The sequence below is a fragment of the Vidua chalybeata genome, chromosome 1, assembly GCF_026979565.1.
Source record: "Vidua chalybeata isolate OUT-0048 chromosome 1, bVidCha1 merged haplotype, whole genome shotgun sequence".
Classification (NCBI taxonomy): domain Eukaryota; kingdom Metazoa; phylum Chordata; class Aves; order Passeriformes; family Viduidae; genus Vidua; species Vidua chalybeata.
Genome location: NC_071530.1, coordinates 58,300,174 through 58,372,262, shown reverse-complemented (window position 1 = coordinate 58,372,262; position 72,089 = coordinate 58,300,174). Strand labels below are relative to the sequence as shown.

The 72,089-nt window shown below is 40.2% G+C and overlaps 1 protein-coding gene and 1 long non-coding RNA gene across 3 annotated transcripts; one reads left to right on the top strand and one right to left on the bottom strand.

Moving 5' to 3' along the window:
• Nucleotides 1-20,164: 20,164 nt before the first annotated feature.
• Nucleotides 20,165-65,610, top strand: RAMP3 (receptor activity modifying protein 3). Of its 2 annotated transcripts, XM_053953437.1 has the most exons (4): nucleotides 20,165-20,338; nucleotides 37,041-37,070; nucleotides 40,082-40,214; nucleotides 64,133-65,610. In XM_053953437.1, exons 1-4 carry the CDS (start codon nucleotides 20,245-20,247, stop codon nucleotides 64,386-64,388), a joined length of 513 nt encoding a protein of 170 aa, XP_053809412.1. In that variant the 5' UTR covers nucleotides 20,165-20,244; the 3' UTR covers nucleotides 64,389-65,610. The 2 variants fall into 2 exon arrangements, with proteins under 2 accessions (XP_053809412.1, XP_053809418.1); XM_053953443.1 differs by lacking the exon at nucleotides 37,041-37,070.
• LOC128793949 (uncharacterized) lies at nucleotides 44,917-47,757 on the bottom strand. Its single transcript, XR_008432940.1, has 3 exons — nucleotides 47,054-47,757; nucleotides 46,009-46,321; nucleotides 44,917-44,976 (listed from the first exon to the last, which is right to left on the bottom strand). It is a non-coding gene; the product is annotated as an uncharacterized LOC128793949 (long non-coding RNA).
• Nucleotides 65,611-72,089: the final 6,479 nt, after the last annotated feature.

Sequence of the window (72,089 nt, the reverse complement as noted above, 5' to 3'; positions counted from 1 at the left end):
GAAGTAGCCGCTTCTTCGCCTCTGGCAGCCAGAGATCGCGGTAGCTTGCAAGAGGCGAAGAACGAAGAAGCCGCGAAGAAGCCGGCTTGTGTGCGAAGCTCGCAGACTGCTGGAGGACGGCGGCTGGCACTCTCCTGCCTGTTGAATTCACTCTTGGCATGCAGCTGGAAGGCGTTCCAGGACAACTTTCCTGGGTTTTTGCGTATTCCTGATGCATCCCTCCTTGGAAAATCTTGCTCGTCCTCTGAGGCTCCCAGATGCAGGCAACACGATGGTAGCTGCTGAAAAGAAGGGCGGCGGTGAGTTGCTCAAGAAAGAAGAACATAGGCGGCTGACTGCGCTTGGCAAGGAGCAGCTGCTGGGTTTTTGCAATTGCCTTCACTGCACACAGAAGCCCGCTGCTCTGCTGCTTGGTTTTCCGCATTCAGTCACTTGCACAATATTGAAGCTGAGCCAGGCTGTTCAGCTTGGCTGCTTTTCAGCATCTCAGCTCCCCTAACGCAGCGTGACGACTCTCGAGGTTTTTTGCCTTCGCCAGGCTGGAATGTGCCTGCTACTACCAAGAGCTGGGCAGGAGCAGGCAGAGAGCACGGCCATCTGCCAGCAGTTTGCAGCTTGCCCAGGAAAGTGCAGTGTCCTTGGAATGTGCAGCAAATCCCATTTCTTGGCAAGATCGGGCTAAGGGAGCAGTGCTGGGAGACTTTCTCCTTGAGAAATGGAGTGGAAAAACTTTTCGCTAAGATTCAGATGACTAGAGAGGCAGAACACGGCGTTCCGGAGCTGGCCGAAGGGAAGTGCCGCTTCCCGGCGTCTTTCGGCAGAAGCGGTGCTCCAGAGCGCACCACTGCCGCTCCAGTCATCTGTGCGCTAAGTAGCCGCTTCTTCGCCTCTGGCAGCCAGAGATCGCGGTAGCTTGCAAGAGGCGAAGAAGTAAGCCACCAAGAAGCCGGCTTGTGTGCGAAGCTCACAAACTGCTGGAGGACGGCGGCTGGCACTCTCCTGCCTGTTGAATTCACTCTTGGCATGTGGCTGGAAGGCGTTCCAGGACAACTTTTCTGGGTTTTTGCGTAGTCCTGATGCATCCCTCCTTGGAAAATCTTGCTCGTCCTCTGAGGCTCCCAGATGCAGGCAACACGATGGTAGCTGCTGAAAAGAAGGGTGGCGGTGAGTTGGTCAAGAAAGAAGAACATAGGCGGCTGACTGTGCTTGGCAAGGAGCAACTGCTGGATTCTTGTATTTGCCTTCACTGCACAGAGTGAAGTGCAGGGGGGTGAGCCCAGAAAGAAGTTTTTGATCTCTCTTCAGAACACAAGGCACATCATCACCTCATTCATCTTTTTCTGGGACTCCGAGCATCTAAAGACTAAGAGGGTCTCTTGCTTGCTAAAGTGTGTTCAGCAAAAAATCTTTGTCCCATCAGCAAATTTGAACACAACTACAGTAGAGTCAATTCCAATGGTGGCAGGTGAATACCCTACCCTAGTAGTAACATGCCACTATTAGAAGACTGTGTAAAAAAATATTCCGGTACGAAGTAATCAGAGGGAAAAATAAAATTGGGAAGAACTGCACATGGTTCTGGAAAACACCTCCTGCAACAGTCTTACAGCCATCATTTGCTGGTATCATTTTTAATCCTTGGGGTTCTTTTTAATTTGGTATAAGATAAAATATGACTGCATCTTGATGTTTTCTTAATAGAAGTACAACCATTTCTTAACAGCATAGAAGTAAGCCATTTGAATATGTGCAAATGGCCTTTTGGAAGACATATGCTATAGCACACGGTGAAAGTAATTAGCTAGAAATAGAAATTCAAAGGTTGAAAACTATTTGGAATCAAGTAAGTCTAAGGTGATAGAAGAAGAAAACAGCAGTTTTCCTCTTTTGGTGAAAAAAAGAGGAGGCAATTGTACAGTGCAGGTGTATTGTTTCACTTCCTGAAAAACGGAGTAGGTTTGCTATTGCCAATGGTTTTCATTAGGAAAGAAGAGATTCCTTTGGAGAAAAAAACTTCCAACTGACTTTACATCAATGTTATGATACTCAATTTCACCAATCATGAACAAAAATTCTCATCACTTGCTACGGAAATCATGATGGTCACGGAGACAAGGATGCCTAGGCTATGCATCAGGAACATCAAAAAGCATTAGATTGCAGGTAAGACTGAGCTCCTCTACTAGTGAGAAGAGACTGCAATAAAGACATTGTCCTTTAAGAGTCTTCAGGATTAACAGCAGATCCAATTTTTTCATGTGAAGTATTTATGAATACAATTAACCTTGAAAATAGCATTGTTTTCAAAAACCTGTTGCCAGTATCTCTTCTAATGATACACGGTTCTTTTCAGTAGAAAAAGAAAAGCACTTTTTTTCAAACTGTTGTGCACTCTTAAACAATCGACAAGAAAAGGAGTATTTTTTCATGCTGGAAATGATGTTAACTACAAAAATGCCTTGTAGCACACTTGGCACGGTAGTCTCTTGATGAGCAGCATTTTTTGATTCATTGAACAAGTTTCACATTGACTATTTTTCAACTTGAATTCATGGCGCCTTTGTACTTAGGAAGCATCCGTGAAGAATTCCTTGGGTTTTATTTTGTACTCAATCCTAAATGCAATGCAGGTTCTGCATTCTGCCATCTGTCTAGCTTTCCCATTTGATGCAGCTTCTGGGAGGTATTTTCAGCCTCAAGGACTACCTGCAAGAATCATGTTAAATACATGCATTTTACTCCTTGCTTCATGCAAAACTATTTTTCCTTTACAGCACAATAATAAGAGGAAAATAATGATGATAGATTCAATTCTTGTAGTAATACAAAGAGGACTATTATCATCATTAGAAACCAAGCAAGTCATATTTCTTGCACATGCAGTACAACCACTAATGCAAGGGACCCTGTCCATTCAAAATGAATCTCTATCATAGGAGTGGATCAAATTTTTCTATTGCTATTTTGCTTCAACCAGAAAATTCATTCTTTTGACAGCCAACTCATGACTGCAACCTAACTTCCAACTACTGCTTTCAAAGGGTGGAGACATGTCTGTTTAGAAAACAATACGGTACAGTACACAATAGCAGATCAGGACATACACATTCAAAAGAAAACAAAGATCCAAGGACAGAGTCATTCACATCTGCAAGCCCTCAAGAATGTACAGGTCAAATGTCTCCAGAAAACTAGGCTGGTGGCACAAATTTTCTATGTTGGCACCAGCAGAAGCAGCTGCTATCTTTATAGGATGCAATCTTACAGCACCCTTCAGAGAAAATTTCTGTACCCCTGCCCAATACACCTTCTGCTCTATTCCTTGGACTTCACGTTTGCAGTTCCACAGAGTCCTGCAAACGGACTCAAAGTTCAGGTCATAGATTTCCAAGATTTAGAAATCTTGTGTTAAGTTGATTTATTTCATCTTTCGTCCCGTCGAAGCATACTGAAAGATTAAATATGTCAAGTATGTCACGTGTATTTTGCATGTTAGCTCTCCTTCACATTCAAACTTCTCACAGACCCCTGTGATGCCTTACTGTAAAAAATATAGGGCTGCAAAGAGTGGTTGCGGGAAGTTAGAATAGCCAGAAAACAGTGGAAACAATCTAATAATAGAACTTTGAATTTCCGAATAGAATTGCACCATGTAAGGTCAAAATAGAAGATTTCAATTCTTTTCATATAAGGATGAGTGTGGGGAAGAGAGAATCCAGACAGGCCTTTTTTTTTTTTGGAAAACAGGAAATAAACTAAGAAAAATATTCAAGCTATAACAGATATGAGTTTTCTCTCACACTTTAAGATTTTCTTTGTATTTCAGATTAAAAATATTAGGTAGCTAAATGGTCAGCCATTATTTTAAAAAGCGTCTGGACATCAAAAGGTATCAATTTCTGCAGGACTTGGATGTCAGGTATTCCTGAAAACCTTGATTTCACTGCTGCCCAACCCTGATTCAATCCACTTCAATGCAGCTGTATTTCCGATGCTCAGTGAAACTCTCCATGGAATGCATATTGTTTAGAAATCATCTGCAGAAAAAGCCAGATCCTTTGGAAGATCTTTTTCTGGAAATGGTATTTGAATGCTTTGTACAAACACACAGATGGGATTCCTGCTGTCTTCTTCAGGCCACTTCCTCCAGAGACCTCTCCATTAAATCTCTATAGTTCTACTCTTCTGGTGATTCAAAGTCAGCACTGGCATTGTCCAACTGCATGGAATTACTGTATGCTAGAGCTGCACACTGAGGACTTCTGTGCGCAGCATCACGTGAGCCCTACTAATGTCACCCTGTTGCTAAAAACTCAGATAGCTCAGCTGGCTGACAGCTGGCTCTTAAAGGACAAGATTGTGCACTGATTTTGGAATACAAATGAGGTACTAAAAAGGAGGCTGGAGGATTTCAATATTTCTGCCTCCAGCTTCAGCAACACTAAATCTTGGTCTTATGCATTCTTTTTAGCCATTTTCGTAATGTGAATGTTGGCCATTATGGAATATGCTGTGGTACAACAGGCGGTCTTTGCCCTTTTGGTACACACAAATTAGACAACTCTTATTTCAGAATAATTAGATGCCTTATACAGACTACTCTCTATGTAGCTCTCCTTCTGGTTTCTTCTTGCCATGGTTCACCCCTTTACTTTATTTCCTCCTTTTTCTGAACCCCACAAACTCCTGCCTTTCTTACGTTCTCAGTCTCATGTCTATATGCTGGCTCCTGGGCCAGCAGAAATATGTAGCTTTTGTTTTGGTGCAAAGTGACAATCACCACTATGACTATTTTAGAGCTTTAGCTCTCAGATATCCCACCTTCTCTTTAGTTTCTTTTGTAATTATGGTTGTCATTGGTTTTAAATACAGGTCAAGCTTTAGCATTTTGGTGTTTGACTTACTGCAAAAAGGATTTCTGTCCTTTCTCAGAAGGTTCTTGCATGTCTTCTGCCCCAGCAGTGTGATTATGGTTTGGACCTGCTCTTTCTTCCTTTTTCCATGGGTGTGGGACTTGGAACGCAGCTATTAGAGAAGAAGGATTAATGCTACGATGACCTAGCCATATAAAGTTATCTTATACTTTGCAAGTACAGACAGATACTGATTGAGTTCTGTTTGGTGTTCCCTTTTCTTCCTTATGGGACTATTGTCAGCTTCACTGGGTTCAGACTGGAGTGGATCCAAGTCCATTTGTACTGTCTATCCAGAAAGCTGTCTAAAACCTTACTGCATACCACCTTGAGGTGGAGACAGTCTTCTAAGCTCCAGTTAAGGCTGCCCAGCCAGAGACAGGACAGGAGTTACCACAACACTAAAACCACCCAGCTGTCAGTGGAGTGAAGATGTCTGATGTGTTGTGAATGGAGTTGAATTCAATTCCCTCCTACATCTGCTCATGATGTTCCTTTAAGTGTCTGAAGAAGAATACTCAAAGTCACTTGAGGTTTATTTGTGAAAAACACAGAAGAGATGCATGTAGAAAAAAACCCTGAAAAACAGAACCAGGATAAAATCAAAACTATTCTCACCCTATTCAAGCAAATGTTCTAAACAAAAAATGCAATTATGAGTATCACAGAGAAGCTAAAGGCTGAATATTTAGTTCCAATATAAAGAGACTGCTAAATTTGTCTTTTATTCACCATGCTTTATTCAGTACCATGTTTTATTCATCATATTGTATTTTTTTTTATTAATTAGCATATTTTAATTTCATTTGCTGGGACACGTTTTGTTCAGCAGCAGTCGCTTGCAAATCTTTCTCTCTTGCAGGGTAAGAATTGCCAGAATAGCTTTTGGTTTGTTTTCTGCAAAACTCCCCTATTCAGTAACTGTAGTGAGTTCAGTGAAATACTTAGTACATAGGAAATAAATATTTTCCTTTGACAAAATTAGTGAAACTGAAGAACAGGCAAGAAATCTTTATAAATGACCTCTAATACATCTGATCTCTTCTTAATTTAAGTCATATTATGTTTTGGCCACACACAGAACAGTTGAAAAAAGCAACAGGAAAAAAAGATGGTAGTAAGATTTTTACTGTGGAAGAAGCAGCACAGCAGCTCTGTACTTGGAGACAGCTATCTCAACAATATTAAAGCCTATCAATAGAAAAAGGCAAATGAACACTACTGTTGCAAGAAGGTTGTCATACATGAAACTGAAACAAGCTTCCCAATATAATCCTACACCTTTTAAATTAATATCCTTAAGCTCAAAAGTTATGGACTACAGGTCAATTCTTCTGAACAAGTATGAACTTTGCATACAAAGGTCTTTCTCTCCTTAAAATATGCATCAGTCAACAACAGAGCAGGACTGTATGAACATGCCTAATTGTGCCTAATGCTCTCTCCATACTGCCTTCAAGTAAAAGTACCCTGTGTGAAAATTATTGTGTGTAAGATAATAATTTATGACAGAAATTTAGCACCTGTTTCAATGAATGAATGCATGGCCAGAGATTCAAAACTACCTCTGGTTAATTCTAAAAGCAGCAACTGTATGCATTATTTTGTAGGAATTTTTAATATAATCTTATACCTAGACAACGAAGCTTTACTTTTGAAGAGAACATGTTGACTGTGTGTTGTAGATGTCGGTGAACCCAATGGGAAGAATGATGATGTCTGACTCCAGTTCAGAAGGCTGAATGATTTCTTTCTTATAATTATGCTATAATACATTAATATACTATATAAAAGAGGATACTAAAAACTACATGCTACTTTCTCTAACTATCATATCTAACTACCCACAACTCGTGACCCTATTCGCCAGAGTCCAGACACAGGTGGATCTGATCGGCCATCAGGCCCAAATAATCCACCATGATCCAACCAAGCATTTGCTCTAGGTAAACAATTCTCCAAACACATTCCACAAGAGAAAAACAAGGAGCAGAAATAGAAATTGTTTTCTCTTTTATTTCTCTCTGTGCACCTCAATGAAAAATCCTGAGAGAGAGAGAGAAATGTGCTTGCCACAACTGTGACTGATGGTTGCATTATTTTTTAAAAGTCTTTAAATAGCACCCAGCATGACCTTCTCTATCATTCTTCCAGGTACAAAGGTTAAAGATAGTTTGCTGTCTAAGGTACAGCTGCATTGATATTGCTCAAAAGAAATTTTTACAAAATAATCCTAAAGATAGTTTTATTCTCAAGTAGAAAGTGCAGAATTTATGTAGCACAGGATCACAGGATTTTAAGGGGAACACCACTTTTCTATCCAGAAAAAAGATAAATTATTTCTCTCTGTGGAAGATGATCAAATCTCCACCTTGTTCACAACTTTAAAGTATTTTAAATTCCAGAACTGAGAATATTGAAACATCTAAAGACACATATCTGTTCTGGGAATTCATAATGAAGATGGTAGTAATTTTTTTTCTTCCTTCTCAATCTTTCAGTCAGAAGTGCTTTCTTGTTCCTATTGCCTCTGCTGTGAACTGTGGGAAATCATGCACTGAGATGCTGCTTTTTGCTTTTCCATGCTCTTCTTCACTGGGCTGAAGGTTTCTCTTAGCCTGAGATCCACCATACAACATTGGTTTTACTTGTTAGACTTTTATTTGTTTGCTGTAGAAGTTTTTACAGTCTGAAAGACAACCTTAGCTATGCTTCTCATTACTTTAGTTTTTATTTTGAGCACCAGCTAACATGCTCCTAATGAAGCAGGACTACAAGCTTCATTAATGCTTAATAAAAGTTGTATTTTTTTGTTTTGTTTTGTTTCTTTTTGTTTTCTGTGGTGGTTTGATATTTTGGCTCTCTTGCCCATTGCAAACTTGGAATGGAAGCAAGCTCTGCTATTCCCTTGGCTACATTTCCCCAAAGGTTCTTCCTTGTGCAAAAGAGCCTGTGCTAGGAAGGACTCCCAACCTGCTGCAGAGTTCACTGCTGCTGCTTCCCAGCTCTCCCTGTGTCCAATACAAGTGCAGGGCAAGCCCTAGAGTGCTTTTCATGCATCGCTAGCCAAGATACACAGTGGCACAGCACATTTTGGAAGGCAAAAAGTGTGCTTGTCATTGATACCCGACTTTGCAAAATGCCCCATGGCACCACACACTTCTTTTGTGTGTGATTGGTATCAATCCTCACTCATTATTTTAAGTTCTTATTCTCTTTTATAAACCAACATAAAGTCCTGTTTCCACTTGGAATACCTCATGTCTTTCAAAGTGCTTTTGGAGCTGTTTTCTGCAGAAGTTTGATATTTTGGTATGGTGTATATAGGGGCAGCTGTTCACAAGTGCAACATGTACATTGAAGCATATTGATGTGGCCTCATCATAGTGTGACTGCTGCATGAAGTTCTATAAATATTTAAGTCCAGTGCATTCTACTGAGTTTTTAAAGGAATATGCAGTGAGGCTTGGCCACTTCTTCTATTGTGATGTTGTGCTCATAATGCCTGATTCCTGGATATCAGAAGAGAACAAGCTCAAAACCTAGCTCCTCAACAAGGGGGAAACAAAAATTAACTTGTAAGTATTTAGTATTCCATACATTATTTCTGGGCTAAATCGATTGATTCCTTTTTTTTTTTTTTTTTTTTTTTTTTTTTTTTTTTTTTTTTTTTTTTTTTATGTTTGAGCAGTAGAGGGATAGCTGGAAGTTTAGATACTCAGTGTGTAACTGTTGCTTGTAAAGATAAGAAATGTGGGTGGAATAATGCATGAGGTTTTAGCATTGTAGTTCAGGAATATGATGGACATTTGTTCTAAGCCACTAAGTTGAATAAGTCAGATGATTATAAGTCAGTGGTGTTAATGGTCTTACCTGGAAGCACTACCATGTAGAACATAATACAGCAGAGGCTGCTCAACCATATGCTTTGATCTGATTCTATCACACTACAACTTACCTTGATGCTATTTATGGTCAAAAAAACTAATGCAATGGGAAAATTTAAATATATATATTTCAGTTAGCTTTCAGTTCCCTTTTTAATACTTTGAGAATTACATATTCTTTCCAGATTATTTAAGTGTTGAGGTTTTTTCCTCTATCTTTGTGTTTCAGTTGCCATCAAATTGGTGTCAGTTGAGCCTGAGATTCAGTCCAGTGGAGCTCCCAATATAAAGTCACACGTACTTGTCCTTGAGCCTGTTTCTGTGAACACAATCCAGGGTAACCTCTCCTTCTCCTATTTCCATTAGATTAAACTATTTATGCTAAGCCCATTTTGATAAAACCAGGCAAGAGAGTGGCTGCATGTTTAGCTGGACTGGTAGATTTGGAAGAGAATATAAACCAGTGTTTTCTTTTGTCTTCCCAGAGCTACAGGCACCATGTACATCCAATGAAAAGTTCCTCAATAAGTGTTTATTTCCAACACACATGGGAATCATCAGGAAACCCTCTGAAGAATAAAATGTCCCATTTTCCTCGCTGTCCTTTGACTATGTTAGAAAAATCACCTACCTTGAAGCAGTCCTACTTGATCCTTCTATTTCTGGGGAATCTCTGAACACCTGCAGAGAAGCATGGAGCAGCACCTCTTCTCAGCTGAGGGCAGAACTTCTTTTGAGCAATTTGGCTGGGGCCCAGCTGCTTTCTTAATTGCAGAGAGGGGGCCAGTTAACATGTTGCCTCTTGGGACACATCTGCTGCATGGCCTCTTCTGGGTGGGAGCAGCAGAGTAGAGCAGAGGAGCTGAGGAGACCTCAACAGACAGCTTGGGTACATCATGATACCACACCTGACCAAAGCTGCAGTGACCTCTGAGGCTGTGGGTTCTTTTGGCTCTTACAGTCAGGAAAGCCTTGATTTCCCTCCGTATCCTTTTGTCTGGGAATTAGGAGGTGTAGTGTACAAATGTAAGTGTACAAAGGTGTCAGCAAAAGGCAGAGTCAGGGAGGGCTTTGAAGGATCTTCTTAACTGAAGACAAGAAATCTGAAAAAAAAAAAACAACTGTAGGATTTTCTTAATGTAATGAGATGGTGGGGGTGCCTAGCACTGATGGTAAAAGTGTTTACTGTGAATTGAGTTAATAGAGGATGTGACAGAATGAGAGCTCCAGATGCATGGACAGTCACACCTCAGGCAAGGGGAGAGGAAGACACGAAAAACATCAATACTGATTTGTGAGCTTAAAGGTGAGCTTAAATTTGTGAGTGGCATTTTGGAAACCAAAATTGCCACTTTTACATCATATCTGTCCTGTTGTTACTTGTATTATTAAAGTATAGGGTTTTATAAGAAATTGTTTAATCACTATACATTATTCATTCTGCTGTTTCTTTGCAGGCGACTGCTGGAATGGCAGTTCAGGCTGCTACCACGGGGTGTCTCTCCCTGGTACAGCATGGAATCCTTTCTGCTGTGACCCACATCCTCTCCCCGCCGATAATTACTTTCTCTTATCTGGTGAAGAAAACTATCTTCAAAGGATTTCTTTGATTAAGGAAATTCATTAATATGATGTCTAGATAATGCTTTCCTGCTTAAGTCTTCTCACTTACTGTTTGAACAGCGTATTATTCCATAGTTTCTTAAGATTAGCATCTTTGGAGTTTAATGGAAGCTCTACTATCAATTAATTAACATTTTTTAGGTTCCAGAAAAAAATAGTAGAGAAAAGTAAATCTATGTGTTATTATTTCAGAAATCATCCCTGTCCATCTCTTACACATACGGATTTAATGTAAATCCTTGGGAATGTTTATCTGAAGAAAAATCTCCCACTTGGGCTTTCTGTGCTCATCTCGCAAACTGTCATATTCATACTTAGCAAAACAGTCAAATTAAATAAATTAAGGTCCTTTTGACACTACGAGCAACAGCTAAAAGGTGTAATTGTTAATACTTCCCACCAGATGGCTCCCGAGGTTCAGAGGTGATGCAGTGCCAAGCACACAGACAGGATTTGGTTCATGACCAGCGATTCTATCATGTCATAAACCACTCCTGGAAAGAACAACAGAGTTATAAATTTAGCCCAGATCCCATCGACGATCAGCATCACCACAGGGGACATGTGCATCAAGAACAGTGTTCTATAATGCACCTGTGAGCACACATGCAGGGAACAAATGAAACATCATGGTGACCAGCAATGATTAAACCAATTCAATGGTTCCTTAAAGTAATTTGTTTTAACAAGCTCTGATCAGATCTGTTGTTATCTCAATCCTCTGGGTACTACATTGGGCACCGAAAATGTTTGTTGCGGTTTAACTCCAGCCAGCAAGTAAAAGCCACGCAGCTGCTACCTTGCTACCCTCACCTCAGTGGAAAGAGAATTGGAAAGAAGAGGCAAAGCTCCTGGGTTGAGAACAGTTTAATATCTCAAACAAAATAAAATATGCTACTACTTCTACTGACAGTTGTAATTGAAAAGAGAGACAAGGAGCAATAAAACTCAGTAGAAACAAGTGATGCACAACACTATTGCTCCCCATCCACTGACTGATTCCCTGCCCATTTCCCAGCAGCAATCAGCCCCTCCCAGCCAGCTCTCCCAGGTTTATATACTGGACACGGTGCCCTATGGTCTGGAATATCCCTTTGGCCTGTTCGGGTCAGCTGTCCTGGCCATGCTCCCTCCCAGGTCCTTGTGCAGCTACTCACTGGCAGAGCACAGGAACCCGAAAAGCCCCTGTCTCAGGGTAAGCACTGCTGAACAACAGCTGAGCCATCAGTGTATCATCAACATCAGTCTCACACTGAATTCAAAACATCACACTGTACCAGCTAAGAAAAAACTAACTCTATCCCACCCAAAACCAGGACAAATCCTTTTATTTATTTCTTCCAGAAAGGAAGAAATATGACATGGAATCTGTTAAGGGAAATTTATTAATTTAAGAAATGAACTTTCTGACTCAAATTATGAATCCAGCTTTCATCATAAACTCAGTCATAGGCCTTTATTCAAAATTAGAATAGCAGTGTTCTGAAGAGTAGACAAAAAGTTAATAGTGATGGTTCTGATAGACAAAGAGTTGGGACATGGGTATTGCCTTTTAAAAGTAGTTGCCTAATTTACAATGTAAACAGGTTTTGGTTTCTTGGTTAAATATTTAGGATTCTTTTTTTCTCCCAACATGCGCTTTAGGCACTTTTGGGGAATTATAATTATGTATTATTATTATTATTATTATTATTATTATTATTATTATTATTATTATTGTTCTGGGTTATTCTGTTTGGAGTTGATTTTAAAACTCACATTTATTTGAAGCTCTAGTGTATGATTAAGGCAAATTACACTCTTGTGACAGCAGTGCAAAAAAAACCCTACCTTCAATGTGTTCAACACTGACTTTACCGTGAACTTGAAATCTTGGTCTGACTTTTGGGCTGGGGGAGATTTATATTTTCTGATAGGTGTCACTTCCTCTTGTGCAGCATTGTACTGTGTCTGCTAAGATCAAGCAGTAAATTCTACCTGAAATCATTGAGCTGCAACTCAGTAGCTAATATAGTAGTTGGAAATGGCAAGTTTGCATGTGGGCCAGTGGTACACTACGTGGTGTACCTGTCATCCTCTTACATCCTTCCTCTGATTTAGAATTCTCTGGCGGCAATGACAAAGATAGCTCATCTTTGGAATATTTTATACCTGTGTCTACCAACAAAATAGCTGCTTATGTCAGTTAATCTGAATTATTTAAAACACTTTTGCCCATCTATATTATTTGTTCACTTCCTTTACATGGAAAAATTTAGTATCTAGTAAATTTGTTATGGGAACTATTGTTAACTCACATTTTTTAAAATATTTTCTAAATTTAAAGCAAAAAGAAGTGATTATAGAAAGAGATCCTGAGTAAGATTTAACTTGATACTACCATAAGAAGCAGATCATTCTACTATTAGAGTCAAAAATAGTGTGAGATGTTCACAGCAATTCGATTAAATATGAAGGGCTACATATTCTGTAAAGTGAAATTTTTGATGAACAAAACCTTTCATAAGAAGTAAACATTTGAAGAGATAATATTTCCTTTCTTCTATCATTTATACTTTCATTTGAAGATTGATATTATTTCATGTTAACTAATGCATAAATACACACTTTTCTTAATAATAGGAATTTCCTTAAAGTTTATGTTGGTCCTCTGTGAATCAGCAATTGAGCACACCAGTTCCAGCAGCCTACAACTGCTGTTTGATATAGGGCAAATACATATATGTTTGATACAGGGCAAATACAGTGAGTGCTACCAGGATACATCTGTAACCCATTGTTCCCACTGTTCTTATTTTTGTGCTGCCCCAGATGCTTGAGAAACGTAATTTTTTCAAATGAGAGATATGGTCACTTGTCACACTGAGATATTCTCTGTCATTTGAGGTCAGCAGAACCTAAGCAGATGCTCTCCTTTCTACAAGGGCAATAAACTCGATTAAACCTTTTACTGATGAACTTGTAGATGCAAACAGCAATTTCATTTCTGTGTGGGGGAAAAAATTGGTCTCCATTACTGAGATCATTTGAAGGGAATCCCAAGACATGAAAGTATGCGGTCAAATTGTGAAAGAACCCTTGTGAATGTATACATTTGCAATCCATGGACAAATTACGAAAGAGACGGAAAACATAAGCAATGGTGTCGCTGAAGCACCATCTTTTTTTCCTCCCTTCTCCTTATTAAATGGCAGTGACAATCAGTGATGTTCTTCAGGCATACTGCCAACAAACTTTCTCCAAATTTCTCATTAATAAGTGAAAGTATTTATTGTGCATTTCTTCCCAGTCAGGAGTAAGGGAGGTAGTACTAATAAAGTGAATGCATGATGAAGGGGAAATTCTCTGTGTCTTCTCCTCAAGTAATGGAAGCTGAGGCTCTGCACCATGGCACTCGGAGGGAAATTGGTCAACTAGAACAGCCAGAGGCAATATTTGCGCCCGCTTTCACATTTTATGCAATTTGTAGCAAATGCTATGAGATGTGTCAGTGAAAGAGGTGTGAGTGTTCTGTGCATGAACTGGGGTTGCCTTGGGGCTGTAAACATGACAAGATTAAAATAGGATGATTTATTATGATAGAAGTATGTGTGAATTCAATAGCAGGCTGAACTCAGCCTTAATGAAAACATGTTATGATTTATTTTTTTATTTTCTATTTTACTTTAGAAGGACAATTATACTAAGAATTAGGAGAGGATAAATAAAAATGTTATATATTGCACTCATTTTGTGCCACCAAATAACATTCTATTTACTATAGTAATATTTCCCATTTTATATAGTGCTGCATTTTTCTATGGAATGGTGATTTATGGAGTTTCTCATTTAAGAAATGTTCTAGGATCTGTCTTGCTCAGCCCTAAAGCCAGTCATTCATGCACCTAGGAAGTACAATTAGTCTGTTTTCATGTAAGAGGATGCTGGTTCAGAACTGCACTGATCAGAGACCACATGTGGAATCAGAAATCCTGTGCTCAGACTGAACTCGAATAGGCTTTGCTGCCTTCTCTTGCAGTAGATCTATGTTGCTGTCTCACCAATCTGTGGAGTTAGCTGAGTTCTGATGGTTATAAAATGATCCTTGAATGTTCCTTCAGATATATATCAGCCTTAATCTCTGTAAGATTTTGTATGAAAATAAATTCTAACAGTGTTATTATTTCTAAAAGAAAAAAAAAAAAAACTAAAACAACCCCATGGTGTGTGTTTCCACTTTGCTTCTTGTATCTTTCTCCCTGATTTTCCAAGCTGAGTTATTTCTCAGACACAATCATGTATGGGAGATAGTCTATATATTCTTTCCCAGCATTTTCCAAACTGCTCAGCCAGCCTGTCATGAAAAACAAAATTAATTTCTGAGTAGAAAGCAGGGCCTCTAGAATATAACCGACAGTTTTAAAGGTCTAAAACCTTTAAATTTAGTTTTGGCTTTATTTAGTCTAGAAGGACTAAATAAATGTGCCTTTTGCTTATGTTTACATTTACATTAAAATGAAGGCATGATTTGTTTCCAATCCCTGAACCAAATTACAAAGATTTTATGTTATATCTTCTGTCTGGTGTTGAAAAAGAATAGCTGTGTATAACAGGAAGAGACAATTACGATGTGCATGACATACAGTCACCAGTGGTCTTGGGATACTCTTTTTAGCAAAAGAACAACAGATAGGAATGAGCAAGACATCCCAGTTCCTACATATTTGCACTCGGGTCCTTTGATGGGAATGTTTTGCACTGCTGGCTGTGGGGTGGGTGCCTTGGTGGAGGACCCTTGACTGGGGAGCTTCTCTCTAGAGAGAGGGAAGAGGCATAGAGGCATTTGCCATCATTCCATAAAACCTGTTTGCTTTTCCTTGACCTGTATCATGACACTTGTGGAATTTTTAATTTTTATTTGGTAGGTGTTGGTGTTGATGGCATAGGGTACAGAAGTACTTTTTTTTTTTTTTTTTCTTTAATCAAGACAATTTACTGTACTAGAAACTAGTATGGAAACAAAGTAATTTCAAATTCCACTTCCTTCAAACAAAGCCCACATGCTATGCCATGGGAAGGCTGTCATGTCAGAGCTAGGTATATAAAATAAGAGGTGCTTAGAGGTCTTAGAGGTGCTAAATACTCACAGCTCAGCAGTTTTGAAATAGAGTGTAGTCTGGAACATGTGAACACTCCCTAGATGCTTTGCTCTGAACACAGAAACCCTGCTGAAATCACAGAGCACATCCAAACATGGCTTAAAATTTAAGCTTTTGAAGGCTGGCAAAATATTTGTGTGCTTCTGTATTCCATGACTGCTCTTATGTAAAAAAGTCTCATCTTTACATTAAAAAAATACTCTTTTTTCTCCTTCTTCACTTCAGGTAATATAGGCATAAAGAGTTTCAGCTGATCAGATATGACTGATGTAAACTGAATTTCAGTATTATGTGCAGTCAATATACTACAGTGGGGCCTTCAAGTCGCAGGAAGATGTTGTTTTATAACTGGGCAGTGTGGTTTATCATGTTTTTACATTTCCTATCTTGATGGTAAAAAGAGAGGAATTATTTTAATAACCTGCAGATCCTTTTTTTTTTTTTTTTTTTTTTTTTTTTTTTTTTTTTTTTAATTTCTGGAGCAGGAACAGCATGCTTCTAGGAGCACTAAATAGGAAGGATGACCTACTTTAGTTTCAAACCACAGGCAAACTGAACCTACTCTTTCAAACCTCAGTCCAGCAAGCAGTCCCATTAAAACATGGTCTTGAAATCTTAATGTGTCTTTTATACAAAATTGCTGTGCTAGGAATGAAACAGAGATTTTTGGAGTTCACTTAACTTAACAAAATGAATTAAGCATTTATATTTTAGCTTTTAGGGTTATGTGTTGAATTTTAACCTTTTACTTAAGAAACCTCTGCCATGGTTCAAAGGGCATAAGAAAATCCAAGTTTCTGGAGCTTCTTGCATAAAAGAACAATACCCAGGGATGCAAAGAACCCAGATAAAGAAGCCCCTCAGTCTCTAAGGCTATCAAAACTGTCAGATGTACACAGATAAGCACCAAAGGACCAAAAACGCATGTGCAGAGAGGAAAAGTTCAAAAGTTCAATAATGAGGAAGACTAAAATCTTCAGCCTCAGAGGACCCCCAAGACCCCCGTGTGACCACCACAGCAAACTGCGGGTGCCCAGAAGGGCATGGACATATTTAGCATGAGAGGCGAGGACAGGTGGGGCCAAAGGTTGAATATGCATGGAAAAGTTGTGCAATGTATTGCATACGGAACATCTTTGTGAATTAAAGTGTGGGCCAGATTGAGGCTCGGGGCACAAGTTTTGGAAAGCTATCTCACTTGTGTCGGGCACTGACAATACATACCCACTTCATAACTACCCCAGGTTGTGGAGTCTATTTATTTATTCCACGTATCGCTTCAGGAAGAGGTGAAGAAATCTTTCATCTGACACTGGGCAAAGTCCCTTCATATGGGCAAGCAGCCTCTCTCTCTGGGCCAATTCATGAAGCGACAAGGAAAGGCAATGTTGTTTTCCATAGTGTAATGTCTTCAGCTTTTTCTTACTTTATTTTATTATTTTTTCAGTTTCTGTTGAATCAGTTAAACTCTGGAGCAAGAAAGTTTATTACCTTATCCTGCACCATTCTGAACCCTGTAGTGCTGGCAATAATACCTGTCCTGGGCAGCTTGATTTCTTCCATCTCTTCTCACCATGGACTCCTCAGGAACTTGCCATACTGAAACAACTACCTACATGTCTCTTGCTGTATTTTCTTTTACCCAGTGTCTTGTTAGCAGATGTAAGCATTTTAGAAAAATCCTGAAGTAATGTGATTGCAGCACTGTCTTCAGGGTACCTAAGAAGGTGTCAGTGTGATCTCTGGAGGTCGTATGTCTGAAAATTAAAACAGACTATGGTTCTGAGGTCGCTGTTAGTGTCTGTGTCAGGGATGGGATTCAGAGCTCTGTACAGCGAAGGGTATTTATAGTTGGATTTCCATTTATAATTGGATTTCTGCTGCTGGTGTAGGTACATGATGCTACCGAAATAGATTTGCAGAACAAGAAAGGTTGTTTGCAGTCATTCTGGAGTGAATCTGTTTGCATTACTGCAATACAATGGGAGTTGGGGGGAGTGGGCTGTCTTACTGAAAAACTGCAAACTGCCGAAGTTTTTTGAACCATCTTGTGGACCATTCTAACGCCATTATAGTTTTGTTCAAATGTGAATCAGACTTACTCATTTTAGACCACATTGCTGAAGATACCACCCACCATAGTGGGCTTGTGATCCAATGCAACATGCTGCATTAGAGCATTTACCTATAAATTCTATTGATTTGTTTTACCTCAGAGATACTGTTTGCACCTTCAAACTATGTGCTGCAAGCACAAAATGGGAAGTGCTTGCTGAATCTTGAGAGCTGGAAGAAGTCACACCCACTTTGCCAGTTTTTCATCTGAAACAGGTGAAGAAAACAAATGCAATTGATGTAAAAAGACCTGTCAGCATTATCTCCAGGTGTGTTACAAAAAATATTGCCTTTATACTGTATAATATACTGTACTTTTAAAACATTTTAAATATATAATATTGCAATAAAGCATGATGCTTAACCTCCCGGAAATCAATCTAAATTATTGAAAATACTAACTGTATTTTCAGATTTGCAAGAAACTGAATTTGTGATGGAAATCAAGAGCTTTCTGTTAGAAAGGATGCTATAGATGGTATAACAAGTCTGTGGTGTATGTGCCTTCACGCTTGTCACTTTGCTGCAGCTCCTTCTGTCAGGGGCAGCTTGCAAACACTCTTTACAAAGCAGAAATGGCAGCCCCTCTGCTGAAGGATGATGTCCCTGTTATAGGTAAAAATTTACTCAGCCAAATTAAAAGAAGAAAAAAATAAATTTTATTATAAGGGTCAAATTCTATCTGAGCCAGCCACAAAGAAAAGGACAGAGCCGAGCCCGGGATCGGCGCTGGGTGAGACACATGTTCAACCGCCCTAGCAGAGGGTCTCTCCTATGCTTCACACCACCAGTCCTGTGTGAGCAGTTTTTATACAGTTTATTTTGCTCAAGGCTGGGATGTCAGCGATCAGCCTTTTCTTTCTATTCAAAGCCCCACATATTCATAAAGTCTCTTTTCTCTGCGCCGGGTTGAACAATCTGAGGTCCGGAAACGATGTACATTGATGATGGAGTTACTGGAACCCGGCATTGAGATGTATCTTTTGGTGGTTCCAGTGATCTTAATCTCGGGTTGTTGCCCGGACGATCATCGCTTGGAAGTTCCTAGATCATCTCGAAAAACGATCCATCTCCGAGCTTGCCACATGTATTAACTTGTAAATGAAGCCTTATCGGCAATGGTTTCGACACATATGAGACAGCCTCCCCCTCTTTCTGCTCTGGCTCACTTGCTGAGTTTATATTTTTGTCATAAAAATCTCCTATCTATATATATTACTTTATAGGCACGAATTATGCTTATTACACATAACATCCCTGAGCTATGGTTTATTTATGGTATTTTACAAGCTTTGCTTCCAGCTAAGTGGAAGAAGTGGCACAAAAGTGATAGGAGGTTAATTCTCAGTGACACACTTAAATGTCTGCAGAGCTATTTCAACATTGGATTCCCAGCCTTCTCCGTGGTTTCCAAAGTTTTCCATTTCCTTCAGCCTAGACAACAGCATAAATCAGACAAAGGTGGTGTACTGAAAACAGTGGTTACAAAGGCACATTTTGGGGTCCCAGTCTCCAAAAGTGTTTGGAGCACTGTGCTAGGCAAGCATACAAAGTCAATGTTAAAAACCTGACTGATACCTAAAAGTACCCTTTGTTCTTGTGTGTGGCTTGAAAATCTCTTTTGAAATTTGATAGTACATTTGACCTTTAATAATGGCAGTGATTTAATGTTCTACTAGAAGGCCATTATTGAGGTGGAGTGTCCATGTACTCAGAAGAACAGTCTGTGTCTTTGTTACTGAGCAATACTGCTATTTTTAGGTAAGAAAAGTCGCCTTCAGCAGCTTCCCAGTCTGGTGTTTCTTAATGGAGATGCTAATTTCCTAGAGAGAGAGAGCTCCAGGAACATAGCTTTTAAATATTGATGAAAATCAGGAGCTGTACCACCTCTGAAAAGAGACAGGCAAAGATGAAATTGCAACATAAAAATACACTTAGCATCTTAGAACTCCAGGATGCTCTGGGTCTGTGTGGGGTCAGGTAAGCTCGCTGCCCATGTTCAGCTGTAAATATTGAGCACGCCAACACGTCGGTGGCATGCAAGGTCTGCAAGTGGGCTAACACAGGTGGCCCTCCAGCAACTCATGCCTTCACCCCCACCGCCAGGATATTGTGATAGAAGGAGAGAAGCTGCTCTGGCTCCCAGGGCAAGGGGTGAAGAATCCCTGAATCCCTCAAACACTTACGACCAGAACCTTCCCCGTGGGGGTAGGTGCCTTTCCCCTAAGCAGCCACACAGACCGATGGTTGGGAGCGGCATCGCTCCTGCCGTGGCTGTTGGAGGAGCGGGAGGCACGGCCGCACTTATGTGGCCGCAGACACAGCATACTCACACGCGTCTGCCCCTGCTCCTACCCCTGTCCTGCTCCGCCCGGCTCGGCCCAGCCCGGCCGCCGGGTCCGCCCCGCCGACGCTGGGAGCATCCGGGGGCGGAGGAGCTGCTCCCCCGTGCGCCCGCCCATGCTGCCGCCACCGCCCGGGGCTGGACACCGAGGCACGAAGAGGAGCCTCCCCTGCGGGCGGGCTGAGGCCGGTTTGGGCCCTCGGCGGCTGCGGACCGGCCGCCCCATGCGGGCTCCGTCCCCCGCGGCTGCTGCCGCCCGCGCCGGGATGGAGGCGCAGGGCAGCCGCCGGCAGCAGCTCCCTGTCCTGCTGCTCTGGGGTAAGTGGCTGGTGGGGCTGGCCGGGGACGTCCCGGCAGCGTGCGGTAGGGCTCGCCGCTACCAGCCCGGGACTGCTACACCGGGACGGGCTGAGCATCCTCGCGTGTGCGCGATCTCCGAGGGCAATGCTTCAAGCCGGGACGTTTGGCTGAAGTTTGGGAAAAGTGGGAGCACCCCCGCTTTGGCTAGAGCATCCCTTTGGGAGGGGGTCTCCGGGCGTCCCTTGCCGGCGGGTCGCGACGCAGCGGGGATCACTTTCCCTCCGGGGTTCTTCATCCCGAGCATAGCGGCGGCTACGCAGCGAGACCGTTCCAGCCGCGCCGGGCGGGAAGCGGGGCCGGGCGCGGCGTCAGGGCCGCTGGTCCCCTTCAGCATCGCGCTGACATCGCCGAGGGGAGTCTCCGAACAGCGCGTCTAGGCTCCAGGGAAAACAATCTCAAACTTCTTGCCTTAGTCAGGCTTTCTATCTTGGATACCACATGAATTCTGGGGAGGTGTGTTTGTCTGTTGGGAAAGGTTTTCTTCTGCAGAGTGAAGGGCTGATTCCTGTTAAGAGTAGTTGAGTTCCAAGCACGTAGCTATCAAGCACAGATATCCTTCAGATCTTTCACTTAGTGTGCATTGGCTGCTGGAAAAACTATTGTTCCTTGTCAGGTAGATTGTTTTAGGGCTCTCATATTTAATGTGTTGCAGTCATCTGAAATTGCCAGAAGTCGGCTCTGATCATCTTCACTCAACAGTAAGCTAAGAAATGTAGTTGATTTTCTGTGAGTCACACTTAAGTAACAAAAATTGAAGACTGGTACCTTTAGAAGATGTATTTGAGGACTTCAGAACTTTGTTTGTTATTTTAGAACCCTTCCAAAACTGCAAAACACTGCAATATTTCTATGAAAAGACCCACAAACAAATGGACAGTATCAACAGTGTTCAGTAGCATCATCCTTAGCTGGTCAGTCAAAAGAATGACATGCCACATGGACAAGTTTCTGATTCTCTGTGGCTTGAGGACTTCTAAAATCTTACCTTAGTTGCTCAGATTTCTGTTATTCCTCAGCTGAAAAGGAATATAAAGATGGCCAACACCTGTCTTGACATGTAAAATATTTATGCAATCTTGAACTTGGGGAACTAGGCAATAATCTTTTTGTAAGGGGAGACTTCTGGATGTTACTGTGATTTTTGCAAAGCGGAATTACCCACTGGAGATTTATTTTCAGAGATTTACTAGAGTGAAGGACAGTGTCCCCGTGGCTCAGGAAGCTACAGAAGGACATTTTTCACCAGAGAGGCACAGATAAATCAATTGTGCTAGACATTTTTAATTGTGATAGTTCCATTCCTAATAGAATAACACAGACACAAAACTGAAAACAAAAATATTTTAAGAATATCTGTTAACTGATAATACTTTACTTTTGCGTGAAATTGGAAAGGGGAGATATAATCAAGAACTAATTAAATGAGATTGGTTTCCTAGTAGAAAAACCTTAGAGTTTTAGGATGTGAAATCAGGTTTTTTAGTAAGAAAAGCCTAAAGTGGTAGAAAACTAAATTGCTTCTTTGGGAATACAAACACAGTTTAAAAATAGTTATTTTGGAAGAATTTTTATTTTAATTGAATGGTCATTCTTAATGGCTTTTTTTGATTAAGCAGAGAACTCTGACTTCTGCCATTAAGGTGAAACCACCATTCCTCAGTGTTAAGCTCACTGAAGGCAGTGGGAAGCCCATCTGGGTGCGGTATGGGACTGTACTTCTGTAACCTCAGGCAACTACTTTCTTTATCTTTCTGCCTAGGACTCTTGACTCATTATCTCTATGCATAGCTACTTGTTGTGTTGTCCATCCTTAATGAGAATGGCAAAAAAGGCAGTGTGTTCACTCAGTGATTGTAGGAGAAGTTGGATTTACCGAGTGTGGAGGGTAAAGAATGCATCAGCTGAGGTATTTGGTACACAGTCAATGTCATCAGTTCTATGAAGTGCAGTAACATCCAGAATGGGGAAGAGCTGGAAACACCAGCTGTCAGGTGAAATCCTCTGACTGGCTTAGCAGAGCTGTAGATACTTAGAAGACACCTACTAACTGTGGAATCTAAGCACATAAGAAATAATCTAAGAAATAGTGTTGTATTTACCATTATACCAATTTTTCTTAGTATACTTCTATGTATGGAAACTGAGGTAAGAAGAAACATAAGGGCTTGACCAGGCCTTTTAACAAAGTGGTTTTTTTTACACAGGTCATTGTTTTGGAATCCCTGCCCAAATATTTCTCCTTCATTCTTTATGTAACACCTGCATTTCAGTGGTACTATTTGTATTTGAGTTAAAAGATGCTACCAGACTAAAGCCGGGTATTTTTTAAATTCTAGAGTAATCTTTCTCAATATATTTGTATAAACCCATTTCAAGAGAGATGGTGTGATCCTTATCTGGAGCAGTTCTTGTATGCAGATTTCAAAGATAGTTGGTAGGTTTTTGCATTTCATAATCTGTTTTCACAGGGGTTAGCCAGGCTTAGTGCTTTGGTCACTGGTGAGCTGCTGGATAGTTGGAAACAGCCTGGTCCCAGTTACATTTTTACTTTCTGTTTAAAGGACTGTACTTCATCTGCAAACAATAATGAAAAAGCTGTGTATAAAAAGTCCAAATTCTGTAAGGTCCTGAGCTCCCCTTGTGTGAAACATGGCATATGTAAGTCCTGGAGAGTTTGGATTCAAATGATAAAAAAAAAAAATATCCAACAGGAAACAATTTTAGCGGGTTAAAGTTTGAAAACCAAATCAAGGGGTTTTTTTCCCATTATTTTCTTATGAATATCATGATGTTCTGCAGCTGCAAAGGGTGGAACAAAGAAAGGGTATTACCATCATAGGAGTTCTGAATTTAATAGACCAAGGTGAATGTGTGTGTGTAAAACAGATAAATCTTTGCAAAACAGAACATCTTATTCTGAGACTGACCACAGAGTTCTAACAAAAACACATTTCTACTAAAATGATGCTTTATATTCTAAAGATGTGATTTTCCATACTAGACAAGGAGGAAGACAGGCAGCAGACTCCACCAACACCCATTCTGAAAACAAAGCAGCTGATGTAAATGCAGCCTGTGTTCCAATTAGCTGTTGGATCCGGGCATTTTTCCCACCACCCTTCATGCTGTCTGTGTCTCCTAATTCTTTTATTCGGGAAGGTGTTGCTTCTTTCCTAACATCTACATGTGCAACAGAGGACAGGTTCACACCAATTCCCTTGAGAGGGAGAATGGTAGGATTGTCCTTGTGGTGGCAAGTGGACTGCAGGTGGTAGCACAGAGTATCAAATGCTATCTTGAGCTGGCTTGGTCCCAGTCCTCAGGAGGAATGGCACTCCATTTTTGAAGGTAACTCTGGGCTTTTAAACCCTGATTTACGGCCAAGAGATCCAATCCTGGAGACCATTTAGCTAATCTAAACTGTTGCTCCTAAATTAGTAAGATCTCACTATCTACATCCCCGTTGAGGTTTTAAATACCTTTGGTGTCTCAAGGCTTTGCCTGCAGGTTTGTTTTGCCTATGAGGCAAATCACAAGATACTATGAAGTGGAGATTGACTTCTACACTGAGATAGATACTGCTATAGGTGCAGATACACACAAACTGCATGATTTGAAGGAAAGGGTCTTGAGATGAGCTCAAGGGGAGCTATGGGAGGTTTTGTCAGTTGAGTTGTGTTTAAGCGTTGACCCACCAGTGGTTTTTTGTATCATTTGTGTTTTAGTTTCTCCCACCTATCTACTGGTAACTGAGATGATTCATGGCTTGAATTGCAAACAAATGAATCTATTTCCAGTTTGCATTACCAAGGAAAAAAATGCAATGAGTGGTCCCTTACAAAACACCATTTGCTACCATCTGTGTCTTGGCTATTGAAATTAGTACTTGAGAGATGCATGAAGAAAGCAAACTGTGCTTTCATTTGGGGCTCAGAGAGATTAATTTTTACAAGCATAATGAAACTTGTTTTAATTCTCGCCCTTTTAGTTTAGTGAAAGCTGTCACATGAACCATTTTATTTCAGAACAGCATTTTAGAAGTGTATTATTTAATGTTTTATGGAAACAGCCTGTCTTTTCTAAAATAAGAATCTCTTCACAGCCAGGTTTGCATCAAAATAAACTGGAAAATATAAATGGAAAAATTCACATTATTTTAATGTGAATATATATCTAGAGCAGGCTGAAAGCTGCTTGAAGGACTCTTAGGTCTTCTGTGGAAATATGCAAGTATGAGGAAAGAAAGGAGTAGCAAAGCAGAATAGGAGAAAGGTGCCCTTTCAGAAGTTTTTAGTCTTAATCTCCCTTCATATATTGGTTTCCTTGAAACCAATCTGAAAAGAGGAGACAGCTTTTTTTCTTGCTAAAAGCCTCAAAAGGAAATGCAGTGGCACTGTTAGAAATGGTCCAAAGGGTAGAGAGGATCCCTTGTTGTCTTCAGAGTAGCTTAACATGATCTAACATACTGTCTTGGACAAGGGGCATTCCTGCATAACAGCCCTTGGCATCAGTTTGTCTCCAGGAATACAGAATTTTGGCTGTATGGAAACAGACTATGGCCTTCTGCAGATGTGGTGTCACTTGCTCCCCTATGCTCTGAGCCAGGGGGACTTTCACCTGAAGAGGAAGATGTGGTAGGCGCTGCTGAGACCCTAGCAGAGTACCAGGCTGATGAAAGCACATCTTGTTTGCATCTAACCAGATTAAGCTGGGTGAACAAAGGACTGTGCAGAAGCACTGGGCCCAACAATAAAGCATCTGTCTTAAGATTTTCACACTCTAATAAATGCCACTAATTTGCCTTTATTTCACAGAGCATTATCTGTGGGCAGTGTCAGAATAATCAGTGTAATTAACACTGGCCTGTAATGATTGTCACTTATTGTGTGAAATCATTCTGTTTCCAAATATCACAAGTGACAGATCCCTTTTGCATCCTTTTGTATCCAGAGGGATTCATGCTGGAGACTCTAATTGTTATAAAATATTATTGCTTTGTTGTTGTGTCAAAATACATAGTTTGTGATTTGACAGGGTATGCAGCCTTTTTTCTGGGTGGCCCTCCTGCCTTTAGCAGAAAGGGGAAGAGATTTCACAGCTATAAAACGTTGTGAAGAGATGGGGAGATACTGGAACAGGAAATGGAACGATATAGAAGTCATTCAAGTGATCATCAATAGGACACAAGGCTCATGTTTCTTCTGAGACTTCAGCACTTGGACATAAGCTTTGATCTGTAATCTTCTCTCTGTGACTGGAGACTGTCCTCAGGGCTGTTCTCCTGATGTGGTGGGCATGTGCGTGGCTGCTTGCAATTGGTATTGTCTGAGGAGCTGTGGCTGTCTCCGGGGCTACCCAGACATGTGTTCTACAGCTTTGGAGTGGAGGTGGCCTTTGCTTGAAGGGGATCTCAGCCTTCACGTCAGGGTTTTGCTGTCTGGTAGCCACATGGAGCCGTGGAACAGATTTTCTCTTCATGTTTGTTTTTGACAAGTGGCTGCAAGTGTAATGCTGTCTTTCCACATCTCTTCAGTTCATGAGCTGTTCCAGCTTTACTCCTCAAGGATCTCCATGTATAAAGAACATAACTTATCCAATTTAATATTAGAAGAGGTTTCTTTACATGTATGTACCCATGTATATTGTAAACTTACTCTGATAAAGCATTAAGATAATGTTTTCAAGAGAAATAGGAAAAACAAATGTGTTTTTTGCTTTCAGTGAAGAGATGGTCAAAGCCTTTATTTCCATGAGGTCATCAACTGTCATTCAGAATATGTGAAATCTCCTCTATTCCTGTTTTATTTTTAGAAAGCTGATCAATATTTAGTTTTATTATAAGCCATGTCTGTATTACAAGCTTACGCAAAGTCAGAACTTACTGTATTGTGTTAAAAAATAATGTAAATCTCTTATTTTTGACCAGTGGACCTAGGTGGATTTGCATTCAGGAATGGTAACCTTTGCCATTAGTAAATGTGGCTGCTGAACATAATTGTAGGGCTATGTTTGGGGTGAGATTTTTTTTACCATGAAACACTTTGTGATGCACAATGAAGTAGAGATAATATTGCTGGAATAGCCATTGATCCACTTTCTATTTAACTGGCTCCAGTGTAAACCAGAAACAGCAAAAAAGTCTGAGCATTGTGAAGTAAAGGTCAAAATAAAGTTAAGCTCCTCTAAATACTTGTTTTCTTTCTGTACTTTAAGATTTTTTGGAAAGAAATATTAGTGCTCTTTTGTTGGATTTAAATATTTTTGGAAATGGGGAGAGGAGTCTCTCTCTGTAAAGTAATGTGACATTTTAGACTTCCTGTTTTCAGTGAGTTTTAGTTCAAGTATGTTCTAACTCCTCTTTGTCTTACCTTTCTGATGGAGCAGTACAGAACAGGTGGAATGTGCACTGCAAGACCATAAGGATGCTTATTGTTAAATGGCACATGCTGTTCCATGCCACATATGCCTGTGCAATATTTAGGTTTTCTTTTCCTCCCAGCTACTTCATATTTTATCATGCAGTGATTTAGAAAACAAAAACTTGTGAAAGCAATAAAAAGTGTTGGTAGGAGCAATGTAAAATAAACATCTCTTGTAGGAAATGGGGGATTCTTGCAGTCTTGAAATGTACACTGGAAATCCTTATGAAGAATATCTGTATTGGAGTAGATGTTCTAGGCTTGGTCCAGAAATTATTGAAACACCTTCTTCATCTTGTTCTACAAAAGATATGGAAGATGTGAGGGATTCCTTCTGGTATCAGAGTGTACCACTCCACAGCTGTATAGATAAATTAAGCTCTTTATAACTTCACGAGTAAAAGTATTGTTGACACATTTGCAAAACTAGAGGGAACGGAGTACTCATTCTTACCTACTCTCCTTTCTAGTTATTTCTTGCATGATTCCAAAATCCTTAGGAGGATTTACCTCAGGCTTTAGGTGAAAAAGTTTGCCTGCCATATGGGAGCAAAGCCACAGAAAATATCAGCCTTAGAACATCTCTAAGACTGTGAAAACAGGCAGATTTAGGTAAACTTTTTTGCAGGCCCACTGATAGTGATGGAGCTAAACAATCCCTGATCTATAGGTGAATACAGAGAATAACCAATATTGTTCAGTTGAATCTGCTGTTGGCCAAGGCTGAGCCCATCAGTGGCAGTGGGAACATTTCTGGGATTACATAGTTTTGATGGGGGAAAAAAACTGCTGCAGAACAGCAGCAGAAAGTGTGGAGTGAGAACATGTGAGGGAAGCAACTCTGGTGAGTGCAAAAGGAGGGGGAGGAGGTATTGCAGGAGCCAGAGCTGAAATTCCCCTGCAGCCTATGCTGAAGACCAGGGTGAGGCAGCTGTGCCCCTGGAGCCCATGAAGGACTACATGGTAGCAGAGATCCACCTCAGCCCCTGGAGGGCCCCATTCCTAAACATGTGGATGCCCAAAGGATGCTGTGACCCTGTGAGAAGTTTGCAGGCTCCTGGCAGGACCTTAGATCCAGTAGAAGGACCCACGCTGGAGCAGTTCATGAAGAGCAGCAGCTTGTGGGGATGACTCTTGGAGAAGTTTGTGGAGGATTGTCTTCTGTGGAAGGGATTCAGCACTGGAGCAGGGGAGGAGTGTGAGGAGTCATCCTGCTGAGGAGGGAGGAGTGACAGGGACAATGTGTGATGAACTGGTTGCAGCCCCCATTCCCCATCCGCCTGCACTGCTCCAGAAGGAGGAGGTAGAGAAATTAGAAGTGAAATTAAGCTTGGGAAGAAGAGAGACTTAGGGGGAAGGTATTTTAAGAATTGGTTTTATTTCTCATTACCCTACTCTGATTTTAATTGGCAGTAAATTAAATTTATTTTACCTTTTACCATGTTGAGTCTCTTGCCCATGATGGTAGCTGTTAAGTGATTTCTCCCTGTCCTTGACCCTTGAGTTTTTCATTATATTTTGTCTCCTCCTGTCCAGATGAGGAGGGTTATAATAGAGTGGCATGATAGGCACCTGGTGGAATTATTTACTCCAGTAGATTGGCCTAAGTAATTTCCTATGCCAGAATTTGTTGCTTTGCAGTTTCCTATATACCTGTGTACACCTAGGAAAAATTATAATGTAGAGGGATCATGCTGCCATGCAAGGATCTGTTTTCAGTGTTTATTCTTTGGAGCAAGGGTGTTGTTGTAAAAAGCCACTCACACCTACTATGAGCAGGTACATGTACAGCAGTGTAAGTAGACGTGAAGCTCTGAAATTTTGTTAGTGTTTCATTGTTCTTATGAATTCTTCATGGAAGCACGTCATTTAATTAAAAGATTCTGTGATCATGTAGGTGAGTATCCAGGGCTCTGGAACCCTGGTAGTCAAGCTGGACTGCTGAAGAAAAACAGCCCACATTTGGATGGTCAGGACAACTTAATATTTCATAGTAGGCATAGAATTGAAAGAAAACATGACTTCACTGGAATCATGTTGATGTAATGCCTCAACATGGTAACATGTAACAGCATTAGGAATCTGTGAGAGGAGTACATGCAGCATCAAGAGAAGGTGGATGTGCAGGGTGGGAATTTTTGTCATCTGGTCAGAAAAGGAAAAAATAATTTTCCCAGGCCTTCTGTGATGGTAGTATCTTGATTTAAATGTTCTGCCGATCAAGGGAAGAAGGAACTTTAAATGTCTTCAAGTATCCCATGGTTTTAAACACTTCCTCAGGAGGGAGTGTGCAGTGACCCTTGTCTGTGAAGTCTTTATGGGTCATTTCCCTTTCCCAAAGTCATAAAAAAAAAAAAAAAAAAAAAAAAAAAAAAACAAAAAAAACAACAACCCATTGCAAACTGGGGTCTCTATTGGCCTTGAGGGACTGGTGTTTCACACTCTTTCACAGGTAGTTAGGTATGGAATAAAGTCTGTATTGTGCTGATTTTTTTTCCTTATTATAGGGAAACCTTACATCACATCACATTTTCTTTTGTGTTTTCCTGCCTTTTCAACTAATGATAGGCATCTGGGTTGCAATAATGAGCAGCCATTAGATCAAATATGTGCATCCAGGTGATCAGGTGATACAGTGTCAAGGTGAGGTGCTGGATGCAGATGGCCAACTTCAGGGGCTGTCACAGTTCTCATGTGGTCTGGGGTGTGTGTGTCTCTCAACAGTAATTGCAAGCTATCTCACTGTTGAGGGTAGTGAATTAGAATTATGCTGTCTCATTAGTTGATGTACCTTTGCTATAAATTGCACAGCTGAAATATTTCACAATTATCTTGTGGGCAGAGAGATCATGTTCTTCAGTTGCTTTGGTCACATTTTCTGAGAGGAGATAGTGAAATGGGTACTGGCACCAGACTGTTGCTGGCTCACACAGTAGTTAAGACTGATGCTGGTTTCTGCTTATGACCTCAGACAGACTTCTTACTAGTTCTGTCATTTTTTCCATAGTTCATGTAAAATGGAGGCCTCAGTAGCAGTACCTCATAAGGCTGTAGTGAACCTGAAGAAGTAGAGATGTTTAGGGGGTAAAAAAAGATTTTTCACTTCCATTTGCTAGAAGTGTATTTATCTGTAGTCATAAATCATGAAGAGCTATGGTCTGATTGTTCTAGATGTCACACACTTATGTGGCAACTATTGTATGTTAAGACTCAGAAGACAGGTCTTGCAGGCAGAAGTTAGATGAAAACAAGGAGCACAAAGCCTTTGGCAGGCCCATAGATACATGATGAATAACAGTCTTTGCCTTACGTCCTAGGTAACACAAACAGAAGTTTGGTGAATTTAGGTTTGCTAGGAATGTTGTGCTTGCCTCTACTGACCATGGGCACCTCCTGATGTGTGTAATCATCTGGAACTCTCTTCCTTCCACCTTACATCACAGAATAACCTGAGTTGGAAGGGACTCACAAGAATTGTTGAAGTCCAACTCCTGGCCTTGCATAGGATAGCCCCAAGAATCACACCATGTACCTGAGGGTATTGTCCAAATGCTTCTTGAACTCTTTTAGGCTTGGTGCTGTGACCACTTCCTGGGAGCCTATCCTCTAGGTAAAGAACCTTTTCCTACTAATCAACCTAAACCTTCTCTAATACAGCTTCAGCCATTCCCTCAGGTCCTGTCACTGGGTGCCACAGAGAAGAGATCAGTGCCAGGCCTTCTGCTTCCACTCATGAGGAAGTTGTAACTGCAATGAGGTCTCTCCTCCAGGCTGAACAAGCAAAGTCACCTAAGCAGCTCCTCGTATGGCTTCCCCCTTCACTATCTAGTCTTCAGCAAAGCCTTTGACACGAACTCCTATAGCATGCTCCTGGAGAAGCTGGCAGCCCACAGCTTGGACAGGTGCACTCCTTGCTGGGTTAAGAACTGGCTGGATTGCTGGGCCAAGAGTGATGTGGTGAAGGGTGTTGCAGCCATTTGGTGTCTGGTTCTAGTGAGATTCCCCAGGGATCAATGTTGGGCCCAGTTTAATATCTTTATTGATGATCTGAGTGAGGGGATCAACTCTACGCTTAGTCAATTTGCAGATGACACCAAGTTGGATGCAAATGTTGATCTGCTGGAGGATAGAAAGGCTCTGCAGAGGGATCTAGACAGGCTGGATCGATAGGTCTGAGGTTCAACAAGGTCAAGTGCCAGGTCCTACGCTTCGGCCACAACAATCTCATGCAGCACTGCAGGGTTGGGGCGGAGTGGTTGGAAACCTGTCTGGAGGAAAAGGATCTGGGGATGCTGGTCAACAGCTGGACATAGCCAGGATGGCCAAGGAGGCCAATGGCATCTTGGCCTGTATCAGAAGTAGTGTCCAGCAGGAGTAGGGAATTGATTCTCCCCGTGTATTCAACACTGTTGAGGCTACACCTTGAGTGCTGTGTGCAGTTTTGGGCCTATCACTTCAAGAAGGACATTGAAGTGCTAGAATAAGTCCAGGGAGGGGCAGTGGATCTGATGAAGGGTGTAGAGGATCAGTCCTGTGAGGAGTGGCTGAAGGAGCTGGGGTGTTCAGCCTGGAGAAAGGGAAGTCCAGGGGAGACCTTATCACTCTACAACTGCCTGAAAGGAGGGTGTAGCCAGATGGGGGTCAGTCTCTTCTCCTAGGCAACAGTGACAGGATGAGAGGGCACAGTCTTCAGCTGCGCTTAGAAGGTTTAGGTTAGAATTTCTGGATGTTAGGAAGAATTTCTTCACAGAAAGGGCGATTTGATACTGGAATGGGCTGCTCAAGGAGATGGTGGAGTCACTGTCCCTGGAAGAGTTTAGGGAAAGACTGGATGTGGTACTTAGTGCTCTGGTCTAGTTGACAAGGTTGGACTCGATAATCTCAGAAGTCTTTTCCAGTCTAACTGATTCTGTGATCTTTTTAGCCCTCCTTTGGATGCTTTCTAATAGCTTAATATATTTTTGTGTTGCGGTGCCCAAAGCTGCACACAGGATTTGAGGTGAGGACACAGCAGCACAGAGTGAAGTGGGACAATCACTCGCCCTAGACTGGCTGATGATGCTGTGCTTGTTGCTAGATGTCATCTTTAAACTGTTTCTAATGCCACAGATTTCTTTCTAGTTGAGAAAAAAGTGTATTCCTCTTACCCTTCCTCAGTTTTACTTTCTGGAAGGATGGAGCTCAAGTGAAGTATTTGAATACACAAATACGTTTGTGTATTTCACTTTTGTAAAAGTGTGAAAGAAGTTTACTTCAAGCAAATTGCTTCTGCTCTTGGAGTATTAAGCTTATTCACTGTCTGGAAGTCAATGGTTGTAAAAAAAAAAGGTATTTTACATTTCAGTTACATACTAATTCATCAAAAATGTAATGGGACAGAAAAGGCTTGAAGAAAACTTCGTTACATTTCAGGCTGAGCCATGCAATTTTCAGCATAATACAGATCTTAGCGTACAGCTGAGAAATCCCTTCACAAGTGAGTTGTTGAACTGGTATGTTTAATTTCATTATTTCTTTGATAAATTATTAATTACTAATAAAGAAATATTTCATTTAAAATACTGGTTATGTATTTATTTAAGTAGAGCATACCAGTTTCAAAATAGTAGAAAACCCATCCAACACTTCTGAAAGTAGACTGTTCAGAAATTGTGTCTCATTCTTAATATGCTTCAGCAGTGATTTAAGAACTTCAAAAAATTATGTAAAGGACAATAATTTGTACTCTGAAAGATTCTCAGTTGAAGCATGAGTTCAGAAAAATGGTCACATTGCCTTGCAGTCACAGGAAACCTGGGGAACTCTGTACCAGCATGGGTCGGAACAGTTGATACCCTCTGATTCATTCCCTGTTGATTTCTACTGATGAAATGAAAAGGCTTAATTTGCTTCCTTTCATGCTTTTCTTGCTCTGCCGGAAGAAGACTCTAATGTCCAAAATAGTCTGAAATGACCTTGGCAATTTCAAAACAATAATGTAGTGCCTCAAACTGTGATAAAGTAAGCATTGAGCTGCCCTTTTAGTTTTGGATATTATATTTCTCTGGCTCTAAATGCATCTTCTGTACTATTGACACCAGGGGATAAAAAGAACATTAAAAAGGATTCAGCATCAAAGCCGGATATAATGCAAAGCTGAGTTCCATGTTATGCTAGCTCTCAAAAAAACTTCTTGAACCCGGAGACAGATCAGTGAACCCTGCTAACAGATTTACCTTGCCACTCCATACACTGAGACACATTTTTTTCTGGGTCAATTTTGAATACAAGTGTAACACTTCTTTCAACTGCTATATTTACTGCAAGCTTCTGTTTATTCCTGGCATCTTTCCTTTGTGTTGAGTTCCTGCCTGTCTCTGTGAACTTCAGTTGCCTCATTTCCTTGGTTGCTTTCACACTATGTGATGCTGTTCTTGTGTCCTGTCCCCGTCCCCCTCTCCCCATCCCATTCCTCTTATGAAGAAGTGTCAAAAGAACAGTTGGTAGCTGAGAACAAACGATGACCTTCTGAGCCATGTATATTGTGCAGAGGGTTATTTAAAGAGTGACAGGTGGTTTAGTTTTTGTACCAATAGCATTATTTTTCCTTTCCTTCCACTTTTATAGTGGCCTCTGGCCTTTCCCATCAAGCTGTAGGATTTTTTAGCTTTTTCAGAGTGTGTTGTGTTTTGGCCATGTACATTTGACTTGACCCCAATAGAGGAGTTTTAGAAAAGGGTTTGGAAAGAAACCATGTGATGCTTGTGTTAGCTCATCTTGTCCTTCTGTGTTTAGACAGACCCTAGCGAAATGAAACTCTTAAAATTATGACTATTCAGGAAACAGATAATAAAGAAAACCTATGCCAATTGTAACCAATGTTTTTTTTGTAGTAGGATGCCTCTTGACATTGTGTGAGAGCACAGGAGAAGTAATTTCCATGGGTAATTTCTTTTGCATTAGATACCCTGAAGTGTCTGCATTCCTACTATGGTATGATTTGGGATTAGCATAAAAGATTGTTCAATTTAACATGATCTTCAGTCATACCTGTGCAACAGGTAGCTTTGTTCAACATTAAAATACCCGGAGAAGTACTAGACTGCTGTAAGATTGGCTTATTCAGTATTTCAGATTAGGTTTATAAGAAAATGTGGGTGTTGAGATTTTATCAGTATGACAAATCGGGATTTTATCAGTATGACAAATTATACATCTATATTATATTAATAATAAAGTATTAATCTCTCACTTTCCAACAAACCGTATGTGCATGATTGCACAGCAGCAGTTCCCATTTCAAACTCTGGTTTTACTTGCTTTTGTGAACTGTATGTCAGGGCAGTTCTTGCACAGTTGTGTGTTGCTATTAGTGAAACTTCAAGTTCTGCAGGGAGGCAGCTGTTTGGTTAGTACGTAACTTCCAATGGAGATCTATCCTGATGAAGATAAATATTAGATGATGGTAATTGGCAGGATTGTCTTCAAAAAGAGATACAGGGGTAGGCTCTTGACATGAGGTTTAACTTGAGGTCCTTATTAGTTCTTTTTGCTTATGGAAATTATGATTGATAAAAATGAGGTTTTGAATAAACATGACAAATTTTGAAGACTATGTACAATATTACACTGTTGTAATTGCTGGTTAAAAGGTGCATACAGCAGTTTTATCTGTTAAAATAAGAATTATTCTGAGAAAGTATGGGAGCCACTCAAAATATCTTACTGTATGCTGTCAGTAACAGCATCTTGAAGAAACATTCAAACAAGGGAAAATTGTAACATTTCACTCATATTTACACAAGATTTTCAGAATTGTTCTTAAAATATATTTGGAGAAAGGTGGAGTAGGGACAACACATAGCAATTCATATGCTGCTTCAGATTAATTGTAGTAGTTGCAAGACAGACATTCAGTGCTTCTTTTAAGCCTCTGGGAAAAATATCAATGAAAAATAACAGTATATATTTTTATGGGATTTTTTTCCTCAGTTTTCTTATTTTCCATTACTTTCTCCTACTTTGTTTATCTTCTCTTGTTCTTTCCAAAAGCCTTTCAAACCTACTTTTCCTCATCCTTCATTTGATGATACTTTGCTTCACCTCTTGCTCTGGCTCTAACCTGGTTGTTCCCTTCCCCTCTGGTTCAGCTGATGCCAGGGATGATCATACATGCTGCTACCATGTATGGAGAAAAAAAAGTAAGCAGCTAGTTGAGGCAGATAGTACAGTTAAACTGAACCTCCTTTTATCTCCCTAAATGTTAGTTTAGGTGAGAGTGTATGCCAGCTTTTTTATTTTGAGGTCTTGGTAACACCTTTCAAGACTGACCCATTTTGCTTCTTCTATGAATCTTCTAATGAGAGATGTCATGGCATCAGTCTTTCAAGAAAGAGGCTGAGCTTGCCCCATCTTAAAAGAGCTACTGGAAAGTTTTTGTGTAAACCATCATGGCCAGCATGCTGCAGTCTCCTGATTAAATCTTTGTTGAATGATTCAGAGCAAAGAAAATAGAGGTGTGGTGCGTGATAATCTGAATGGCTCTTTTACCCTTCTCTGAAGGTATCTGGAATATTTTGGTTGAGAATAGGTGAAAAACATCCTGTGTTACTTTGTTATGAGCAGATCAAAAAAAATGCAAAAAGCACATTTTCTTGTGGGCAGGAGGATTTGTGAGCGCTAACCTGTATGCCTTTATTCAGCATTAGTTTTTTTCACAGCTTTCCTCACTGACACTTGGGGCAGTCTGGTTCTTTCTAGTTGTAAACCCTCTCTTTATTTGTATTGCTGTCGTCTTGTGAGGATTATTGCAGCCATAACCATAAGAGATCTAGAGCACAGTGATATGAATTGATAGAATAAGAATTGGGGGTGCAGTCTGTGATCTGCCAGGGGAGTACCTGGGGTGTGTGCACCCTGCACTGTTTACCCAGAATGGGTGGGTTTGGGTTCATTGTAAAACGTGTGCTTTTAATGTGATCTTCAGTCTTCTGCAGTCAATAAGGCACATTTTCAAATGAGGATTCAAGAAAAAAACTACACAGGGAACCCTTATTAGTCCATCTGCTAATAGCCTGGAAAGAAAAATGTTCTATTTGTGAAAGAGATACAGCCATCAGAGTGTATTATGGAGTTTCATCTCTGTGTGTTTGGATGCATGACAATTTTCCAATGTGTGGATTCCTGCTCTTCACAGTACATTCTGGCTCATTAGTAACTAAGACACAGATTAATGCTTTTCTGGAAGAAAAATATCTTCCTTAGAAGGATCTAAATTCTTCTTGCATGCATGTACACAGTAATTTTCAGTTAACTCAGTTGACAGCTTGGCACATCCCAGAGACCATGGTCTAGATTAATGACTAGTACTGATACTCTGCTATGTATATGTTGATTGATTTTACTGGGGTGCCATGTATTGTATAAACAGGGAGGCACCCATTTGTGTGAAATCATTACTTTTATTTCTGTTTTGAGGTTAATACTATAAAGATTTGTCAGCAATTTAATTTTTCTGTGGGACATCAAAAATAATTGAAGCCATGTCCCTCTTAGCTATTACAAAATCCTGGGTGTGGCTGGAGCTGTGCAAACACAGTGGGCTTCTGTTAATTTAATTCATCTGGATATACTGCAAATCACTAATCAGAAAGCTTCTTCTGTTGGTATAGTCTGTTTCCATTTGGTTGCTCTTCCAATATACCTGTTTTAGTGTAACTTCTGCATAAGAAGCTTGTAGGTTTTGATTGTAATGTTTTTCAAAATGTGTGATTTCACTGTGCGAAAGCTGGAGACTTAAACACAGCAACATGCTTTTAAGGAGAAGAGTACACACTTATGGCTGTGTTTGCTTAACAATGAAAGGCTACATGTTAGAATGTACAGTACACCTATGTTTTGTGTGTGTGTTATCTTCTTGAACTTTTTCACCCAAGCTTCTTAAGAAGCTTGAAATAAAAATTGCCCTGTCCCTCATCTTTAATATTAGAAACTAGAGGAAGGAGTGGTATATAGAGACCCATAACAAGTCTGACTCAGCCATTTAAAGGATAGATAAAAAGGAATTTAAAACCATAATGTTCTCTAAATGCTCATTATTTCTTTCAGACACACTCTTTCAGAAAACAAACTAATGTTTGAATAAGCATTTTGAATATTCTGTTGAAATGTAGTTATCCTCTACTTGACTTGTAATTGAACTAATCCTTTTATATAAGAGTGTGGAGATATCTAACTAATCTCTTTTTTTTCCCCCTTCCTAGTTAATGGTCTAATGACACTTGGATTCGCAGGTGAGTCTTACCTCAAAAATTCAAGCTTCTGTTTCTGTTTTTCTAATGGTTGACATTTGAGAAATGCTTCCATCCTATTTCATTTCAATTACTCAACTGTCATGCATTTTTTACAACTGGTCTTATCCATTGGCTGTATGCAAAGAGGGTGTTGTAGTGTTTTGTAAAGGTCATTCTCAATAGTGATGGTGAAATTGCAGAATTGTCCATGATTTTGAACTCTTTTGGTCAGGGATTTAGACAGAAACTCATGTGTCATCAGATTGGGCTCAAATTACTCTGATGGAGTTTTTTGTCCTATGACCCTGCAAAATATTGAAGTTTTAAATACAGACAAGCAAAAATACCAATGGCATGGAATATCCATTTAAACATCCTGCTGGAGTAAATTGTCAGCACATGTGACATAGTGGAAGAAAAAATTGTACTCTGTTGGACTTGGTTATAAATCATATGATAGCTGGCTGTTTAGAATACCCTGCCAGAAAAAGCATCTTTGCGTAACTTTTGTCAAAGCCTCAGTGCAGGATTTAAGTTGCGAGCTATGCAATTTTCATATGTGGTTTTGAATTCCGCACAGATTTAGCATTCATCTGCAGGTCTGTCTGTGGAAAGTGTAACTGGTAACTGCTGCAGCTGCCCAATGATGATAGGAACACTTAAAAGTAGGCAGGATCCATGTGATCATGTTAACTTCTCATGGATAAAATGATGCTGCCCTTGTGTGGTAATTTTCACCATTTCTATCACTGTTGAGTAATTGTAGTTCTGACTTTTGCTGACATGGACGAAGGCTTCATGACAGCTTTAAGAGCACTGACCGTCAGGTATGATGAAGGAGCAAGGATTAGGTCCCAGTGATGAGCCGTACACCTGGAGAGGTTTGTGGTCTGTAGGAAGTTGTAGACTTACAGTTTCAGGTGCAGCACAGGCTGTCCTGTTGTGGGCCTGCTGCTCTTGGCAAGTATGTGAAAGCAAGGTGTTTATTTTGCCAGATGAAATGGTTGTCATTTGTCATACAGCATCATGGAGAGAGTTGACCACCAGCTAAGGAGTCAGCTGTGATAGCTGGAATTAAATTGCAAGGTACTCCTGCCCAGGCTTCCAAGGAGCCAGCTCCTTCCTGGACGAAATGATGTTCATTCAAGCCTGTTTTACAATCACATGCCTCATTTCAAATGGAGATACTCAAGCTTCTGAGTATCTGATGGCTGAGTTATGATGTGAAGCCTGAGACCAGTCATCTTGCCTTAGAGTTTGGGGTTTTCTTTACTAGATAGTAAGGAATGGACCATGAGGACTTCTCTTCTTACCAAGCAAAGTCCTTCGTGATTTTTACCTCAATTGGCCTCAGGCAATATGTTTGGCTGTCACCACACAAAATTAGAGCCACGAGCTCTTTTCAGCAGTGATAGGATCCTGCTTTCAAAGTAACTAATAGAAGCAAAAGAAATACGTCCTCTCCCTGGTGTAAATATGTCCTCCGTTAAAATTTTTTTAGGAGTAAATGGTCTATTCTCCTTGGCTGTATTCTTAAAAAAATCTGTTCCTCCAGAATTCTTAGAGAGATTCCCTGATATACCAGTTTGTTAGGGTTGCAGTTTTGTTCAGGTAAATACATTTCTTGGATTTGAGTTGCTGTGTAGAGAAAAAATTACAGGTTTTTTTCTTTTTTGACTAATTTAATTTAGGCATTTGTATTAAAGATGTTTATATACATATATTTATAAGTAATTTTTAATGTTAATGATTTTTTTATACAGAATAATGGTCAAATTAGTGACATCTATATAGGTAAAGCGAGACATGTTTGATGGCTTGATCAAAACAAAATGTTTCAGGCTTACCAAAATCAAAGACATTAGTCTGAAGAGAATTTTTTCAGAATTTCAATTTTATAAGAAATATTAAAATATTATCTTTGTACTCCAGTGCAGGCATGTGCTGGATGAGAAAAACATTTGACTGACTAAATATACTGGAGTTGCCATTATAGGTTAAAAAAGTTCCAGGCTTGCTCAAGTCAAGGTTAACTCTTTCTTTGCAAGTAGCCGTATGCTGTAATTTCAGCATTTGATAATTGCAGATAATTCTTAGAATTATAGAATTGTTAATGTTGGAAAAAACTTCTATGATCATTGAGTCAATTTGTTACTCCAACACTGCCAAGTCCACCACTAAAATTTGTACCTGAGTTCCACATCTACACAACTTTTGAATATCTTTACTGGTGGTGGCTCAACCACCTCCCTGGGTAGCCTATTCCACCCCTTTTGGTGAAGAAATTTTCCCTAATATCCAGTCTAAACCTCCACTGGCACTTTGAGCTGTTCTGATGCTTTTTACTTGGGAGAAGAGACCAAACCCTGCCTAGCTACGGCCTCTTTCAGGAAGTTGTAGAGACCAATAAGGTCTCCCCTGAGCCTCCTTTTCTCCACACTTAACAATCCCAATGTCCTTCAGCTGCTCCTCACAGGACCTGATCTCTAGACAATTCCTTTAGTGGCTATACTAAAGAAAAATCTCTGATTGTGGAAATTTACACTCTTTAGCTGGTGAGACATACAAATATTTCCAATGTTAAAGTAATTTCACAATAATATAGTTAGTTGAATGCGATGCATGTGTGTAAGCTTGAAAAGTGCTTTCTACATTGAAATCTGAGATTGGGAGATCCAGTTAGTTTTAACTAAAAATGCAAATAGAAGGTAATGAATTAGTATGAGTAGTAGCTAAGTAAGATTAGAAAAGTGATTAGATAGGTTCCTTTATGCTAGGTTTATATATACATGTATAGTACTATATATTGTAACCTTTAGTTTTTTATACCAAGTTATATTTTTATTGTATTTATGTAAATACATATTTTGTCTATTTTCTAAAATTGCTTAGAAAATTAAACACTAAGCTTATGAGAATGTAAGTCACAGGTTGGACTGTGTGAACAAATATGATGTGTTTTTACTTCTATTTCAGTGTTTCTGATTAAAGGTGCATCTGATGTTTCCTAGGTGCATGTCAACAGACTGAGCTCTGCAATGAATCTCTCATGTTAGAAAAGTTGCCTGCCTGTGGAAAGTCCTTTGAAGAGATGATGAAGAAAGTGGACTCAAAAAAGTGGTGCAACCTTACAGAATTTATCATGTAAGAGTTAGTTTCAGTTTTAATAGTTCTCCCCTAATGCATATAAAATATTTCTGTTCCAGAAAATAGAAAACCTTCTGTATTTTGTTCTTACTTGCAGAGGGCTAATCTGTAGCTCTTAAGCCCTGCAGTAAGACCATGTGCACACAGAGACACCTGTCTCATAACTCAAACAGTATGCAAAATAGTCCACTTTAATGAAAACGAACCAACGGGCTATTTAATACTGGCTGCTATTGCGTTACATCAGACAGTTGTGTTTACATTTAATCTATATTTCTGTGCCTTTTAAGCAAATGTTCTGTAACTAATTTCTTTTCTGAGAAACCACTAAAGCAATAATGCTTTTAGAATCATGCTGTTCTCTCTCAACAGCAATGCAGTTCCTTCCTCTGATTTCCTTTTTTTTTTTTTTTGGTAAGATGACACTGTTTCTGTAATTCACCTCATGTGAAATTGCCCTATCCAAATTTAAAGTGATTTGTCCTATTGAACTTGCTGCCATATGCTTCTTTGCCTACCAGCTAGCATGGAGAGAGTGAGCACCACCCATTCTGTTTGGATATCTAAAATACTGCAAGACTGACAGTAGTGAGGGTGGCATTATTATTCTCTAATCTCTTTTCCTGTTCCATAGTTATGGGAGGTATTTAAACATCTCTCTATAAAGCTGCACACATCAAATTCTGATCTGGAAAAAATTCACAGGGTTTGTGAAATTGGTAGCATTTTTGGCTTTGTGGAGCATCTGCTTCTTAAGACCATGTCTGTTCATGCATAATGCCTAGTTTTCGGAAGTGCTGAGTACCCTCTACACCAACTGAAATGAGAAGAAACTGCAGGTGTTCAGCACTTCAGAAAACAAGACTCAAGTGAGCAAGAGCTTGTATGGTATGAGCCAGCCTGAAGCAGAACATCTTCCTGCATTTGAAACTGTGCTGGTGTTGTTTCTGGAGTCTGCTGTGGAGGCAGAGTACCCCAAGCCAGCTGTCACACCTGTTCACAGTGTCACTGAACCCCAGATATGTTCTGGTAGGATCATTGGTCTTGTGTCCTGTTTAGCGTTGTGTCATGTGGTGCAGACTTTAGCTGATCACCAACAGATTGGACAGATGACGAAATGTTGAACTGCAGTGCTGTGTTGCATCAGTTCCCCATGACTCCCTTAGCACCAACACCTGTGTTGAAATGCCCTACCTGTTAATAACATTTCATAATCTGACATCATATTATCAATTTAAATGCTATTACTTCTTAGCACATTTATTCACACACCTTGATGACTTTAAAATCTTGCAGTCTGTTAAAAGGTAGATTCTTAAATCTGATGGCACTGAAGCGAAAGATGCACTCATGCAGCTCTCTGCAGTTGTAGAGAAGAGTAAGAGAAGGTTAGCTCTTCTAAACCAGCTTGCAGAAATTGCAGTCAAATCTGACATAGAAGTGTGTGCATACAAAAAAAAAAAAAGAAAATCCTTGCAGTGCTGGTACTGCTAAATTTACTTAATAAATATCTCTATGTTATGCAGCAATAAATGTAATTTTATAACTCATCTAGGTACAAGATGTTTTATTTATTTTGAAAGAAACACTGTAATTTTGCTCCATTTTATCTTCATTACAATTGTTTAGAATCACAAGATTTCTTTTCTGATATGTTATTTGAATCAATAAGTGACCTCAACTAATGGGACTACTTGCAGCAGTGAAAAGTACTTATAGAAGCCAAAATATTAGACTGTACCTTTACTAATGAAGGTGAAAAAACAGGCAGCTGTTTGAGAGACTTCTGCTAAAATTTATTCAAGAATTTACATATTATGTGCAAGAATTTTTCAAGGTTTGGAGGTGACTGAAGTCTCTGAGTTTTCCTGACTTTATAATTAGAGTTAAGAATCCACCTTGATTTTATACTTTCCAGTTGTGCTCACTGTTTGGTGTCATTTTTATTCCATGTACAAGAAAACTTCTCTGAAGAAGTTGGTCAGTCTGAGGCTTTGTTCATTTTTCCTCAAAAGCAGTACCAGAAGAATTCAAGGCTCTTACAGAAGAAAAATCTTTTACATTTTTAACATAATATACATTTTCTAAAAGACCTTTTTAATACTTCAAGTTCTACTTTAGTAGAGAGTAGCAGGAGGAATTTGTTTTGAAATTTATATATTGAATCAAGCATTAATCAAGCATTAGAAGTCTGATTACAAACTTATCATAAGGGTTCATTGCACTGAAATGCAAATGTGCATCTACCTTTAAGATTTGTATTCTTTTGAGAATAGACATTGTTATTTGAAGTGTATAGAATCACAGAATGGTTGGAAATGACTGTAAAGATCCTCTAGTTCCAACCCCTCTACTGTGAGCAGGGACACATAGAGGTTAATTTATTCCAGCTCATTGGAGGAACCCTGAGAGATGGGACAGAAACACTTCTTTCTTTGGAGTAATCTGACAAATTAATTAAAAACTGGCCTATCTACCCATGGGCAGTCAAAATTCAGATATTTAAACCTGCTAGTATTAGTTGTGCTGATTTTATATCTAGCCTCCAGCAGTAACAATTAATCAGTCTGGATCAGATGGTGGGTTAAATTTTATATTAAAAAATTTTGTATAATTTTGTATAAAAAAGCCTGTTTCTTCATGCAGTGATTTCTATATGGCACTTTTCACTTAGAAATAAATCTTTGTAACTTATACTGAAATGTAACAGTTAATGGAAATCTGCTAATTTTCTAAATTCCTTGTTTCATGGAGGAGTTTTAGCTCTTCAGTGTAAATGGCTGTCCTCTGGTTATGGGATTGTAAATAGCAATTATCTGTAGTGCTTCACCATTTGGCCAAACTTTTCTGAGAGAATTTGCAGTGACTCCAATTTGCTGTAACCTAATTAACCTGTAAGATTTTCCGACATCTCTGACATTCTTAACAAACTTGTGCTCTTGAAAAAGCAGCCTTTTCACTGATTTTGAAGAGACAAGGCTTCTGTGTGTGGCAGCTGGTACTGCAAACCAATATGAGAGTTTTAGCCTCCACAGCTGATATTGATCTTGACGGAAATGTAAGATGATCACATATAGACAGTAAATTCTCAGGTAAAGTTTTACAGAAGCACTATTAGATGAAAGTTTCCCTATTAATTTTTGCATATTTCTATGAAGATTGGCAATTAGTTAGAATATAAATACTCAGGGTCAAATTGTCAAAAGGTATTCAAAAGTTGAAATACGATGAGGGATCAAAGTGGGATTTTAACATATTTTAAGTCATTTAGACATGATAGGTTTCAGTGGTTCTAGCTTGGACATCAGAATTTGAAGGCCAACCACAAACAGATTACAAGAAAGATAAAACCTTCAATACACTGCCAGAGGTGTTCATTGACAGAAGAGAAGGAGTTTGCCTCGTCACAGTTTTGATGAGGCCTTTAGATTATTAAGTGAGAGCAGAAGATGAAGAAGATGATGAAAATACAATGAAGTTGTTTAAAAGACTCAAACTTATGGAACATGGCCAGTGAATAAGCAGAGACTAAAGTGTGGGTGAAAGCTATATGGGGAATTAACAGAAGCAAATATGCTTTTCATTTGCCAGAAGACTGAAAATTGCAGGAAGGTTTTTATTTTTCATGTGTAGTATTTCTGTTATGTCTACTTATAGTAACATGTATGTTATTAGTGCTGCATTACATATAACAACTATGTATTATATTTCTTTATTATCTTCTTAATATTTATCAACTACAGCTGAAGATGTAAAATAAACTACTGTCCACAAGCCAAAATTCATTATTAACAGTCAGATTTTTTTTTTTTTTGTGTGGTGTGATAAATCCTGGTGTGGGACTACAGTTGAGAGGCCAGGTGTGACTAATTCCTGAAGCAAGTGGCCAGATGAAGATGGAAGTGCCCAGAGCTGTCTTACACGAACCTGAAAAATGTTCCATATTGTAATTGCTTAGATTACTTTCTATTCTTAACTCATAAAACAGTTTTTCAAATACTTCTAACTGGATCTTGGAAACAATTTAGCTAGAACACAGTCTCTAAAGAAATCTGCATCTGTCTCCTAGGCCTAACCCCTATGGAAATGTGGGACCAAAATGTACTAAAGGTGATTTTCAGTGTCTTGTTTAAGCTTTTGGCCTGCTCCCAAGTACCAGTTTTCTCTCTTCTGCATCACCATTTTCCACATATTTCTGAGTGTAGTTACCCACATTTCAGTAATTCTGAGGCCAGAGAGACAGCTGTGGCCATGTCTGCACTATTGCATAATACAGGCCATGCAATCTGCCCAATAGCCAACTATTCTAAACACTGTAAGAGTGAGTATATTATGGAAAGGCATCAACTCTTCATTTAAAAGATTAGTATTGATCCATTGCATCTATAAACAGATTGTGTCATCTGTTACAGGTGAGGCATTCTTTTATTTCAAGACAATACTGTTGTTGCAGCACTCATCTCACAAGTGGCTAAGGTTGCATACCTGCTACTTTGGGAGCTCCCAGTCTGTCATTCTGTGTTTACCAGCCAAGGAATAGCTGTGGGTTTAGAGTCCAAGGGTGAAATAGCAATTTGTGTTTTGGAAGAGAGTTCTAGCAAAGTAGTGTATATAACACAGGTCAGATGTGGATGTTCTGTTTGAGAAAAAGAATTGATTGTAACAAACTTCTTCCTCCAATCTCTACGTTTCTTTTTACCTGTTTTCACAGCTCTAGGAGTCCCTAATTGGCTGTGAGGCAGTGGCTCTGTGACAGCACCTGGAAGATGTTGAAAGTCTCATTTTTTTGATGTTTTAAATTTCAGTTCATAGCAGAATACAAGAGGGCAAATTTTTTCTTTATCTGTATGTCTGAAGCAGATTCATTGAAGGTGTGTGTGTGTACCTGATGAAATTCTCTGCTTTACTGTGTGCATGGTCCAAGGTCTGTGCCCACTGTAAATAACTATTTTTCCTGTACAGCCTTAGTGTAGTTTTCCCACAACACTTTACATAAAATGCTAATTCTATAAACAGTTTATTGAAGATAATGAGGGAGTCCACCCATATCCTGTACAGATGCTGAGGATTTGAAAAAAGAATAAAGGGAAAAAAATCTGTGTGACTAAATTTGATGTAATTTGGAAAAGTAATCTTGTTGCGCAATTTTTAAGACAGTGGGAGTTTTGCCCATTGCAACTTGGCCCAACTAAGCTAACTGTAAAATTGCCTAGTTTTCAAAGAAACTTAGTGAAATATTAAATAAAAGAAAGCTGGATCACATTAAGATCAATGGGAAGGCAAAGTCTGTAAGAAAATGTGCAGCCCAAAATGAAATTATATGCCCACACTTCCTAAAGCTTGGAGCTAAGAACCTCTACTGGCTGAGTGTGTATGTAAGAACCCTCCAAACTGAGTAATTTTTTTGGTTGGTCGTCTAAGTTTTTTTATCTTCCCCACTGGCTGCTGCACAAAGCCTGATCTAGACACCAATCAGCGATTGCATCCAGCTGCTAATGACAAAACTTCTACAGAAGAGGAATGTACTGTGAAAACTGTAGAATTGCTGAGTGGTTTGGATTGGAAGGGATCATTTGGTTCCAAGCTGTGGACAGGGACATCCTCCACTAGACCAGATTGCTCAAGGCCTCATCCAGCCTGTCCCTGAACACTTCCAGAGATGGAGCATCCACAGCTTTTCTGGGCAACCTGTTTTAGACCATAAAGAATTTCTTTCTAATATCTAATCCAAACCTACTCTCTCTCCGTTTAAAGCCATTCCCCCTTGTTCTGTCACTACTGTCTCTCTCACCTCTCTTTAGTCCTCTATAGGTACTGGAAGGTGCTGTAAGGTCTTCAGAGAGCCTCTTCTACAGGCTTAACAACCGTGAATATCTCAGCTTGTCTTCAGAGGAGAGGTGCTCCTTTTAATTTTCCTTTTTAAAAATGGGGGTTGTTTCCTCTTTTAAAAATGGGGGTTGTTTCTACTTTCTCTGCCAGTTCTTTCAGGATCTTCAAATGCCTGCCATCAGGTCCTGTGGACCTTCAGGTTCCTTAGATATTTTTGAACCTGATACTCTCCTACTGTGGGTAGTTCTTCATTCTCCAAATTCATGCCTTGCCTTCTGCAAGTTAATGAAGCATTTTCCAGTGAACACCAAGGCAAAAGGGTCATTAGAGTACTTCAGCCTTGTCATTTCCTGGATAACTACCTCTTCTGTTTCCTTTCAGATAGTGTTGGGGAAGATGAAATAGCAAGGCCCTATAAATATGAGGGCCTGGCAAAAGAATCAGAGAATATAGATATCGAGATGAAAACAAGGTTTGAAATACCAAACCTTCATTACTGAGCATCCCGAAAACAATAATGCAATCCCCCCTTTCTGATAGATCCTAAGGCCAAATGGAATGTCCTGTCTCACCCCCCAATGTATGGTTCATCCCTCACCTGTAACCCTCCCCTGAAGTATCCGATGTCTGTAACCCCATTGGCCCAAGTCCTGTCCCAGCCCACCTTGAAGCCCCCTGATAAGGTGTGGCCGAGGGACCGGACGCTCTCTCTCTCTCTCTCTCTCTCTCTTGGACCTTCCTGCTGGGACACCCACCTGGCACCATCTCTCTCTCCCCCCGCTCTCCCTGGGCCTGCCACGAGTTGCGGCTAGCAACTCTAAGCAAGGCCCTTCATCCTTTACAATAAACCCTATGCTCTAAAGACCGGGCCTCAGAGATCCTTCGTTACCACCCACCCACACCGTCCTGGAGTCCAGCAATCCCCGCAGATTGGCGCCCAACGAGGAAGACCGACCCCCACAGACCGGCAACCCCACGTGTCTGAAAGACCTCTTCAGCTTTTCTACCTGTGGGAGACTTCTCCATGGACGGTAACTAAATAACCAGTTGTAGCCTCCTAATCGGTGTCGTGAGCACGGCGTATCGTTGCTGAGCAACGTGGAAGCCGGAGCTCTATAACTTTGCCGAGGCAATCCTCGAGCACGGGAATTCGTTACAAGGTAGCGAGTACCTGTAGCTCTTGGAGGAATTTGCCTGGCAATCCTCGAGCATAGGTGGCCGCTGCTGCGCGGCAGCTACCCAGAGCTCTCTGAGGAAACCCGCCGTGGCACCCCGCCACGTGCACTGAGCACAGGCGAGCACTGCTCTGCACTGCCCGCACTGAAGCTCTGAGTGGAGTCTGGAGGCCCCGAGCATGGAAAGACGTTCCTGAGCGACGCCTGAAACCGGAGCTCTGAGGGGGACCTCAAGCAGAGTCCTGAGCGCCGACTGGAGTGCCTGGCCAGCCCCCCACGTCGGAGTTCTGAGTGAGGACCCTGCCCCTGCGATATCGAGGTGAGCTACACTGGTGTAAAAATGGGACAATCCCACTCTGCCCCTGATCGGGATCTCTATAAGGAACTTAAGCATTCTTTACGCTGCAGTAACAGTACTTTACCTAAGCAAGAGCTTAAAAACCTTTTAGAATGGACTATACTTAATTTCCCGAATGCGGACCGTTCAGCCGTCTTTACCAGAGACTTTTGGGACTCAGTTGGAAATAGACTCTTTAATGATATTTCACGCTGGGATTTGACTGGCGTTCCCCTTCTCCCGGCGTGCAGAGCCTTGGTTGAGCTGTTTGCTGCACAGCAAACGCCCGCGGCAGCCGCTCAGCCTGGCCACGCTGTCCCTGAAAATCCCCTCCATGCTGCCGCGAGTCCGCAGCGGAGCACACCCCCCGCCCCCCCCCCCGCGCCACGCGGCTGCGGCGTCCGCGGCCCCTCCCCCCGCCCATGCGGTCGCGGCGTCCGTTGCCCCAGCCCCCCCACCAGACCCCGCGGCCCCTCCCGCCGCTCCCTCCACCCCCGCACCCCCCATTCCACTAACCTCTGCTGTTCCGGTTGCCGCGGTTCGCCCCCCCCGCTCCGTGTCGGGCCCCTCCTCCGCCTCCGCCCCAGCGAGCCCGCCCAGCAATGTGATGGCGGCAACACCCCCCGCTGCTGGCGCTGTACCGGCCCCGGCCCCCCCTCCCCCCGCGGCCCCGGCTGTACCCCCCCTCCCCCCTGCGAGTCCCGCCGCTCCCCCAGGCATGTGCTGTGCCTCTGTGGCTACTGCCATCGCCGGCCTCCTGCAGAGTCACGCGGCCACGCTTTTGCAAGCAGCGCATGTTCCCCTCGCTGCCGCGGCGCTGGCGCTGCCTGACATGCCGCAGGCATCCGCCGCTTCTTTGCCGCCGGTGCCTTTTGCCGATTCCGCATCTACTGTGCTGACCACGGCAGCGTCCTTTGTGCCGCGGGACGGAGCGGCCCAGCCAGCCAAGCCGCCCCGCGCCTCCCGCGCGGTGGCTCCCCCACCGTTGTCACTGCCCCCCTCAGACACGCCCACCGCCATGGTCCCTGTTCCAGCCCAGATTGCGAGCTACCAGCGGCTGAGCTCCGCGGCACAGACGCCGCCTAGCCCCCCGCGCCCTGTCCCCGCTCCGCGGCCATCACTGGCCAGCCCTCCCCTTCCTACCACCGCTGCAGCTGCGCCGGGGACTGCGGCCACCGCCGGAACCGCGAGAGCAGCCCAGCCCCCTGCTTCTCAGCCCCCCAGCGCACCGCTGTTTGCGGCGCCGCTGCCGGCTCGGAGCGCCGCGGTGCCGCCGCGGCCCGACCCGCCCCCACCGCGCAGGGATGCCCCGGGGCTCCACGCCGCGGCGCTGCCACCCCCTGCGGGCGGCGGCGCCCTGCCGTTCCCTTCTGTGGCCACAGAGACGGTCCCTGCTGCGCTCCCCGAGGCGGCCGCCATGATGCCTCACCACGCGGACCCCGTGACACGCCCCCCGCATGCGCAGTCCCTGCGACCCTCGGCAGACCTGCCTCACGCCGCGACACCGCCGCCCCCCCACGCCGCCTCCGCCACGCCTTTGATCCAGCCTCCCGGCGCCCACACGCTCCATGCTGCAGTCCACCCCCAGCCGACATCACCGTGCTCTCCCACGCCAGCACCATCGCTCCCAATTCCAGCTGCAGGACACCAGCCCGTGTCGCCAGAACTTCAGGGATCACCGCATCTACAAGTGTCTCCGCCCACACCACCACCCCAGCCGGAGCCTGTTACAGCCTCATCACAAGTGGCCCCCACTGCAGCCCGCCTCGCACAGCCTCTGGAAACTCCAACGCTACAGCCACCAGCAGTTCCTGCGCAGACGCAGCCTCCAGCCGCTCTTCACCTGCCTCCATCGTCACTGGGTACCGTGCCGCAGCCACCGCATCCTGCACCTGACCCAAGCAGGACTGGACTACAACCAAGCACACAAACCGTGCAACGAGAAGGGGGAGGGTCGAATGTGACACACATAGAGAACTGTATTGCATTTCCAAATGCCAACCCTCTTAATGCTGAAAAGTCACCAGCATCAATCAATCACAAATTTAGAAAATCCCCAGAAAAGTTTTGACAATCTTCAACTGACAGACTGGAATCAAATCACACGTGACATTTGCAAAGAGGAAAGCCTAAACCCTATAGCACTGCCTGTGATATTCAGCCAGCAAGCTGGTGGTCCCAGAACTTGGACAGCTATCCCATCTCATGAGGTGAAAGAATTGCGAAAAGCAATAAAGGACAATGGTATCTCCTCTCCATATTTTAGACAATTGCTGAAAAGTACCCTGGAAGGACATACACTCACACCAAATGACTGTAAAAATCTTGCTGCTATAATTCTTACAGACTCACAGTATATACTATGGGAACTTAAATGGAAGAGACTGCTTCAGGGGTACTAAACACTTATAGACAATGTACTGATGCAGACCTTCGCGCCCTCACCCTATCTAAATTAATAGGTGACCCACCGGATGACCAGAATGAAAATCAAGTGAATTTACCCAGAATGGTGTTAGATGACATCAAAAAGATGGCTCGCAAGGCTTTTTTGCAAGTTCAGCCTGCAGGAACTTTTGAAAAAGCCTACAATCTAATTAGTCAAGAGTCATCTGAACCATTCACCTCATTTGTGGACCGGGTGATCCAAGCAGCAGAAAGACAATGCGGTGATGATATAGCCCGTCCAATAGTGATACGAGACATCATTGAAAATAATGCAAACTTGGAATGCAAGAGAGTCATCAAAGCCCTGGGAAAAGAAAGACCTACAGTGCCTGAAATGATTGATGCCTGCAGCAAAATTGGGAGCCCACAGCATGTAGCAACAGTTCAAGTAAATGAACTTGGAGAAACTCTAGGAGAGAAAATTGAAAGGGCTCTTACAGCACAGGCAGCGCAAGCGAAAGCACAAGCAGCACAAGCAGAAGCACGAGACCAAAAGCTTACTGAAGTCCTAACTGCCTTGCATCTAAAGTCCCAGCAAAGAACGTGAAGCCCGCTGACACCCTCACATCAGCCAGTACTTCCACAAGTACAAACCAAGAAGCAAGCACCCAGACCTGAGCTGCGCAGAATCATCAGGAGAAAGTGATCTGCCAGGAACAGCTCAAGAAAAGAATGAAGTTTTATCGTTTGCGCGCGTGCATGTTGCTTTTGTTCTTTTGTTTTAGTTCTTGTAGTGAAGCTTTACCTGTAAGTCAACCAAAGACGAATGTCTGGGTTGCTTTAGCCAAGTCTTCAGACTCTGATACCATCTGTCTATCCATCCTGGCTAGACGATTTGTTTGATGGTTGGAGCTTTGCACCTTGGCTAAAGGAACTCTGTAAAGTAGGTTTGATTATTCTGATAGTGATAATTGTAGTTTTAGTAGCAGTACCCTGTATACTTCAGTGTGTGCAGAACATAATGAGTAAGACAGTATCTAGCATCTTAGTTGTTCATCAGAACGGGGGAGATGTTGGGGAAGATGAAATAGCAAGGCCCTATAAATATGAGGGCCTGGCAAAAGAATCAGAGAATATAGATATCGAGATGAAAACAAGGTTTGAAATACCAAACCTTCATTACTGAGCATCCCGAAAACAATAATGCAATCCCCCCTTTCTGATAGATCCTAAGGCCAAATGGAATGTCCTGTCTCACCCCCCAATGTATGGTTCATCCCTCACCTGTAACCCTCCCCTGAAGTATCCGATGTCTGTAACCCCATTGGCCCAAGTCCTGTCCCAGCCCACCTTGAAGCCCCCTGATAAGGTGTGGCCGAGGGACCGGACGCTCTCTCTCTCTCTCTCTCTCTCTCGGACCTTCCTGCTGGGACACCCACCTGGCACCATCTCTCTCTCCCCCCGCTCTCCCTGGGCCTGCCACGAGTTGCGGCTAGCAACTCTAAGCAAGGCCCTTCATCCTTTACAATAAACCCTATGCTCTAAAGACCGGGCCTCAGAGATCCTTCGTTACCACCCACCCACACCGTCCTGGAGTCCAGCAATCCCCGCAGATAGGGTCAACATATTCCTTAGTATCAAATCTCAGTACAAATCCCTAGTGAAAATCTCAGACAAACCGCTGGGTTTGTTTTGCAACTGAGATGAACCAGTGATTCGTGTGAGCTAATATGTTCCAACGGTAATGGTCTCACAATTAGAAAGCCGACACCTTTGGTTCATTCTTTTAAATATTATCAGAAAAGTCTTGATTCTGTATTTTTGCATGTGATTTTGTCACATGAAAGGCAACCTGGGGCTGCTGGAAACTGGATTTTTGAGTGACCAGCACATACAATTTTAAATCCAGAACAGTACTGATTAAAGGGACTCCCACCCTTCCTCATTTGTGTCATGTTAGTAAGGGGCTGTCTGTATTTGTGTTGGGATTCATATCCCTGTCGACAGACAAGTACATTGGTTATGGTTTACCTTGGGCAAAGTCATGATGAAAATGCTGCAAATCACAAATGTGCTTGCACAACAAAAGGCCATCTTATTGCCTGTTCTCTGGGTAATTTTCTGCAATTTTGTTGCCTAAAGTTATGTATGTATCTGAAGAGTAATGTATTCTTTTCCCCTGAAGATCTAACTGAGAAGGGGGACCAAAATCCCTTATTTAGCCAGCTGCAAGTTCTGAACCCCAGTTTTGTTAGTCCAGATTTTATAGAAGAAAACATTTGTCATCTCAGTGTCTCTGTGATGGAAGGTTGAGTAAACCTGCACTTTGCGTGGCCTCATGTCAGTGGAGCTGATTTAGCATTTAGAGTTCGGTTGAGTATAGGAAAAGGACTGGTGTGGTAGATGCCAGCATTTGGTCTTCTTCAGTAGGATTTTCTTCCTTTGAGCTTCTCATACAGATACAGTTGCTGCTTTTTTTTAAGCTCTCGGTGAAATTAAGATGATGCTGATATTTAATATTTTTTACCTGTGTATTTCTCTCACCTCTTTACCTATCAAAACTTAACAGTAGTTTTGTACTAAAAAAGTCATCTAAAAACTCATGGCAACAATGGCAAAACCAGGCTGGTAATTGTTATCCCAGAAACATACTATTTTTCTTCAGTGACTCATGCCTTTCTTTTCAAAACAAAAGCAAAGCAGCTTATAAATCAGTTAGGTGTGAGGAAGTAAAACAATGGAAAAGAACGTCGTATTTGAGCACTTGTGTTGCTGTCATGCTGGTAGCTGACAATAGCAATTTTTCATTGCAGAAATAATAATGCTTGCCATCTATTATTTAAAACATTGGGAATGAAAGAAACCTAAAGTTTATAAAATCTCATGGAGTAGCCAGGTACAGGGCTGTGCTCAGAATGTGTACAATCATGTGCTGTTTTGGGATCAGCCATCCTAGTTGCTGTGAGGTTGATACAAAGGCACAGTGGGTCCCTTAATGGGCCTATAGAAAAATATCTTCAATAGGATCTTGATTTCAGATCATACTTTCATATGAAAAGTATTGGCTTTATTTTGTATTGTATTGTATTGTAGATAAGAATATGTCCTGATGAATAGAAATAAAGTGATTAGTTTGAATTCCAACACCAGGTTTCGACATGAGGCAGGAATACTTTATTCCCTTATATATTATTCTCTGCTTTCCTCCTGATAGATGCAGAGGCTGAAATATGGTTCTTTAGTCCATTATAGTTTTCACCTTTACTACAAAGGAAAGGCACAGACATTTTATATAATACATGGCTGTGAAAATAAAGTCTATATTTGATAATTCCAGGTAAGGTATTGGAAAGCCTTTGGATACTAATTTCTGATACTTTTTCTCTCTTTAGTGCAGAATTACAGCAGTGCTTCTCTAAAACAGTGTTTTTGGTGGCTGTCTTACATGATGCAGAAGGGTGGTGAAAAACATTAATGAATGTTGAATTTTTAGTGAATTACTCTGACTTCTGAATTTTAATGTTATATTAAGAACACTGGCATTTCTAAATTCTGTAATGACCGGCAGACCACCCTGCTTATAAATGCCAAGCCATCAGTTTGTTTTGCAGCATATCATAGACATAGCTATGCTACAAACTAGCAAAGCCTTATCAGTTTTTTGTCTGATGAGATTTCTTGGGTTTTCATTTTAGACACTGAAAAATCTTGCTTTTTGCAAACAAAACCTTGTTTTGAAGAGCTCACTTGAAACCAGTGAATGATTTTATTGTAGAGGATAAGGAGAAGTTTGCCAATATTTTGGGAGGCTGCTGAATTAAATACACTAACTACCAAGAACTCAGATTTGGTGAACTAAAACTATGTATTTGTTATTTATACCACAATACATGTTGTAATCACAGTCTACAAAAGCCACCATTCAAGGATACCAGTGCAGTGGAATGGGGAGAAGAGAAAATAACTGGAATTTGATATTCATAAGGGATAACTGTTTCTTTCTTTGTTAAACCATGGGAGACATTGGGTCTTCCATTAAAAAACATATATCATGCCAGAATAATATGCTTTCCCGGCTCATTATCCATCTTTTCAAGGTTTTTAAGAGCTCAAAACTTTATGTTTTTCAATTTATCAATAATGTTGCAAATCTTTGTGGAAGTTCTGTTAGTATGAAAAAAGAGAAGGATCTTCTGAGCCTGCTGCTAAGTAGGAAGCATTATCAAGTGCTGAAAACTTTTCAGTTTTTAATGTCAAATTTCAGTTTTTCAGGTGCTTTTTCCTGCAAGTTTTAACACCTGTTACATTTATTTGTCCTGATTATTTTTTTTTTAAAAAGGGAATGAAATTTGGTATTTGCCAAGAGGTCAGTGATATAAATATCAGTATTTTCATGAAGTTCTGAAAGAGTTTTCAACACTGGTGAAGTTGATGTCACTTGAAGACCCCAGTAACAATATTTTAGCAAGGGTGCTGTGGGTCAAATTGATGTGTACTTCAGCAGATGCCTTGGACTAATGGTGGTGGCTTACACTCACAAGGTGGTATCAGTATGTCAATGCTCATATTTCCAACTCAACTAACAAATAGTTAAAGATATAAGAATATAATAATTCTAAATTACTTGGAAAAAATAATGTAAGCAATTTAGAGGTGATGTTAGGAAGCAGTTCTGTTAAATCTCAGGACTGTTAGCTGATATGCCTTTCAACACCTTTCATGACCTTTTTGAATTTTATTATGGTAAGATCAGTAATCAAAACCAGTCTTCATGGAGCTTATTATTAAAGGCTGTATTTAATAAAAACCATTGCATAAGATTTCTGTGTAAAGTTGCTTGGTGGTAAAATAGTATGGTATAACTTGTTAGACTGAGTATTTTGTATTAGGCAATGCATATATAATGGACAATATATTTTTAGAGGCAGTGAAAATGAAAATTAAAATATAAATGTATTATGAAAAGGAAAAGTTGATGCAAACTTTTCTGGTACTTCTGGTTTGCAAAACAATTTCTACATTCTTGTTTTCTAAATGGATCAACCACGAACATACAATAATGGAGATTAACTCAGCAGAGACAAAAAAATAGATTTTCTTGCTCCAGGCTGCATGTGGAATTAATGCTACTATGTTTTGTATTCAAGGTCTTGTTTCAATCACAGAAGTTTATTATGTAACACTATTAAAAAAAAAAGAAAAGTATTTTATATGGTTAATTGCCAATGGTGTAGCATTTCTATTTATCTTTACAGAATAGTATATAATTCTGTGTTGGAAAGTAATTCCAAGACATGAAATGCAGTCTTCTGCACTCTTAAGCAGATAAGTCACCTTCTTCAGCCTGTTGTGTAATCTGCAAAAGGCAGACACATGTTGCTGGCTGCACTGACAAACTTGAAGGGAATGTATGAGACGCCTGTAGTGCTTATAAAAATAATAGAGATGTGGCAGCTTTGTAAAAAAAAAAAATTTCCTCTAAGATAAATGCTGAGTATAGAAGGAGTGGAAATCAAAGGTTGTCAAGGCAATAGTGCACTGATAAACAATTATAAGCACAGTTATTTGCAGCTCTCAAGAAATTGATGTTTTGCATTTCTCTCAGATATACAAATATCTTTCATACATTTCACTGCCTGATAAAATGTACCATTTCATATTAAGGTATAGTTATAAAATAAACATAGAGATATTCAAATGAGAGTTCTGCCATCTGGAAGTGGATTCTATGTCTGCCTGTGGGACTGGGAGTTATCACTGAGGTGCTGAGTCCAATTTTTATCTGCAGGAAGGTAGCTTAAGAACCACAATGATCTTAAGATGGTTCTATATTATGTATAACTTATCACATAAGTTCTATATTATGTATAACTTATCACACTTATGTATAATTTGCACTGTAATCTATAATGGAATTTTGCTTCCTGTTACTGGGGAGTATATATATCTAATATATATCTAGACTGATTTGTAGTATGCAGGGGTAAGGTATTAGTATTACTTCTTATAAAAAGTAGGTGCAAAAATGTAAGGTTCTTTTTGCTGTTGGCTGTTTCTGTGCAGGGAAACAGCATCACTATGAAAATAAGTAATTGTTTTCATCAGCCAAAGAGGAATTGGATAAAGGCTCAGAAAATATCCGACTACTTGGCTATTCACAGTGCTTAAATATTATCAGACCCCATAACAGCTTTCTTATGTCAAGGGTCTGTAACATTTCACAGGTGATGTGCCATGTTACATTGTTCTTCCTCAAACTGAGGTAGAATTTAGCTGGGCCCAAGATGAAGTTAAATAAACTTAGCAGATCCAGGAGCTAAGAAACTGCTACCTTTCCCAGGTGACAGTCTCAAGATGCTGGGTCCCTCTGCTTCTGATCTACACACAGTCTGGCTGGACATTGTCCAAAATCCTTGGACATAATATTTTTTCCACCTGCTTAGGAGGTTGCTGGCTTACCCTTAAGCAACTCCAGGGAGTGTTGCAACACTCAAATCTTTCATACACAGTTGTGGATAAGGAGTAAGACTCTTTGGGTCCACCATTTGGTTCTGTTGTGTGTGTGAGATGTTGGAACAGTCTTGGGAAGCCACACAGCACAAGAAGAAGTTACATAAGGAGAATGAATGTGTTTTTTCTACCACAAGTAAGAGGGGAAGACATAAGAAAGGAAAAAAAAAAAAAACACATAAAGTGGTGAACATGCTGTGCTGTCAAAGTCATGCTAAAACATAATAATGTACTTGAATAGTAGATAAGCAGAACTTTTCTATATTAGGATTCTTCCCCAATAGTCTTTATGCTTAATTTTAAATCAATTTCTGATATTGTTACTGTTCCTCTGATTTTATGGTTAATTTTTCATCAGTTTTGGTCTCGTTTATGAACTGTCTGTGCCTAGATTGTAATTTCACATAATTCATTTATTATGCAAGACTGCAAAAAGGATTTATTCTTTAACTAGTCCAGTAGCTGACATAATCTGAAGCTTAAGATCTGTAATTAGTCAACTGATTTTTAACTCCCATTATTTGTGCTCTGCTTGGAGCAAAACACAACAGCCACTCTCCTCCCAAAGCAAGTGGCTTTTTTAATTACAGGAATTTTTTAAAGTTTGTATAAAATCCATTTTCCATAAATAATCAGTAAAAGTGCAATTCTTTACATGCTCATAAGAATTATGGGAGGAGGGTTATGAAAATGATGATGAAAAGTTCAACTTAGAAACAGATTGGTTTTTTTTGTTTTTTTTTTTTTTTTAAATTTTTCAATCTGTGGAGATGCTATAGTGGGTGTTCCTCAAAATGTAAGCCTGATTGACTGATGATTTCTGTTTCACAACTGCATATTTCCAGATAATTCTCTCCTCTCTTTCCACTTGAAGAAATAGTGCTCTGGTATTATAAAAGGCTTGTGCTCCTTTGGACTAAGTGGAAACTAATAACAGCTTCCGCTCAGCAAGTGACACTTTAATACTCTTTAATATTCTAATAAAAATTGAATATGAAGCAATTGTTTGTAGATGTAAGCTGGAATGAAGAAGAAGGACCTTTCTGTTATTTCTTTCTCTGTGAGTTTTTGTCTGTTGGTCAGAAAAATTATTGTCTTCATAGTTGCTTGTTTTGAGTGGCTGTCTGGAGGCCCAGCTGTGTAGTGCCAGTCTGAATTCAAGCCACATTTTCTCTGTTCACCTGTCAGCTTGGTTCATCCAGAAGGAATTAAAAGCCTTGAGCTCCTGAACTGTGGCGTGAGCTCAGAGCAGTTCTGGGCTAGCAACTGCTTCTGTTCACATGTTCTACTATAAGGTTTAAAATTTTAGCTGTAAAATTTCAAATATTGATGTACACAAAAACAATGCTTGCCCCCAGAAACATTCTGTCTCCTTTGGTGAGAAGCCCAAGAAAATGAAGGCTTTCACTAGTTGACCAACTTCACAAAAACTTTGAAACTTGATCCATAAATAAGAGGTTTTAAATTTTGCATTTCTCTGACAGAATCACAAGCCTTATGTGTTTGACTGTTAGGAGTAGATATGTAATGATTCTATTCATTATATTAGGGACATCTTCTTCCACACACCATCAATGATGGCTACTTATGAGATACTGTGCTTATAAGAAGTTAGATATGTATGCTTAAGTGTTTGTGGGATTAGGATTTGCCTTCACTTACTCTTTTGATTTTTGTCTAATTCAAGGGAGTTATGGGATTGACTTATGAAAACATGATGTAGTGATGGCTTCAGAGACTACTTCCCCTCTTACTGGGTGTTCTACAAAAATGGGCTGTGTACAACTAAGTAATCATTAAAATCTAGTCAGGAGTGGTGGAAGGTAAAGCCTGCTTGCCAGTTGAAATTTTTGGCTTGGTAAAATTCCGGTACTACTAAATATTTGATCTTAATAATGCAGTACCTTATGTCAGGCTACATTTACCTCCTTGTTCTACATTTGCTTAATATAGTGGTTTCTGCTGCTCATTAGAGATGGCCATTAGGTGTATAAAGTAACTGCTTACATCTATAGTTGCTCTTTATATTTTCTGTCTGTATCTTTAGGGAATTAACAACAATATAGTAATAGTTGTGCGGTTTTGTGTTTTTAGTTCAGTTTATTTTGCTGTTGACAGCAGTTGATGTGAAACTAAGGGTGGAGATCTGTAATTACTTCATAGGATACCAGAATCAGTTTATTATTTTCGACCCAAGTGAGTGAATCTGTCACAATGTCCATTATTTAGTGGCATGAGAGTAAACTGTACTTTATATTTTTTTCATTAAATCCATTTCTCCCCACCCCCATTAATTTCCTTCCTTGTGTTTTTGTAGCACATTATTTTCTTGAGGCTGAATTCTGTATTGGAGCTGCACAACAGTAGATCTGATCTGATTAGGGAGGTAGAAATGTGATTGTGAGAATACTCATCTTGGCAGAAGATACGTGATTAAAGGAATGGTGAGACACAGACACAAATCTGTTTGGAGAGATGTTGAGTGAGAAAATCTCAGGAATATTCCACCATATTTACAGGCTCCTAACTTGCTATAAAATTAAAGCTGTCCTTTTAACATGGTGGTGAAACCTCTGGAAATGATCGTCTTAAGGTTTGGATCCTTACTTGAAGTTCATCCAGGCTGTTCCATGCTGAAGTTCTATACAGTCTGGTTGCATCTCACATAAGAATAGACTTTTTATTTTTGTGAGATTTTTTGCTACTTCCTGCCTCCCCTTCATCTGGAAATGCTGTAAGAAAGGTATTTTTACATTTCAACATTTTGTATTCCAGTCTGGGTGGAGGTTAAAAGGATGATAATCCAATTTAATATGTATGTGTATAAAGAAAATTTTGGTTGAATAATCTGGGGGAAAGCAATTAGTTTTAAAGCATCTTTATTAAAATACACCACATGACTTGTAGTGTCCTGGAACAGTGCCTCTAGATTGCTGTCTGGAATTGTAGAGTCGCAGGAGTGAGTGTCCCTGGTGTATCTATTACCTGGTTGCATCAAGACTCAATTATGGTAGCGAGATTTTTCACTGTATTCTCAGTACTTGGTGGACTCAAAATAACAAAAATTACTCACAATATTATATATATATATCTAGTATTATATATATCTAGTACTACCCTTCTATAATTATATCAGGAATCATGAAGCAGAATTATTTAAAATGGGGTAGTGGAAGTGTGGTGTTTCAGTTTTTAATCCCTGGCTCTCCTCATTAAGCAACTGCAAAACATTCCTGATTGCTTATGTGCTGATTGTCTCTGTGGTGGTCTGTCCATGAGTGCTGGAGAGGTGGAAAGATTCTCCTGTTGGAACTGACAGTGCGTCTACTGGCTGCAGCCAGAAAATGCCCTCAAATATTTGTCTTAAGTAATATATATGTATTTGGCTTTTTGATAATTGTTTGTGAATCTTTCAAATAACAATTTTGCATTGGAAAATACTTAAACTACAGATGAGATTCAAGCCCCACTTAGCCTGAGAAGTGCCCTGAGCAAGAGGCAGCTGTGTACCCTGAGATAGATGAAATGTAATAAACCCAGCTATCCATTTAAATAGTTTGAGTGGACACTCCATGAAACACTGTTCCATTAAGGCAAATGTGTCCACTACCATTCCCCATAATAACTGCCTACTGTCCAAGTTCTTAGTTATAGGTAACATGTTAAAATATATCTTCTCACAAAATAAAATACTACACAGTTTCAACAAAAAAACCCCAGTGACACAGTTGTTACTATCTGGTTTAGTGGAAACATAAAGTACAGGACAAAAAATGTATGTGCTCTGAAAATGAGGTATTGTTCTAGAATATTAAAATTATCTTTAATGACAAATGTGTTATAGTTCAGAGGTTGCTCTGAAAGGAATTATTTTTTGTGTTCTCTGAAAGTATTTTCAATAATGTGCAGTATGGCGAGGGCGCTGATTCCTCAATAGAAACTGCAGTTGTCCTGAGCGTATCAGGGCAAAACACATCTTTATATGAATTTTGCAGCTCAGACTATGCTTAGATTTTGGTTTTTTTGTATTGGACTACTTAGCTGAGTTGAAATGCATTTAATTTTTTGGCTCATTTGTCACAAAGCTTGTGACCTGGATCCCAGTGAATATCCCTTTCCTGAGTACTACCTAGGTCCCTTGTTGCTAGCCTGAAAGAGAGGAAAATGTGTCTCAGCACAAAGAATAAGAATGTTCTCACACCCTCTTATAATCTGAAAAGTTAAGGAACTTGAACTCCAATGTGCTCTCCAGTTACTTGTTCGAGGAATAAGTGGAAAGTATAATTTCTCATTCCTTCCTTTCACAAGTTGTGGAACTTTAATGCCCTTCTCCTTGAAGTATCTCCAGTCAGAGGCCAGGACATCTTTGTCATAGCCATTTTATTATACAGAATGGAAAGGTTTCCTATTCCTGCCTTTACCATTTGAATAAAGGGAATTACGTAAGACGTGAAAGGATTAGACATAGGAGAACTGAACTGGAATTAAATATCTATTAGCCCGCATCTCCCTCTTAAAAAAGCCCAACTTCCAAACCAATTGATCAACTACAAAAACATCCATGCTGTAGTAATGAGGATGCAGTTGCTCCCTTCTGAGGCAGCTGTTCCACAGTGCCATGCAGAGAGGATCTTTTTTTTTTGTATGAACTTTCTGTTGCAGTGCATTAACTCTAAATTACAAAACTACATAAATATTTAAGTGATTTCTGCTTTACTGGCAGACATGCAATTTTCCAGCAACTGAAATTTTCCTATATCTACATTCTCACAGTTGTGTGAACTAAGAGTTAGAGTTATAGAGTTATAGGTAGTTTTTTTTTTTTCCCCTTTTTTTCATGAGAGAAGGTTTTAAGGAAATATTGTAAGGAATTCCAACTATTACAATAACATTTTTATTCTACTTTGGCCGTTAGGATTCAGTATTTCAAATACAATTTATCTCCCAAGTTATTTTTATCTGGCCTTTTGGCAACACAACCAACTTTTTCTAGCTGTGTTGTATTTACAATCAAAAATCAGTGGAAAATATTTTTGTTTATATCATATAACATTTAAGAAAAAAATCTACAGGATTCTTTGTAGAACACTAATTTTTCTATATGATTTTAAATACAGAGAAAAAAATTACATCAACAAATCTTTGAGCTTAGGGTACTTCTATGCTGAAATCACCTGGATTTATTGTTGATTTTCTTATTGGGGTGGCTGTAACAGCAGCCATTGATGGCACAGAGGGGCTCATGAGAGCATGGCCCAGAGCAGGCTGGAGCAGAGTCCAGCATTCTGGAGACTTGTCTGGTGTCTGTGCCACGTGGAGCACTGACCTTTCTGGGCAGCTGGATGCTTCTCCATCTCTGAATTGTAGCCTGCTGAACCTTGTAGCCTTGCCTTCAGACCTGCTGCTCTTCAGGTCCTCTGGGACTGTATCTCCCACATTCAACTAGACATCTCCAGCTCCTAATTTATTCCAAAGACATAAAGAATGGATGCCATTAGGTCACACAGAAGAATGACACTATTAAAATAGCAAACAGATGATATTTGTATTTTATTTTTAGCTTATTTCCTGTTGCTTTCCTGTGGTTGCTGATGTTACAAAAGCTTCCTTTCTAGTCACTTTGCTTAAAATACACATACATTGTGCATATATGCATCTTCATGCTGGAGTTTGGCATTAGATTGTCCAGTGTGTTTGCTTATGAATGAAGCAGTATTGGCTCAAACTCCTTGAGACTGAGAACTACAAGGAACTTGCCGAAGGCCCTTTCTGTGATGCTTTTTCTTCTTCTGTGAACACAGCCCTGAGAATTTAGATGCTTAGCAGACTGTGTTCCCAACCTATGTGGTTTTAGCATGGGTGGGCAGACATCTCCCCTGACAGATACACAGTAGACAGTAGACTTCAGTCTTGGCCCAAATGCTGAATGTCTCTTCTCCTTTAGTTTACAACAAAGCATTGAGTCAACATTTTAGTCCCCTGTAGGACTTAATGTCAGAACGAGTCAATCATCAGGAGTCCATATTTATATGGACTATAAGGGAGAGTAGGGTCTTCAGATGCTGTAAAAGGATGCTGTCCCTGGAGATGTCATGTGGATTTTTGCTCTCTCTATTTTTAATTCCCCTTTGAAGTGAGATTATTGAGTCACTCAGGACTAAAATAAATGCAACAGACAAAAAATTCAGCTTCCTTATTTTTTGCCGTATTCATGAATTGACCAGACACTCTTTGTCTTCCTAATTTCTGATCTTCTCCCCCATATCCGTTTCACTTCCTGAATTTCTTTGGCTTATAATAACACCACAAAACTCCTTTAGGCTTATTTTTGGCTTTTTTTTTCCTGAGAGGTAGCCAATTCTCCTGGACAAGTAAATTTTAGTACATGCTGTTGCATCCCGGGTAGGGTTCAGTTAGGGGTTTTAATAATGTTAGTTAGCCAGTTCTGTGTACCCCCATTTCCCCCTGCGATGGTTCGCTCCGGGTCACTTACCATTGGAGCATTCCCATGGCAGTCTTGTGGTCACCGCCCTGTTCACTCCTGAAACTTCTGTGTCAGTTACCCCATCCCCATATCCCTATTCGTCCCAGAACCCTGTACACACCCCTGTTGTGTTCCTGTTGGCTGCTGTGGTCCACGCCACTCCCCCGTTGCCTGTCCCCATTGGGCGAGGGGGGCTTCTGCCCCTGTTTGCCCGCCCCCTATATAACCCCACGGTCTCTTTGTCTCTCCGCCATCTTGTCCACACGGGCGCTGGGGGATGGACGCTGCCCTCCACCGCGGCTACCACGTGGGAATAAACTTTCTCCAGCCACACAGGGCAAGGTGTGCCTCCTTCACCTCTTTACCTCCTCTCAGCGTCGGTTACAGAGCGTGGCTAGCCCATGCCGGTGTGCTCAGCGCTAGAGTGCCCGGACATGCGGCAACCCCAGTCCGGCCAAGAGGCAACGCCTTTAGCCGGGCTCTCGAGCCATCCGGACCAGGGCGAGAAGAACGCCATGCCGCAACATGCAATATTGAAATCACATGTTAGGTATTACAAGGAATTCCCATCCTTTCATAAGCAAACATGTAATTAGAATTTATTTCTTTATTTATTCCCTGGTGGGCATTTGCTGGAATTGGAAAAAAGAGGAATTTTGTCAAAAGCTAACTTTCTATGTGTTTATTTTCCCATTATTTTCTTACATGAGAGTGCAACAGAATCAGAGTTTTTACACAGTACTGCATGTCGTGGTTCAGTCCTAGTGCCACATCATAATTTTCACGACAACATCATGTCTGGTGGCAGTTGAGGCATGAAATATCCATACTTTGTTCAAAATGTCCTGTTCTTTGCACATTTGTGTGCATGTTTTTTAAAGAATCTGTAGATGTCTGTAGTAAGGGAGTTCTGTTTGTGCTTAAGTGGCACTAGGAGGCCCTGGCTGTAGTTGGGGTTTAACTGTTGTCCATCTGGGATCTCAGAACTTCAGAATAAATCTCAGTTGCATTGGTACATGTGAGTTCTCCTTGTGCCTTGCTGTGCCACAGCTTCCATTGGAGGTCCTTCAGCAGAGTATCTACATGATAGACACACTCAGAGATTTCATATGGCGCCCTCTGTAGCTTTCTCCAAGTGTAATATGCATATACATTCTATTTCAACTTCTCTTATTTTTCTTCCACTCCCCAGGTATTATGAAAACTTTACCCAGTGCACAGAACGTGAAGCCAACAATGCAAGTTGCTTTTGGCCAAACCCCCTTGCAGAAGGCTTTATCACTGGAATTCATAAACAATTCTTTTCAAACTGTACTTCAGAAAAGGTTCACTGGGAAGATCCACCGGATGAAATTCTCATAACACTGATCTTGATCCCAGTCATGTTGACATGTGCTATGATAACACTGGTAGTATGGTGCAGCAAGAGAAGTGATCTCTTGGTGTAAGTTCTTCCTCTGGGCTTTCTTTTTCTTCATTTCTTTCTTCCCTAAACACTGAGAAAGAAGGATAAAGAGAGGAACATGGCATAAAGATTTCAGATCTGCTGAAATGGAACCAGTGAGATACTGAGATGCTCCCATAAATGAAGAGCTGCCTGCTGCTGCTGCTGCTGCGTCACTGCTTCTGTCTTGACCATGAGTATTGCTGGTGGACAACTCTACTTCCATCAAGCCTCATCAGCATGGAATTCACAGGCAGCTTCCAGAAACAGGAGAGTTCCCAGGCAAATGGACCCCTTGTCTGCAAAAGGAATAAAGTTACTTTCCTGTGGGCAAAGATGGCTGTTAAAGTTTTGCAAAGCTGTATGTCTGTAATACTGACTTGGGGGGAAGTGATATCTCTTGAGGTTTTGCGCAGGATGCTCAAGGTTTTAATCTGTGAACCCTGTGTCTTGGAGAGATCCCTGGCACAGGAACTGATTAGGGATATAACCAGGTGGCAGCTTTTTTTAGAAGCTAGTCAAAATTATCATTATCAAAACTGGGAAGTATTGTTCTGGCAAAGAAACAACTTCTGTGTCTACAACTATCTGCACAGAGAAATTATCCTGCCACATTATAAAATAGTTTATAAAATTCCTTTAAGCATGGCTGCTTGGAATTGTATGTTTTACAAACAAACTTTGGGAGGATATACAAATCCTACTTTACAGAGCTGGAAAATGTGAGAGGAAATTGTTTGGTTATAAATATACTAAGGAATAATGAAGAAACTTTCATATGCCAGACTTTTTATTTTTCCTCTTTTATAAATATTATTCTTGATGACTTGTGTTCACTGTATACTCCCCACTCTCACTCCAATTTGTGCAAGTGATATACTACAAATAAATATAAAGGTGTCATGTTGAAGTGCCTTTCAGAGTATTGTACATAAATAATTCTTTGTCCTGTGAAGAGTGTGGGAACAAAAGTATGAACATCAAAACTTGGAATAGAAGTAGGAGGAAAGAGAAAAATTTAACTCAGAAATCTTATTCTACAAAATTATGTAATAGTTGAAATAAAGATCATATGCTCACAACAAAAGAACTCTGTGTTGCAAACCTTCTTTTCACAACATGCATTCCATCCAATGCTTTTCTATGACAAGTGTGCAATGTATGTTACAAGTGACTTTTCATTTTTCCATACCTTATGCACACAAATAAAATAGAGCTAAATGGCTGGGTAATTGTGTTTTATATATTTTATAGTTAGATTTTCTCCTTTAAGGTTCTGGCTCCATGTTTGAGATGTAGGTTTGTGAATATGAAAAGCATTTCCAAGCTTGAATCAAATTAGAAGTGCTAGATTATTTATCTACATACATTGTGTATAGATAAATAAATAACCCTTATGAGCTGTACTGGTTTGTTTTCACTTCTGTTCACAAGGGTTGAAGGCACCAACTTGTTTATTCATTACTCTGATGTTGGAAGAATTCTATTTTGAAAGTGTTTCATGTGTGTTTTTCCAAAGACTCTTCCTCATTCTCTAGATGCTAACAGAAATTGCTGTTTGTCAAACAGAAGACTGAAATAATGTATTAAGCGATTCTGTTTAATTTTCTATTGAACTCTTATTTTCTGTATTAAAATGCGTTGGACCACCAAAACTAGTTTTCAGTTAAGATGCCAAACCCATTCATTTTATCCAAAATATTGTTTGGTTAAGCACTTTTTGTGGCCAAAACCAAACAATCTTATATTCTGGACGGAGTTTCATCTTAATTAACATTTACTTAAACTTCAACAAGCTTCAAGGTGAGTTTCAAAACTTTGGTTTGGAAACCACATAGCAAAAATTTTGACTTTTGAAAAACCACATTCATTTCAACCTAATTGTTGTGTTTGGGGCAAATTCTGGACATGTGCCAGAGTTTCTGACTCATTTGAAATCATATTCACCTAATGAACAGGTTGCCTGGGAGATATCAGTCAGCTTAATTCATAAGCTTAATTTATAAAATGGATTGGCCTAGGTACTACGTGAGGAAGAAAGCTTGATGAATTCATACGACCAGATATGTACTGTGGTCTTTAAAAGAATGCCATGTTTAAAATCTCTAGTTCAGAGAGTCTTTTAAAATATAAGATTCAAAGGAACAGAAATAGTTTTTTTATTTTAATTCCTGTGCCGTAGAGTAGGGTAGAGGATGTGCTTTGCAGGTAAAAATTTAATAATTGTGTGTCCTCCTCATCCAATTGTGATCTTCTATTACTTTTTATACAGCTGAAGAAAGGCTGAGAAGTTGAAATAGTGCATGGGAAACAACACTGATTATTTTATGTAGTCTCAGTGTTTTAAATCTGAGAAATATTTATAGTGTTTTTAGGAAAAATGCAGCTGCAGTAATTAGTTCTTAACAGTTGTGTACATTAATAGGGACCCAGAATGATAATTGTTGAATCTTTTGACATAGGTTTTACTGTATGTTGATGAGAGTTAGTGGTTATTTTCTGCTGCATGGACCTTACTATGTCTTCCCCAAAGCCTATTTCCATTGGCAAGAAAATCACATCTGGTACCAAGAATCTGGCTCGTTAATTAATTGGAAATTAATTTGGTATCACAACAGAGTCTCAGGAATAACGATATTCAAGAAGAATGAAAATAACTTGTTTAAAATCCTTCCTAGAACTGGAACTGTTGTTGATCCCCAGCAATATTTAGGCCAAAAGACAAGTGACAGTTAGCTGACATTGCTAATTGCTGTGAGTTGTGGGATTTTTTGCATTCAGTAGCAACTGTGGAAGTGCGTATAGGGTATAAAGCTTCAGCAAAGAGTTAACAGAAGAAGATGTTGACTAACAGGACCAAGACAAAGGCAGAGAGGGCTGTCATTCAAGAAAAATAGCAGGAGGCCAAAGGAAGAACAGAATTTCTTCAGGGCAAGGACAAAAATGGTCAAGAACACTAAAAAATGCGGTACTTTCTTCCAGGAGTATGACCTCACCATGTGCAGGTTAGTAGTAAATGTCCCTTGGGGCATGGGTAAGGAATAGTGAGGAAATCCTGCATGCTGTCTGCATCTGTCCAGCGTTCATGCAGAGGGAATCAACAGCCCCTTTCATTTCTTAGCATCTCCACAATTAAATGAATGTATATGGTGTAAATTCCTTTCTACACGGATTGGGCATCCAGATGAATTTACAGGAATGCTCAACAGGTGTGCCTCTTTTTTGACTGGTGGTGTCTCTTCCTGCTTAAATGTGATGTGTGGATCCTGGCAGCAGGTGTCCACCTGCTCCAATACATTGGCTCTCTTGGAAACTGAAGCAAAGTATGAATTTTGCAAGGCAGCAAGATGTAATGCAGCAGTGCTGGACATTATTTTGCTTAAGTCTTGATTGTCAAAAGCATGAGGGTATTTCATAAAGTGAAAGGTCCTGAGCTGTATTTGTAAAGTCTGAGTTCCACAGGAGAAAAAGAAAATATTGCATTTTTTTAACTCATGGGTGGTTTGGAAGGATAAGAACAATTAGTGACTGTTATTGCTTCTGAATACAGGAAAAATGGAGCTCTCTATGTGCTTTGATATAAATATCTACGAGCATGCAGTGGTATTTATTTATTTATATAAGATACTCAGAAGTGGACATATGAATTTTAGTTAGAGTCTGTGTTCCTGCTACTCTAACAAAATTTTGAAATACAAAACTGAGACCCTCAAATAGTGGATTTGATAAGAAAAACAAATTTTCTGCGCAGTAGGAAATCTGAGGAGCATTGAGGCTACTAACTTGTCTTTGTCTGACTCTCAGCAGAACATTTTGAAAGGATACAAATAGTAATGATGCATAATAGGCATGATCTGTCAACACCAACTGTGCCAAAACACTCGGGGAGTGGAGGAAGAGCCAGGTGGTCACAGGCAATATACAGGTGCTGCCCTGCTTAGAGCTGATGGTGAGAGCCAACTCTGCTCAGAAGTGTCTGGACATATATCAGTGCGGTGCTGTACTTGGTTTTGAGGGATGGGCCTTCTTTGCCTTATGCAGAAACCATTGCTAATTTGATTGCCTGGCTGCTGGAGTGGAGATAGCTTCAAATGAGTTTGTAGAAGATGTGCCTTTGTAGAGTTTCCTGGGAGTGTGGGTATGCAGACAAGACTACCAGGCTACTGGGGTTTTTTTTGGAACTTGCAGGGATGGCAGCAGCATAGTTAGAATTGCTCCTTAAGGTTTGACATTCAGATACAACTGAGTTCTGCCTAAATCCTTCATGGTGGGATATTTTTTCTTTACTAGTTTTTATATCTAGGGTGTAGATATCTGCATGAGAACAGGGTCTCGTACATTGTTTTCATCATGTTCTAAGGGAGACTCTTGGTTTTTGTGAGATTAATGGTCAGAAATGCTCTCAAAGAACCATTAAATGGATCCTAGTGACAGTTTCACTGTAGCCCCAGCTACAATGTGGTAGACATCTAAATTATAAAGGATGTTAATCATGCTCCCAGGTACCTTAGACCTCTGTTCTTCAGTGCCCTGTCTAAATAGGGAATAATCTCAGAAGGATGCTATGAGCATAAGAAAGTGAATGGTAAGAAAGTTGCTTAAAGATTATTGAGTTGTAGAACCTACTTACAACAATCTAGTGATTCAAAATGACAGCAATTAGAAAACCAATAGGAAATACAGGCAGGGAGAATTTTCCTGATTCAGTCCATTTGACTAATTATTTTTCTTGTTTTATTTTTTATTTACAGTTATTCTTTTTTAAAATTAATGGGCTAGAAGGGGGAAATAAGGAGCCTGTGCCTTTTAAAGCAGAGCCCTAAGTTTCTGAAAAATGCCATTGTATTTCTCATGTTATTAACATTAACATGGGTCTTTTGTCATCTTCATTCTCCTGCTGCTCAGAACAGCAAAAGAATGCAATTTTTGCCTGACAGTTTCAATGCCATTAAAGATTCAGAATGACAACAGTGGAAGCTTTTTAGCACATAGCTGCTTAAAAGTGAAATATGTTGAGTCACTTGGAAACTAATTGAAGTATTCTTGGAGAGCACACCAGGGAGCTGCATAGATACAGAGAGAGTGAGTGGGAACAGAGATAATTCCACTGACAAAAATCACTTTAAATCCTAGGAAATTATGGTACATTTAATTGCTCACCTCATAAAAACAACCTTAGCTGGTAATTCAAAAACAACTGGGGAAAATCCTAATTATGTATGTAAATATGTACCTTATTTCTCCCTACTCATCAACAGGACTGTAACATAACTGCAAGGGAAATGTGCTATTTTCCAGCTAACAGTTGTTGTACACATTATGGAGACTCCCTGACTGAGTGTGAGTGGTGTACCTGCTCGACATTTGATGCATAAAGAAATTCTGTATAAACTAGAAAGTATTATGTGGTCCCTGTCACTGTAAAGAGGAGATCCCACTGGTTTATGTGTGTGAGAAGCCATTGGAAGGACATACGAGCACAGAGCCAAACTTCATTAGAACCAAGCCACTTGGGGAGACCAACTGATATCAGTCTTGGAAAATACCTGTGTCTGATCAGACTCCTGTAACACCAAAATATTCAGATTTTGATAGACAAGATTGGTCAATTGTTGTAAAAGCAAAGATGCATATTTTATGAGAATTGAACAACTGGTTGTTTTGTTAGGAACTTGGATAGGAACTGAATTTGAAAGCAATTGCACATTCAGTCATTCTTATTTCAAATGACTGTAATGAGGCTTGGATTTGAGTGAGCTGTAATGTTTAGCTAATTAAATATTCAGTTATAGATAAAATAATGCATGCAAAGTTACACTTTGATTTTTAAGTTGGTCTCTGCCCTTTGCATGAATTTTAACCTGAATGAAGAGAGAAGAGTAAGGAAAAAAAATAAAAATGAAAAATTATTTTATGAAGTGTAAAGAATTTTGCTAATTTATTTAAATAAATTTTTTATTTTTTATTGGTCTGGTTTATTTTGCAATTTTGACTTCATATAAAAGTACATTACTTTCTTTAAGGTCAGCATGGATACTTTTTCAAAGACATGAAGGTATTAATACAGACAACTGTTGCCTTGCTTTCTGTTTTATTTTTTTGATGAAAATACTGGACACCAGTATGTCAGGGTCACATCTGAGCCAGCAGACCTGCAGGAATAGCGAAGTCAAATTATAAAGGAAATGTTCTTAATCCTAGTGGGGCACTGTAGCAGAGTGCTCCTTGGGGCTATCTGGAAACAATTTGCAGACTGAAAAGCCTCACTTGGAAAGACTTGAGTTTGCTATCTTTTGACAAAGGGAATAATTTTTAAGGACAACTATTAGTAATAAAGTTACAGTTTATAGAAACTTTACAGGATCAGCATCTTAGAGACCTGTGCACTGGGATCCCCATGCTGGGATTTTGAATAAACGCATTCCCACGAGTTTCAGTCTCTAAGGAGAGATATTTGCTTAGAGTTTATGAGATGGTTGCAATGAATTTTCCTGTCAGCAGGGAGTGAATCCCCGTTCTCTTGGACTGCCTAATAACTGTCCCAGTTTATTTTAAAGTGAAGAGCTCTGCCAGTAATTTTTACCCTTTTTAGGAATTAATCTAGGCATTAAAACTACTTCTTAAAACATTTGGAGAAACACTAGTATTTGACAATCACATTGGCAGAATATCTGCAGACTACCTGTTTTTTTCTGTCTTTCAACAATTTGGTTTTGCTAGCAAAAATAACATGTTTTGGGAGTACTTTCTTGAGCAGAGTAGCAGAACTAGCAGTCCTTTCTAATAACTAAAGCCTTAATACTTAACACAAAATACTCTTGTAAATCTACTACATACACTTTAATTTCCTTATGCTCTTTTCAAGAAACCATTAAGCATAATTTCAAGACTTAAGATGTGGTAATTGATCACTGGATCCTCTCCATATGCTGTATAAAATCTGAAAAATGCTTCTGGCTCTGGCTGCATACTTTGGTAGATTATAAGACTGAAAGAAATGCTGTTTTGTGTAACATGCAGTATTGTCAATGTATACTCTAGGGTAACAGTTTAGAAATACAAATCAAGGGCAGCAATAGGTCACAAATACTTCTAATACTGCAAAAGTGTAAACAGGAGGAGTTTGCTGAGGAAAAATCTACATTATAGTATTTGCTTACATAAAGGGTCCAATAGGATAGTTTATGATGGTAGTTGAGGCTTTCATTAAAAAATGAAACCCAAACCCTGGTAATGATCAGGAATACAGTTAGATGAATGCTCGGAAAAGCAAAGACCTAGATCTGCATCAGCTGCTGAGGTTTCCCAAATGTAAACAGTGTTTGATTTGAGTCTATCAAATGTTTTTGCCCTGCTGTGGATTGCTACGTTTAGTTGTCCTGGGTTCCAGAAGTTTTAAGAACATTAAATCCAAGAGAAGGAACAAAGTTAATCAAGTAAAATTTATAAAACAGTGCAATTTAAGTAATGTGTATTTCAGAGACCATACTGCGTTCGATTCTGCATTGAAAAACTCACATTGCTCATCAGTTTTTCTTTTTTTATCACTTTAGGCTCGCAAATATGAAAGTTTTGATTTCACTTGCTTAGAGGTGAGTTAATTATATGGGTCCAAACTCTATTTTACATTCTCTAATTGTATGGTATTTATGGAGTGTTATGATCATGCTAATTTTCTGCCAATTTACTTTATGGTTAGAAATCA

Coding starts and splice junctions, on each gene's coding strand:
- RAMP3 (XM_053953437.1), top strand. CDS start 20,245: ATGCGGGCTCCGTCCCCCGCGGCTGCTGCCGCCCGCGCCGGGATGGAG. Junction 37,071..40,081: donor AATGACACTTGGATTCGCAG/GTGAGTCTTACC, acceptor GATGTTTCCTAG/GTGCATGTCAACAGACTGAG. Junction 40,215..64,132: donor AACCTTACAGAATTTATCAT/GTAAGAGTTAGT, acceptor TCCACTCCCCAG/GTATTATGAAAACTTTACCC.